General features: G+C 43.7%; 1 protein-coding gene and 1 long non-coding RNA gene across 2 annotated transcripts; one reads left to right on the top strand and one right to left on the bottom strand.

Annotated features, from left to right (window-relative positions):
* Positions 1-680: 680 nt before the first annotated feature.
* LOC144103486 (uncharacterized) lies at positions 681-4,324 on the bottom strand. Its single transcript, XR_013308301.1, has 3 exons — positions 4,240-4,324; positions 2,785-2,860; positions 681-714 (listed from the first exon to the last, which is right to left on the bottom strand). It is a non-coding gene; the product is annotated as an uncharacterized LOC144103486 (long non-coding RNA).
* Positions 4,325-14,482: 10,158 nt separating this feature from the next.
* Top3alpha (topoisomerase 3-alpha) lies at positions 14,483-71,106 on the top strand. The gene is given in 18 exon segments (XM_077650345.1): positions 14,483-15,036; positions 16,646-16,833; positions 16,934-17,077; positions 17,894-18,064; positions 23,209-23,315; positions 23,414-23,488; positions 25,517-25,697; positions 29,733-29,839; positions 33,438-33,548; positions 33,838-33,912; positions 34,804-34,854; positions 41,535-41,613; positions 45,299-45,412; positions 47,982-48,051; positions 49,871-49,899; positions 51,804-51,870; positions 69,550-69,675; positions 70,867-71,106. Coding segments are annotated over 16 exon segments (1,968 nt in total). The 5' UTR covers positions 14,483-14,587; the 3' UTR covers positions 51,821-51,870; positions 69,550-69,675; positions 70,867-71,106.
* The last annotated feature ends 983 nt before the right edge of the window (positions 71,107-72,089 follow it).

The raw sequence follows: 72,089 nt of genomic DNA, 5'->3' as shown, positions 1-72,089 counted from the left end.
GTGCACTTATAATGGCCGCAGCTATAACAAATGTCCATTTATTACAAAAAATAGTGCTTACTTCATTAATTTTTGCATGAAGTAAATTACACTGCATCAAAATAAAAAGGACTAACCCTCATGGCCAAACTGCACTTACAGCAAACAAGGGGACACCATAAACCTGCCCCACACGCAAATGCTTGCACTTCAGGCCAATGCAGAAATCAGATCGGATTACTTCCCAAACTGCATGACACTGCCACGCAAAGAACGTGACAAGCAATTAAAGAGCAACAAAAAAGTCAACTGTAGGTAGCAGCCAATCTCTAGCAGACAAGCTACAAAGTCAGGCCAACATAGACGTGGAAGGAGAAATTTGAAAAAAAAAGCCACAAGCACATATTAATTTTTAACGTTTTCTCAGCACACTGAGCCCTTCAAATGGCAAATACTTTCCTAAAAAAAAAAATAACAAGCGGCAAATTTTTTTCGGCAATCAATTTTTTTCATGTACTTCATTGTTCTTGAAGCATGGGCAGGTACAGAGTAGTCTGTTTAGTGCATGCATCCCTAAGCAATGCCGTGCCAAAAACTGCACTTACAGAAAAAGCTTGCCTTACTGAGTGAATACCACTGGCCATCCACTAATTTCCCAGCATGCTGCAGGCCCCTGGCACAAATCACACGCAACTTGTTGGCTTGCACAACTTCCATGAAACTCTTGGTCTTTAGCTGAAAAAAAATGAGGGATCAGCGAGATATCAAATTTTACATGCATTGCTTTGTTTCAATGACTGACTAAGAAAAAAAACAGCGTTTTCTGTGAGCGCAACTATTTTTTCACAATAGCTTTCTACAGTAAACCATGTTTATTGTGACCTCATTACTGACTTGCTGCACGGTCCAAGCACTACTGTGTATAGCTCTATGGTTTCAAATGCTTGTTAGCTCTGAGCCCTTGGGCTTGCACTGGTTAATGCAGAAAACCTCTGAAAGGGCAACCAGAGCTTCGAGCTTTAAGCCATAGGTATTCAGAAGCTCAGTGGTTCTGTAGGACAACTTTGGGCTGGGTGACACAGCAACAAATGCTGCTCCAGTTACTTTCACTCCATTGCAAAAAACTCGCACAGCAGAGACCTGTCGTCCATTTTGCATTGTAGAAACAATCACTGAAATTCAAAGCACACATAGTAAATGCACACCTACCTTCCAACACAGCTTCATGATTACGGGTATAAGTATTGCAACGAAATACCAGTCAGTACATGCAGTTTTCAATTTATCCAAAAAGTATAAGCAACCGACAAACAATAAACATTAAAAGAGAAATAAAATAGCTAGAATTGTTTAAAAAATCTGTCAGAACAAATATCCGACATCCACTACAGTCCAGCAGTTCTTCGGTTTTGTGCACCTTCAAACCACACTTTCTTACAGGCACATTTGCACAGAAATTGTGTTGAACCTGATTTAAGAATCTTTTTTGGGCGAAACAGTAGGAAGAAAGCAGGTTTCACCCAAAAACGAAAGGGCCCTACACACTGCATCACAAGCCCAGATGGTGCACTTGAGTCGCCTCTTATGCTTATGCAAGAAACAAGAACAGAGCTATCTTGATTAAATCGAAAAAAGAGGAAGTGCAATGCGTGCGTAATGCAGAGAAGATATAAGTAATACCACACAAAAACACTGGGAGGATTCCAAGAGTAGGTGAATGCATGAATGGGGGCAAACAGATGGCTAAATGAAATTAGGAAATTTGAGGAAAAAGGGTGGTAGCATGTGGCAGTTACCTACAGTTAACTAAGATGAACAGGAGAACCATTGTTCTGCACTAATTTTAACGGCACATTCACAATACAGACAAAATCAGTAACTCCAGGAATGGACTGCGTATCATGCAACTCAATGTCAATCACTATTGCAAATGGCACCAGCACCGCGTACTGCACATGAGGAAAAGTAGACATATTTTTGCTCTCAACTTTGAGCAGCGGTCAGCTGCGCTTTTAAGAGCAAAGCTCTTAAGTACGGCAACATTGGCACTTTGTTTTACTGACATGAGGGTGCTCGTGAGTGTGCAAGTCTCATGTTTGTTTTGCACCAAATGTGTTAATTGCGAGGTATGTTTAACTAAAGAGGGGCATCTAACAAGGGAGTCAGCCCTCCACTAGTTCAGCTCTTCTTTAATTCCCTTCTTTATCCCTCCCTTATATCACGGTTCAAGTTTCGACCAATATGTGATACGGTTACTCTTACATTTCCTTCAATTTTTCCTTCAACTAATTTTAAATTTTTCAAGGATGCAGCTTGAAGGTAGAGGTACAAACTGTACAGTATAACCATATGCTATGGCAATAAACCAGCAATAAATCTGTGCTGACAGCAGCTTGCCCAGTGCATTGCAAGGATGTTATGCCATACAAGGATTGGTGTCATCGTGCAATTTTACATTACTGACAATTTGGTCCCTGTATCAGAGATACTGGTAAAGCATCACTGTAGAGCACAATGTTTTTATAGAGATAAATGAACATATAGGTCCTTTTCGAGAACACATATGCATACCAGGCAACAGGCGTGCAATGTCAAAGCACGTTTATGTTAACAGCAGCTGCATCAAGAGCTACATCAGCGACTATATTTTGTACAAGTCTACAGTTCCGGTAATTATAAGCTGAGGTACTGCTGTGAAGTGCATGTAGAGTTTGCATGCATTTCTAAACCTAGCTGCAAGCCTATGTTGAAAATATTTGTCTAAATAGGCAGCTAAGATATGCATCACTGAAAAAGAATAACTACCATGAACAGATCGGGAGGGATGACACAGGCGAAGGCAGGAACCACGCATGGCCCAATAGATGCTGGCAGCTGACAACTGCAAATAAATACATCCAGAGCAACAGCTGTCAGTGCCTGTAGCCATGTCATGAATGACAAGAGAAAAAATCTACTGCTTTAAAAACTAAAATCGACATAATATAAGTAAATAAAAAACCAATGAGCTAGCCCATGACAAAATAAATGAACAGATTTTATGTAATGCACCCATAAACATTCTTTGAGAACAGTCACAATGACTGTTATAACCACACTTAAAGATGAGCTGGCTGAAATACCGCACATCAATTTGAATATAGGATCTGCAGGTTTTCATTAATTCTTATCATTGTTCCTTGCACCAATGTCTAGGAATTAAATTGAAGGTTGCAACCAGTCTGACTTGGTTAAATGAGAAGAGAGAATGGAAAAAAGCATGCCTTCACTAGCAAGAAGCTTGAAATCTCACAGAAAAGCTTAGCATCATAAAAAATTGGTAGCGCAATTAAAATATCTGCATACAATTAAAAACTGCACAAATTTGTCGACTGGCAATGCAAGTAAGGGCAAGAAAAACAAAAAATACCAAAGAACACTCGTGAGTGCGGTGATGGGAGGTCTCTGGGTAGGATCCCGTTCCTTGGAAGTTTCGAGCTCGGAGAATTGCCGGCAGCACAGCTGATGGCACGCAACCAAGAATAAAAACAAAGTAAAAATAAGTAACAAAAACCATCGACAGTTGCGAACGACTTGAAGGCGGGCCTCACAAGCGAAGGAGATAGCAAAAAGGTAGAAATCCGAAATGAGTCTGCGGTTGCATCCCCGACAGCTCGCAGTGCTCAGAAGGAGAGGAAGCATCGACGCTTAAAGCTCAGGAGACGCAACATTCATCTAACTGACATAACACTGCCTCTAATCCTGTTCCACTGGGGAATCACACACAATTTACAAATGACAAGGCGAGGAATATGCAGCAGCCTTTCGCATGCGATCACTGTCTCAGAATAATTTATTATGACGAATATTAAGGCACAAGCACTAATCCGATAAGTACCAACCCTGAGCAAAATAGTGCGGTGTCTGATCGCAGCTGGCCTAGCGCGAGCGCTCCGCCGCGCGGCACTTCCCGCTCATCGTCTTCTACGCAGTGCAAATCCATGCTTTTGCACTGAGCGTCGAAGCGCTAGCAAGCGAATGAGTAACTCTGTTGTGATATCTGGTGTCATTTTTATTTACCACGGCACGCGAGTACTAAACGCACATAAAGAAAATGAGAACAACACTTGTCATGCAGGATATAGGCCCTGCTTTTTTGGCGCCGCATTATAGCTGCGGCAACCGCATGCAGACTGCCTCCACTCACATCCCTATATAGCCCCATACAAATAGCGCGTGTGAATACAGATCATTAGCAAAGAAACGCAGAGCGGGACTCACCGGTCATGCGATTCATCCAGGCTTAGTAAAACCGCGCAGGAGTCTTCGTTCGCTTTTGCAGATGACAAGACGCCGTAGCACAGTCTTCTTGGCTTACCCGTTGAAACTCGCCAATGTTGACAGGCTGTAATTCTGGCCGTTGGCATCAAAAACACACTCCTGCTCACTTTCCTATTGAATGCGTTCTTCACACGTGTCCGCCGTACAAGCACTCAAGCAATGCCTCAAAGAGGCAAATAATACAAAACTCGACGCGTCGTTTGCGCTGCAATGGCGCCGACGGCTGCGCTTTCGCGTCGTCGGAAAATTGCAACCGACAAAGAAACTTGTTTTTTAAACCATGAATATTTAATTTATCTCAATAACAAAAACGCTCTATTTTTTAGAAATTATTTTTACATTATTTATGAATATTAAGGCGGTTTTAGTTACTTCTTTCTGGAATGTCGTTTGTAGAAGCTGCTATCCTGTGATCCCCTGAAGTGACCCGGATGCCCTAGCAGACGACGGAGCAGGTGAAGGAGCAGACGACGCTGTTGACGGAAAGCAATTTCGTTTGAGACCAGAAAAAATCACAAAGTTGCGACAAAAACAACGAAGAAATGCGCCTTATCTTAAGCTGGCGAATATCGTGGATAAGTTGAACGCAATTGGCTCGATGGAGAGCAGTTGCGATGCATTAATTTGCGCGACACTGGCACGCTCACCGGAGATCGTGAAACTTAACAGCTTAATCTGTGACCAGTACAAGCGGATTGCTTTGATATGAACAGCGTTACGAAACTACGCTGATACTTGCGTCACACTTTAGCTAGTATGCAACAGCAGCTAGCACTCGTCGCATCTGATCGCGTGTAGTTTCAAAATAAAGAGCCCACTTGCGCATGGAAGCAGCCGTGTTTTCGAGTTCGAATCGATACAATAAATACGAGCTGTTTTTGCACATACTGGATTTGAAGTTCTCAGCCTGTGCGTCACGAACGGTGACGATGGCGTCGCGGACGATCTTAACTAAGACTCGCCGCAACGCAGCAGATAACCCAAGCATATGGGCGTTAAAAGTTGTTCACCAGTACTGCAAACGTGGGCATAAAGTATCGCTCAGTCGCAGGTCAGTCGCTCGCTGCTCGATTTTCTAGCCTTCCGAGTGAAAGTCGCAAGCTGTTGAGCCAATCAGTGAGCCAGCCGGAGTGAGCGAGCCGAGCTTTCGGGAACGACGCCGCCCGTGGACGAGCCGAGCAATGAACTACGCGCTACCCCCTGGCCGCCCTAGTCGTCGCTAAGCCTAGCCGGCTTCACATCGATGCAGCAGCTGAGTGCACTTCGAAACTGGCTAGCGCTGAGGTGCTGCTTTCGTCATCGTTTTACTGTGAACCTCGTCTCATAGTAAAACAAAGACATGCTCGGTTTCCGCGACACCTTCAGGAGCGGAGCCAGCTGAGGCCAGGAGAGCCGCGATTGAGCAGCAGCAATTAAAGGCGCTGTGGGAAGACATTTGTTCGTGTTGCTGTTATCGCTTCTACCAACGACTCGATATTGGCCAACGATACTCCATCCGACGGCTTAGTATGGACTTGAACAAACATTACTGTCGCATTTTTCTGAAGCTGGCGGCCGGCATCCAGGCTGGCATGCCGGCCCCGAGAAGGGCGCGCGTACTTTATCATGGCGCTTAACTGTATGGCCGTGGTGCACATCAAAATCCCCAGACATCCTCCTGTTCGCTCAGATTGTCGTAACACACAGTCGCACTGGGACCAGAGCAGTTTAGAGGACCGAGCGCGGGTGCACAGGAGCTAGACTGTGTCAAAGCAGGCGAAACTCTTGAAAGCGCGCGATTGACGTCAGTCCCAAGACTTTATTCTCATTTCGACCGAGAATCAAATCGGTTCAAACTCGCCGGCCGCCGCATTTCACCTTCGGTTGCGTACGCTGTTCTCTATATTTAGCGACATTTTCGTGTCACCGTCAAGAAAGTTTCAGTGAAGCAATGAACGACGTCGTAAAGTATTTTTTTTTTGCTATTTTATGATAAGCAGCACGTCACTGCCGCTAAAAAATTCTCTGCCAACACTGTATCAGTGTTGGACTTAAGTGCGTTAGCTACGAGAGCTTCAAGTGTTTAGATCGGGGTGCTCAGCAAACGTGGAGAAGACAAAATACCAACATCTGAGGGCGTTACGTTTCGGAAACATTCCTTCTAAGATACAAGCAGCGCCATCTGCTTCAAAGATTTTGCACTACTATTGCGATTTACAACCACCTTCGCTATGTCCGGTATGTTTCCTCCTTATATATTAGCTAACGAATTGTACAAACATGTGCATTACAACAAGCCGAATCGTTTGACCGCATCCGGAACCCTCTGCGACAAACGATCAGGCCATATGGCTGTCTGGAAGTCCGCGGAATGCACGGTTTGGGGGCGAAAAGGTCGTCGGTGCGAATCCCACACATATTTTGGGCTTCATCTAAATATATATTTATCCTCAGGAAAATGATAAGTCAAATGACACCACTTCGATCATTCTTCGTCAAACGGGCGGCCCCCAAATTTGATACAAATGATGACCCCGGGGTTCCACTTCGATAGCCGCTATACTGGCATATGTAAAACGGATCGAAGGAATCTGACAACTGAGGCTCTACGCACCCGCTGTTGCTATATGATAGTGTGGTAACTGTCTTAGCCAATTTGACCATCCCTGCAGACAGATGTGTCCTTGAAAAACGTAAGCAGTAAGAGCTAGCTAACGCTCTTAAAACTGAAACGCGGAAAAATGACATCGAGGTTGCTTTGAACATTTATACAGAGAACTGCGTGCATGTACACACATGCTGCTTTTGTGTAGCCGGATGATTATGGCGAGTAATTTTCCCTGATTGACGATAAACGACATTCTTTTCCGCGACGCGCGTATAAGTGTCCGTGGCCTTTTCTGCGCATGTAGTAGTAGCGGTACATTATGTTACATGGCTTGAACATGTCACAGAAGCCAAGAGGACACTTACTTTCAGTAACGCCATTCGACTTGCTCACGCCGATTGGTGTGCAGGCGCTGTCGTGGCTGGCTATAAATGCCGCCACCGCAACCACGTGCGGATACGCACGCACTGCTGGCTTCGTCGCTTGTGTATTATAGCTTTCCAAGCTTAAATTTCAAAGCCGCATTATACTCTTGAGCATGCACTACTTTCGTTACACTGTGATGTGGGAACAGAAGAGATTTAAGTGGGTGCTCGAGCAGTGCCTCTCCTCTAAGCCAACTCTCGTTCGATGAGAGAGCCAGTTCGCGGGAAGCAAGTTGAAAAATCGATTCGACAATGTGAATGAGCACTTCATTTCGCTCGGTGCCCGCCACCAACAGACCAGAGCACCTCGCATCCTCTTCGCGACTCGCCACAGTGAACGCGCTTTGAAGCATCTTTGGTCAATTTGATAATACCGCTGTCACACGACAGCACGACAGCATTTCTAGAATTCTGCAGTAAAACAATTACCCTCACCAGGAATATGTCGTACGACACATCCCACAATAGGTATCTATCGCGCGGCACAATCCACGGCAGATATCTATCGCGCGGCACAATCCACGACAGGTATCTGTCGCGCGACACATCCCACGACAGGTATCTGTCGCGCGACAGGCCGCACGACAGGTACTTTTGTCGCGTGAGAAGATGCGCGCTAGAAGTCTGTCGCGCGAATGAACCCACGACAGGTAACTTTGCTGAGGCACGCAATCTCTGTCGCACGGCACGACTCCCTCTGTCGCACGACAGTACCCGCGACAGAAACCTGTCGCGCGACAAATGCTGCAACAGGGACCTTCTTCGCACGACAAAATGCAGGAAAGATGTCTGTCGTGCGGCAGAACCTACTACAAACAACTTTGTCGCGCGAAAGAACCCACGACACGAAGCTTGTCGCACGACACAAGGCACGACAAGACAGCTTGTCTTGCGACATAAAATTTTGTCGCGCGACAGATGCGCGACAAAAAATTCTGTCGTGCGTTTTTATCGGGCTTCTAGAGTATTGTGCCAGTAACACCGTCATTTAGGAAACAATTGTTCGCTAGACAGACGGCATACGTTGCCCGCTTTGGCCTCTCATTCGCATGGGCACGGACTTCATCTGTTCACAAAATTAACACTCTACGGCGTCAGTAATTTGTATCCCCTTTCCCTTCTCGCATCCTCTTCCGGACGTGTGTCTTCGGCGCCGGGTCCGCACACTCCTGCGCTAGATAGAAGCCAATGTCTTCCGGCTGATCCGCAAAACTCTCCGCACCTCTTGTTGAGCAAAATTTGGCAATCGTAGGACAGCACCGATGCAGAAGACTGCGGACTGATGCCACGTCACGACAGGTTTTGGGGCGCGGTGCGGCCTTGAATGCATGTTGGTAACACTATGGAAAGATGAAAACTGCGTGCAGTGAACTTTCACGTACTTCGGGCAACCAACCTGTTTATTGTTCAATACTGGTTAGGAGTTTTTCACTACTACTCCACAAACTACCTAATCTCTTCCAGCCTCCTTACCTTCTGACGCCGCCTGCTGTGCTTTTCTGCACTTCGTATCCAGTCAGTTACCATAAACGACCGTCGGTTATCTTGCAATCAGATTAAAATCCCCTGCCTATGCACATTCTTGATTTCGACTGAGATACCATAAATTCGAGCCAACTCCCTGGCCCACTCTTTTCCTTTTACCTTATGTTACACCGTCCATTTTCTATTCCACACCTCAATGCGCTGGCCTCACTTTAGGCTCAACCCTCTTCGTTAACCTCCAAGCTTCTACATTATAAATGAGCAGCGGCAGGATACCGCTGTTATACAGTTTTTCGTGAGGGACACTGGTAAGATGTCATTCATGATCTCAGTTTCCACCAAATGCACTCCACCCCATTCCTGTTTCTTTATTTCACTTCATGGTGAGGACCTGCCGAGTAGGTGTTTTCCTTTACCACACCTACGTTTTGTTGCCCTTCATTTACTGCCACGCCATTCCGATGCTATTGAACAGTGGTTTCTTCATATTACTTTAGACGCACAGTTTAATGCTTGCTCCTAGGTCCTATTATTCATCATCCGCGTTACCTATTAATGCAATGACATCTATTCACGGATTTGATTAACCTATATCCTGCGCATTTCTCAGTACATACCTCAGAATACAACCTGTTATCAGGCGGTAAAGTTTGCTGGAGATATTTTTGCTCCCTGCGTGATGCATTTATTGATTTGAATTTCATTACTTTGCAGAAGTACGCTTCTTATAGCTCTTAAAGAGGGGGAATATAAGATTCCAAACCCCCTTCCTCCTAAAACTTTGCCAACTCTAGCCTAATAAAGAACATATCCAAACGCAGCCCAAACAGGCTTTTGGTAGCAGACAGCATCGCTCGGCTCGGTACAAGCAAACACATTCAATAAAATGAATTACATCGTTCTGGCTGCGAATTTTCATAGCTGATGCATTAAATCAGCGAAAGGGACATGATCTCTTGGACAGCATTCGCTTCAGTTTTATTAGTGTTGTTCCTTATGAGGCGCAAATGCTTAAAAGCTCATTAAGTACTAATACCAAAAATTAAACGAAACATATATTATACACACCCATTCACACACACTAGTTCTACTAGCGGGCGTTGAATTACAAGTCGAAGGAAACGGACATTCGAATGGAGGTGTCATTGGCCAGGTCCAATGGCGCATTCGGATCATGGCATGGGTCCTTGTGATTCTGCGGGAGGACGGTGGGGCAAAAGTGGCGCACCTCGGGCATCCACTTCTCTGGGATGTTTTCCAGCGAATCGGGCGAGTCAATGCTGAAGCACATTAGGATGACGTCCTTGCCCAGGTACGAACATCGCCGCTGACGATCGCTCGGTGTCATCCTGCCCTTATATGTCTCACAATCCCGGCTCAACCTTTATAAGGTCGATCTCGATGTCGGCGACAATTTGTGCACGGACGGCATACTGCGAAAAATCACTAGACTGATCTTTGCTGAAAACTATAAGGAGGCACCCTTTCCGGAAGGCACCATCCTCACATTTCTGATCCTGATTACAGCCACCAGTGGTCATTAGTACGTTAACAAGGACGAGCCGCACGGAGGCACTCGAGTTTGAGGCTGGTCTTGCGAAGTGACTGGCGCGTTTCGAACAAACCGATGAACCCCTCGCAGGCGTCTGGAGTGAAGCATCATGGTTTGAATACGCTGCTTGCGAGGTGTACTTCGATGCTAGCTTGTGAACCAGTGCACTGATCCCTGGACATTCCAGGAAGCCTTCCAGAAGGGCATCCTGAATAAGAAATGGTCATTTTAGTAGAGGACAGGAATAGAAGCACAGCTTGGCATAATGATTGAAGCGTAACCATTCAAAGGACATTGTTTAGTTCAGCTTACATATTGTACTCCCATGAAATTTTTTTTTCCACTTGAGTAAAAATGGCCCTGTCTAAGGGGTTTCATCATATTTATATTCAAAGGCTGCAAATCTGCAGGTGCACTGGTCCCATCTTTACTCGATTGTTGGCTATTAAACAGGGGCGGAAGATAAGCTTTTATATACCTCATTTTTCTTGGGCTCTTTCAGAGCAGCGAACAACAAAATTTTGCTTGCGCGAAGCATGAAAAAACTACCTGCGTGAACATTTCATTGTCTTTTCAAATGAGGTACAACGCTTTGAGACTGCAAGCATTTCTATTTGTAAGCTATTGTAGGAGAATTTGCGGCAAAAGAGAAAGTCTGCTCCGCGCAGAGGCCACAACAAGATCTAAAAAAGAAATCAAGTGCACACTAACACAATACTGCACGTGTAGGGAAAAAAATCGAGAGATTTATTACGCTCTTCAAGGTCTCAGGAATAGTTTGCGACAAATGGAATCACTTGATTTTCATGCGAATTACGAAGTTGAGTGATCCAGTCGCAGAAAATGTGAGAGGTCAGAAGAGAGAGAGAATGAAAAGGAAACGCAGGGAGGTTAAAAGAAAACGAACCTTAAAGTTTATTCCCTCGTTTATGGCATCTTCGCTTTCGCTTTGGTCAAAGAAATGCGGCACTGAAATCAAAGAAATTACCTCACAATTTTTGACGACCACACTTCTAAAAAGCGTAATTTATAAATTTGTACTCAATATTTTGCTATAATTTTTCGTCACGAAACTAGACTTCAGGGCTAGGAAAAAAAATAATTCTAGAAATCAAAAATTTTCACCAAATCGACCAGCTTAACAAGAGGACAAGTCGGCCTGGCTGGTGCGTGGTCATGCGGCTGAAAACAGCGCTGAGCGAGACAGGAGATCAGGGACACGACGCTGTCCCCACTTTTCGCACAGCGCGACACGTACGTATGTCAGCAGACGATGAGCGCATGTCTGCTCCGACGAAACAAGGCCAGCACTTCCCCTCACTATTGTCCCGAAGTAAAATCATTCCGGCTAGTGCAGAGTGTCAAAACTTGTTTTATTCAATGCCTAGCGCATAAATAAACGGCAGGAACGCTTTCTACATGTTTACTACTAACCATATATACAATACACAGTGGCAAACTATTTCTCTTTATAGGCCGCACGTGGACAACGCGAGCTCGTGTACTTCGACAAATTACTAAGTTGGAAGCATCGACCATTGCTATGATTCGCAGAAACTGGAAACGCGCCTACAAGCCTTGAAAACCCGCGCACAACACCTATCCGCGACGCCCCTCCCCGACCTTTTGCCTACCACGAGCTCGCTAGCGACTGCAGCGCCACCTCGTTTGTTTACAAACATGCAGGAGGTCCATACGTCTTAGTCCGCAAAACTCCAGTCCTGGCCTCAAACAACAAAGAACTTCCCCTACAATTATCATAAATATTTTCTTTGGCAGTTTCCTGTTTAAAGGTCCGGTATGTTCCCAGTGCCGATTTCGTCAGCATCCCTCTTTTCCACAGAGCTCTGTTTCTTTGACCTTTTTCTTTACCGATAATTGCTGATTTGCCCCCTTACTGCTGTCCAGATATTTGTTCTCAATTTTCTAGTTCACTTTCTCCATTTCGTGTCAACATTCTTTATATATACAGGTATCTGAAAACTTTCCTAGCCCACTGCTTTTCCCCCATTTTTCTCAATCGTTCCCCAAATGCTATCTTACTGCTAGCCTCTCTGCTCTCTAAAGATGCCCATACCATATCACCCTGTACCCCCTGATTTGGTGTATTGCCATGTGCTCCCAAAGCTAACCTCCCTACTCCCCGTTGTTTAATTTCTAACCTTGCTTGAACATCTGGTCTCATGCAACGTTTATAGATTTATAGATATCTATAAACGTTGGTCTCATGCACAGGACCGCATTACCGAAAGTCAGGCTAGGGACCATCACCCTTTTCCAGATCCCTCTTACCACTTCATACCTATTGTAATTCCACAGTGCCCTATTTTTCATGACAGCTGCATTCCTACTAGCTTTATTCATTACATATTTTTCATGGTCTGTCAGATACTCAGCACTGTTATTTATCCACATCCCAAGATACTTGTACTCATCCACTACTTCTAGCATGAACTCCTATATTCATGGAGGAAGGAAAACTTCCTCCATGCCTGTATTCTATGTTCGCCGCCCTCTTAAATATCATGAGTGTCGAGGCTTTTGAGAGAAAGATTGGTGCTTCAGAGGCTTTTTAATTACTATTACAATTTTGCCACAGCGCCTGCCATCGCTTCAGAACTCGGCTACCGCTTATGTGAGCGGTTACATTGCACGAGTTGTCGGCGAGCATATAGAATGCGAGAACCTTACTTTGTGTACGAATTAAGACGGATATAGCAACCAGCCACTCCTTCCGTTCAACCGCAGCCAAGACCTTGATGGGCTGCTCTACCCATCAGATCAACTTCTCTTCGTACCGACACAATAAGAGCTTTTGCTGATCGCGCCCTGCAGGAAGATCATACCTTGCTAAAGCCTCTCGCTACATTAGTACAGCACGCTGTCCCAGCTCTTTGTGCCTCAGAGTTGCTAAGTGCAAGCGATGGCAGCAACGAGCACAGACTTAATTAAGCTCATGAACCGGTTCATTTCCTGAGGGCGCTCCTCTGCAACTACGCATTCAATGTTACTGACAAGCATGATGTAGTTAAACATTTTGCAAAAAAGCCCCTTTCGCGAAAGTACGCGAAACTGTGAAACGCGAAAGTATGCGAACCTGCCATATGGGAGTTGGACACCACAATAAACGTTTTTTTTTCGATTTGGAGTAAGTTTTGAGTCACAACGCACCGTTATTTAATACATGAACCCCTACATCTTTTTTTTATTCGAAAAGTTTTCCATGAGGCATAAGTTGAAAAAGGGGAAGGAATGCGGGAGATAGAAAGTTAAAAGGAGGATTGAAGACCCGTTGCGCTGAGGTAGTCCGCGCAGTGCTATCTTCAGGCAGGCGTGCAGCGCCACGTCACATAACTGATTGCACTGACAACAGGGCGCATTTTTCGCGCTTACCGCTGACAGTTGAGCGTCAACACTGCGACTCGAGAAACAGTGCTGCAGGAAAGTGCGTGGCCGATCAAATGATGATACCACATGGCACAGCTCCACATTTTCTGGCGCCAACTGTGGCTTCGGTGGCGACAATGGTAACTCTCAAAAACTTCACGAAGGAAACGCGGGATCAGGTATCGCTTTGGAAGCAGTCTAACGGCTTTACGTGCTACTTAGCGCATTCCCTTCCGGCTTGCGTAGTCTGTTACATGAGTAAACAGCACGCAACATAGCTTTTTCAGCGCCCAAGGTTTCAGTATTAGCTGCTGCCAAACACTGCTTTCAAATAACGACCCTCAGACAAGCAACCTAAAGGTGACAGAACAATTTTTCACGAATTGTATTCATATCAGCGCAGCAGACGACGCGCGAGCGCATTGCATAGCAATAGCCGCAAACGACACGACTGAAATGGGCCGGTTACCCTTAGCAACAAGAGCTTCTGAGCTCCCTTTTAAAAAAGTTTTGATTGTACTTGAAACAACATGAACGCTGTCGAAAAGTCAATGACAGAACAGCTGCGAACGGTCTGCGTTTCTATGAGCGACGGTGATGCGACGGACGTCCTACTCCGGTGGCGGCGCGTGGCGGCGAAAGGCCGTACTAGCCCCGACGGCTGTCTCCCATTGTTCGCCTCTCCTTTTCCCAGGCATTACATGTAAACTGCCCTTCCTGGAGATAGGGTGGCTAGACTGCTGGAGATCTCAATAATCGAGTTACAAAAATAACAAATCATTTCCACAGGAATTACTTCGCGGTGCGTCGTGGCCATGTCGGTCTATAGAGTTTCTTACTATTAGAAACTCTATGTGTTGGCCATGTCGTGGCGCATCGCGCGCGTGTTCGTTTGGTGATCGGTGCATTTTAGTGAATATCCTGTCGGCGCCGTCGGTTCGTGGTTCATGCAGTGCATTGATGTTGACATGTCTGCGCAGTTGCTTGCGGCGCCGAATTTCAATTTATGTCGATGCCGCGGCTCATTACAGCTATGGCCTAATTTTAACTCGTAGAACAAACTGTTCCAAGAATCCTGACCCAAAAATGCGCGTTTTAAACGTAGCCGAGAAAAATGATGCCGCCAAGAATATCGCTGAACTCTTGTCACAAGGACGGTACAATCGGCGCGAAGGACTGTCGAACTTCAACAAGATCTATGAGTTCGATTACAGAATATCGAACAGCACTTGTAGAATGATCATGACGTCTGTGTCGGGACATCTCTTAAACTTGGATTTTGTGAACGACTACAGAAAATGGTGGGTTAGTTTTGACTGTCTGGTTGCTATTTCAATTCTGATGTAAAACCTTCGCGGTTGTTGATGTGAAATAATAAAAAGGCCTATGCCGTATATTCTAGCATTTTTCCAGTGAAATAATTTGATGTTGGGCAGAACAGAAGTAGGTGATTAACCGCGAAAAGGTTGCCGTTTCACAGTACTTCAGCATCTTAGCATTCGCAAATTTAGGTGACAGCGCTTGCAAGACATGTTATGTGTTAGCTGTCATTAAGGATCTGGGAGAGAGACGACTGTCACTGAACGATAACTAACTACATTAACAAAACCGGTGTTTGTTACGCACCTCTTCTCCCAGTTCACACCTTTAGGTTTGCTTGCTGTTTTTACTTCCTAAACTTGCTTTTATTATGAAAATAGTTTGCAACATCACTTACAAGTATGCGTTTGTACACGTTTGATTGTGTTTTCCTCTGCCTCTGTAATGCATTCAGTGCTTTTTCTACGCAGGCAGTATCTACTCCCTGCATGCAAAAAAGATATGTGATTGCACTTTGACAGCAGCCACACTTTTTCTCAGTTACGTTTGACACATTTTGTTACCCTCACTTCAGGTCCTCATAAATTATTAAGTTATTAAACTTTCAGGCTTTGTCTACCTGGAGGCAAAGGTATCATGACGGACAAATGAAACACAATTTAGTGAACACAGTTGAGAACAAAATTACAGATATACTCCATTGGTCATATTTCATTGTAAGGTCTAAAAAGGAGGACCTTGCAATAAACTGTCCCATGGCCTCATCATATGAGTTAGTATTCATGGCCACACAGCATGAATAAATGACCTGATCAACCGGTAACATACGACGCAGTGAATTTGTTAATGTGCAACAGCTTGATCCAGTGCATAACATGTGATCCTTAACTGCAGTGGTGGTGAATATTTGGTGTGTAGTGCCAACAGTAGAAGCATCAGCTACTGCTGGGTCTCTTGTTTACTTGTTACTGGTTCACTGAATAAGCCAACTGTCAACATCATCAAAAGTGCAAATGAATGGTAGTTCAGTGCATTTAATTTGTAAAAGTGAGAGTAAAAGGAAAAATACTTTGCTGCCAGTGGAAAGTATAAGCCTGCAGCTCTGTGTCACATAAACTTGGAACAAAATAACTCAACAATCAGGATGCCAATATAGACTGATATAGTTGACAAGGTGACCAGCGAAGTGTCTCGCAGTGAGTGCTGTGACTGCAGGCTTTTGGGGCAGTTAGGCTTCTAATATTGCTTGAAGTATTTAATAGGTAGTTTAAATACCTTCATCTATTTTTGGCTTCTACCTCTGTAATGATTTTTATTTTTATTGCATGTCATTTTCATTTTTAATTCATTTTCATTGTATGTAACACATCATTATAGTGGCTTGGAATGATAGCTTCTCCTTTTCTTGTTTAGCTCATAAACCTTGCCAGAATCTGCAAGCATAAGTATTAAATATTAACAAACATTTTCTAGATGCTTTGAGAGTCTGTGTTGTTTCTGCACTCTGCTGCATGATAAAAATTCATTTTTCCTTACTTTTGAGAGAGTGCTACGAGTTATTCACTGCATATGTTACTTTTACCATTTCAGGCATTCATGTGATCCATCAGAGCTCTTTGATGCTCCTGTTGCAGAGATATGCACTGACCAGAAATATGAACTTATCAAACAGACACTGGAGAGGGAAATTAGGTACTGTGACACCCTTATCATCTGGACAGATTGTGATCGAGAAGGCGAGAACATTGGTTTCGAGATCATCCGCGTCTGCCGTAAAGGTTAGAACTTTGTTTCTGGGCTTGAAGAAGAGCTGTAATTGTACTGGAGTGATTGTGCTCTGGCTCTGTTCTTAACTTTTTCTCGTTGGTTGCATTGCAGTGAAACCAACTGTGCGAGTGTACAGAGCCCGATTTTCTGAAATCACCCCTGCAGCGGTGTCACGTGCTGTTGCAAACCTAACCAATCCAGATCCAAGGCTTAATGCAGCTGTTGAGGTTCGCAGGGAGCTTGATCTCAGGATAGGCAAGCACTTCTGTTGTTGCATTCTTTTGATTGCATGGTATGCTTATGTCTTGGAACTACTGCTATATTTCTGTGGAATCATTTAGAGGAACTCGAGTAAACTTGCAAGCAATGTTTCCTGCAATATGTATGGCTGCATGTTCTGGCACGGCCTTTCAGAGTGATGTGCATCAGCCAGTAGCCCCCATGCCAACTGTCTAAAACAAAACAGTTGAATCTCTTCCCTCTTACTTTTCTTTTTCCCTTGTGTTCAACTGACATCTCAACATTGCTCCGAGCAAAAGAGATGAAGTTGAGATGAGGAGAACATAAATGCAGAGTCTTTATTTTGTGCTGTTACAACTAAATTGCTTTCATTCATGGTGACTAACTATGATTGACGCATGGCTGAAGTGTGTGCATGCCCTTGGGCCCATAGGGTCACAAGTGGCACAGTATTAAATGTTTTTACATAAGTGTTGTCGCCTGTACACTGGCTTTATACCGCTTCTCAGGTAAAAGTCTCATGCCATGAGCTCGTTTCAAAATTCAGGGAGAATGTTGGTTGTAAAATTGAAAGGAAAAGCTGACTGTAACTATTAAGAAATTTTCAGTTATGTTATCAGAGGATGTTGTCTGCATCTTTGCTTGCTAGCTAGCCATTGTATTTTATCATAGCTTGGAACACACATGATTAGAAATGATCAAGTGGCATTCAGACATATCAAAGGGTTGTTAGGTTATTATAATTGTTGTATTCTCATTCTTTTCATTTAATGTTGTATGTGACTCTGAGGACATTATTGCAATTGACTGTGTGTTGGTCACATGTACCAGGTGCGGCATTTACTCGACTGCAAACCCTCCGACTCAAGCGAGAGTTCCGACAGGAGTTAGGTGATCGCTTGGTCAGCTATGGTAGCTGCCAGTTTCCTACTCTTGGATTTGTGGTGGAGAGGTATCGGGCCATCCTCAACTTTGTCCCTGAGCCGTTCTGGAAAATTGAAAGTGAGTTGTATGATGTGTGAATTAAAATTGTTTCTATTATATTGGTTAACTTTTAATATGACTTTCAGATAGTAGCCGCCGCGGTGGCTGAGTGGTTATGGCGCTCGGCTGCTGGCCCGAAAGACGTGGGTTCGATCCCGGCCGTGGCGGTCGAATTTCAAAGGAGGTGAAATTCTAGAGGCCCGTGTGCTGTGCGATGTCAGTGCACGTTAAAGAACCCCAGGTGGTCGAAATTTCCGGAGCCCTCCACTACAGCGTCCCTCATAGCCTGAGTCGTTTTGGGACGTTAAACCCCCATAAACCAAACCAGTTTAAGATAGTTGTCACCTACTTAAATTTGCGATGGTGTGTGTACCTAGCTGACCAGAAAGATGTTAATGTCATTGGCATTGAAAGAAATGTTTTGTGCCTGCATTCAGATGACAATACAAGTGAAAGTTTAGCTGTAGTTGTTTACTTTATAAAATAAGTGCTAGGAAAATTAGAGTAAATTCATTTGCAGCTCCCCAGTACTAAGAAACAGCACTAGTACGTTAGTGATTTAACTTTATGTCTCAAAAGTCTTTTTTCACTCTTTTGGTTGCAACATATGCTAAGGGTTGGGGAGCGGACCTGTCAATTCCTTTTCAATACTGTGTGAAACTCTTGAAATTTCACACCTTTTGATTCCTGAAGTTGGAAAATGTAAGCCTGTTCCCACTCTTGGAATGGCAAGAAGCAGCTCAGTTCTGTTGATTTCATTCCAGCAGATTTCCACTTTCTGGATAATGTCTTGTTATTGGAAAAACTCAGGACAGCTGATAATTATTATTCAAGAAACCTAATGAAGTCTGCTGTTAGCAACCCTTGAGAACTGCAGAAGTGATTTGGAAAAAAATCTAAGTGTCACTCTAACTTGTAAGTAGCATAGTATTTTGTGATGTTCTTGGTGTTATTGATTTATTGAGACATAGTGTTATTTTACCCTTGTAGACTCACTTATGCAGAAGTCTCCAATGGCATCAAATGTGATACCATAGTAGAACTTGCAGTGTGCTGCAGTTTAGCTGTTGCAGAGGCTACATCAAAAATGCACTTTCCAGAACACCAAAATTGGCATATGTTTGGAAGGCCTAACTTTTATTCTTGCCAATGCACTTTAGTACTAGTAAAGCGAAAAAGCAGTAGCCTTTGGCTCCAGGTTACTAAACACCCGTTGTGCTATGTTGCTATCTCATTCAGTCAGTTTTATTTTGTTGAGTCTAATCTAAGTGCATGTAATATCTAATATGCTGACCTAATATCTAAATGCAGAAGCATTTCTCTTCTATGATTCTTAATGTGGTACAGACACCAAAATTTTGGTTGTGTGTTCTTTCTTTGTTATGATGCACAAGTCAGTCTTAAAAATATGTCACCATGTTGAATAATTGAATTGCTGCTCTCATGCTGTTTTGGTTTCAACAGCTTAATGGTAACTATTTCGTCGATTTAGCCTTCAGGTCACGTGAGGCATAAAAAATGCACTGTAATCACTGCTTGTCCATTTGTTGTCATTCGGGCTCTGAGAACAAGCTTAAAGGGGCCCCGAAACACATTTTCAGTGCATTGTTTTTCCTGTTGGTTGCATAGAATGAGCTATAGTGATGCTATTACCATCGGTCGTATCACGTATACTGCGGTTTTTAATATTTTAATTAGCTCCCAAAACAAATTCGTGGCGCTGACGGTGTCACCATACAGTGGCGGTTTTAGCAGCGGATATGACATCACTTAGTGGGAGCTTGATGATTGGACAAAGAGTAAATATACTGCAAATTGTGATAATAACTAGAGATACATTTTGTCAAGTTTTTGTGTTTTATATTACATTAACAAAACCAACTTGTTTGCCCTAGATAAAAGCACTGTAAAGCAAGTAAAACAAAAATTCACCACCAGAGGCTCTGGCTACTTTTTTGCATCGAAGGACTTTGCGCCTCTCTGTAAACATCCTACGACCTAGCATTCAACACTTATGGCTACTCTCTACGTATCTGAGAGTGGCTTAGCGGAATCGATCTGATCGAGCCATTGAACTCTATAAGCGTTCGTTTCGATCCCAAGGAAGGATGCGTTCATTTCACATTTAGCAGGGAGTGCGCATCGTCAGCTTATGGAGGATCACCGGGCGGCGGCGCCAGGTGGCGCCACGTTCCCGTCAACAGCGCGCGCTCCTTGCTCGCCGTGACCAACCAGCGCGCTAGGAGTGACGGGCAATGGTTGACGGTAAGCAGTAGCGGTACGCGCTATGCTAGATGTGTCTGATATCTTGCGCAGGCTGTCACACCGTCGCAATATCTCGCGCTCAAGTTCGGATCCATAAGTAAGGGAACGTCACTGATCAGTGTTCCCTTCTGCGCCATCGACGTGACGATGAAGCATCACTGGGTCAGCTGGGTGTTCACATGGTTGTTGTAACCATGCAAACGGCGCTGCCAGCCTTGGCATGAACAAGCTAAAGAGAACAGGCAACCATGGAGTGCAAACTTCCGCCACGTGCTCACATAGGTTGTTTTGATTGGTCGCACTAAGTGTCGTCATTGAGAGAGTGAAATGGGAATGGGAAGCTGCGCGAAAATCGAGTTGAGGGTAGCATTTGGTTTGCTTGTATTTTGAAATTTCTTCATTGAATAACTCCCGTTTCTAAGCATCGATTCTCGTAATTCTTTTTGAGTCAGCATCTGTGTGACAAAGAATCCATCTGAAGCATAACCGGCATCCGTTCAAGTGGTGTTTCGCAGCCCCTTTAAAGTTGAAATGAATGAAAACGATGAAGCAGCGATTATATTGCAGTTTTTTTGTACCTCATGGCAACTGAAGCTCAAAGTTAACATCTTAGTCACTGTTAGGCTGTCAAAAACAAAAGTGAAACAGCGTGAGAGAATAAATATAAACTATTCAAATTCCTTATGGGGATCCCTGTCTAGTAATGTCTTACATGCCATTTCAAAGAAGGACACAAAACGAGCAACAAAAAATTTGGTACTCCTTTAACTAAAAGCTTTCTACCAAGTAGTCTCATTAAAGGAGTTTAATTACATGCATTTTGAGTGTCATCTTTAAATTTTATTGATCAAAAGCTGGGTGTACAGGAGTACAGAACCAGCAGGGCGAAGCAATGGACAACTTGCAAAATTGCAGGAATGCTGTTTTACAGGAAGGTTTTTTCCAACCAAAAACTCTCATTCACAGACCGCGTTTTCACTTTCTGCTGTGCTGACTTAAGGGGTTAGCGTGAGGGGAGATGAGTCAGTCACCCTCCACTGTATCCTTCTTTGAAAAGGTGAGGTGGGCTACCCCCTAATCTGCGTGAACCTGAAGCCCCCGCGGTCAAAAGGTTACGATGATGCATTCCCTTGACAAGTACCTGTCTCCACCTGTTCCTCCTGTTCTGTTTGCACCCCTGCTCTCTTGTTGTCAATTTGTTCGTTGTCTCTATATTTTTGTTTTCAAATTATTTGGGAGTAGTATTATTTGGGCATATATGGCATGTATCGTCCTGTGCAAAATGTATATTGCTTCTGTTTGAAACTTTTTGTAGTGATGATGCATTGAGTTGGGGCTGAGGCGAGCAGACTGCACCATCCTCTCTTCTTAGTTGTTGCTGTTAGTGGCTATTTATTAATGAAATAACAATAGAAGGAAAAGATGTTGCTAGCCGCAGCATCTGCCATCGGAACCTGAAGCACCTGAGCTGCGACTAGCGGGAATAAAAGGACAGGGAGAGGACAGGGAATCTTCTTAGTCCACGTTTTTGTTTTCTTTGGCCTAAACATTAAGAGAGCCAAATGCCTCTCCACAAACTATGTCTTGCTAGCTTTATAATAAATGGAACCTTCTGTGTTGCCGTGTTACCTGCATTTCGACTAACATCTAATAAAAAATACTGTGGTACCTAGCATAGTATTTTAAATGAATAAAATGGGCAAGAGGTACTGGATGTTACGAAGAGTGAAAAGAGGTTGGCTGATCATGTAGTGCCGTACAGAAGACTTGAATGATCACCTGCACATGCAGATAAATAGGCCAGCTCAAGCATTGAGCTTCTTTTTTTTGTATAATTTTTTGTTTTTCGCATACTAATGAATGGTTCTAGCTTTATAATTGCTTGAGCTTTGAGGCACATGCTTGATGCTAAGTAAAGTTTGTGCCAGTGTTAAAAGGGTTCCTGCTAAGATATGATAACATTATGTTTCCATTCCTTTGTGGTGCGAGTGCATCAAACTTCATTCCCATTGCAATTTTGGAGCGCTGGTTATCATTTCACTCCCATTCCATTCGAGCCCCTCATAAAGCTAGAACAATTCTGGAGCCATTCCAATCTTGCATTGACAATTCTTCTACCCTACATGTAACAGTAAAAAAAAAATTGATTGGGTCATTGAAAGCAGTGAAATGCTAGCTTGTTATTTTTGCAAAAACTGGCTCTAAAAAATCTGCTTGCTGCTTCTAATTCCACAGCGCAAAAAATGGAGAAGGATGACAGAGGGACACCACAAAGTGCTGACTACAACCAAGTTTATTACCATGCGCTGCACCTACATATATACAGTTCAGCGTGCACCCAAAACAAGAGAAACACAAATAAAAAGTGACTCCGGCTCCAGCTACGGCACCAACCCACACGTGGCACATGCATAAGACTCACAAAAAAACAAAATTACAGAGATAGTGAGATGATGCTGAGTACAACAAACCAAGACCTTCTAAGTCAGCTCTCACGTTGCAATCCTAAGAAAATGTAAGCTCTTTTTCACTTAAAAACAACGATGGTGTACTGACACATTTTCAGCCTTTTTCGCAATCTCCGCAGCCTCAGCTATCTCTCTGCCGTATCTGTCTGCGTACCTATGAAGAATATAGGTTCTTGCTAACAGTGGCCCGTGTTCCTTGCGTTGCTCACAATCATGGCAGTGCACACCTAGGTGCACTGTATATATGTAGGAGCAGCGCATGGCAGTAAGCTTGGTTGTAGTCAGCACTTTGTGGTGTTCCTCTGTCATCTTTGTCCATTTTTTTGCGCTGTGGAATTAAAAGCCTGAAACACCAACCAGCCCAATAATTCGTTTTGAGCAAGTTCTGCTTGCTGGCCATTCAGTTTCTTTTTTCTTTTTCTCATGCAGTGAGCCACACAAAGGACAGCATAAAAGCTGAGTTTTCTTGGAAGCGGCACAGATTGTTTGACAAGCATGTCTGTTCTGTACTGTATTAGCGGTGTGTCCATGGAAACGTAAGTAGAAGCGCATTGTATTTCTTGTGCATTTCTTTAGTACTGTACAAGATGAAAGGTGTGCCAGAAATAAAAAAAAATGTTTTGTGGCTCTGCAGCCTCCCCAAGCACGAGTGGTTGAAGTCAGGAGTAAGCCAAAGTCAAAATGGCGACCGCAGCCTATGGACACTGTTGTAAGTGCACTGATTTGAGGTTGCTTATTTCATATTTCCATTAATTTTCTTTTTGTCAGCCTGCACCAACTGGCTAACATACAACCCAATGCAAACATACTATTTATCCATGAAAAGAAGTCAAAGATTTGAAAAATTACAGACGGATTAGCTTACTGGCCTTTGCTTATCAGGTATATACTAACGTAATCATTTATAGAATCAAAGCAACAGGATTAGACATAAATCAGTTAAGGGTTTAAGCTGGTTTTTATATAGGGTACTCAAGAACAGACCAAATTCATACCATCAATCAAGTTACAGGGAAACGTGCAATATATAACTGCAACCAGCTCGTATACACAGCCTTTAAAGTTTACGACAAAGCTTTTGATTCATTTGAAACATAGGCAGTCATACAGGCATCTCATAACCAAGGTGGGGAAGATGGGCATATAAATGCGATGAAAAATATCTACAGGGACTGCATAGTAACTGTAGCCTTCTACTGTAAAAGTGACAGAATACCAGTCAGGAAGGGTATCAGGCAAGGCAACACAACTTCTCTGGTGTTATTCTCTGCATGTTTATGAGAGTTATTGAGAGGGTCAGATTGGAAAGAGCTAGGTATAAGAGCTGGTGGAGAACACCTTAGCAGCCTCCAATTAGCTGATGACATTGCCTTGCTAAGTAACTCAGGGGAGGAATTGTAGCTGATCATCGTGGACTTAAACATGAAAAGTAAAACTGTAGGCCTAAAAATAAATATGAATCTAACTAAAGTAATTGGTTTAATAATCCGGGTAGGTGACAAAAGCTTATGATGGGTGGTGTGGTATTGGAACTTAAAAAAGAGTGCATCTGTCAAGGCCAAGTAGTGACCACAGATCTTGACTGTGAGGAAGAAATGAAGAATGTGAATAGGTTCCTGTGCATTTGGTAGGCACTCTCCGGTTATGAACAGCAGTGTACTAGCATGGACAGATAAAAGAATGAAGGCAATGGGGGCAGAGATTATTCCCCTCCCACTTCTGAGTGGAAAATTCTACCTGGGAAACCCAATCAGACCTACACCTTCGTTTATTGGTCTTTTCTAGCTTATAAAAGGTCCATTTTTGGCGACATTGGTCTCTTTGTGGTTAGAACGGAGTGCCCTATCGACACAGGCCAACTTCAGATCGTCTTCATTGTTCCTTGATGTATGTTAGGGTAGAGTGGATTTCAAGAGAAGGAAAACGTAACAGGGGACGGCAGATAGTGAAGTGGGTAGATGAGACTAGGATATCTGCGAGGAAAGGAAGGCCACTGCTGGTGCAAGATAGGGCTTATTTGCGGCTAACAAAAGAGGCCTTTTTCCCGCAGTGTGCCTTAACCGGGCTGGTGATGATGATGACGAACAACTGGCACAGCTGGCTATAGGGCTGCAGTTCCGCTTTGCTTCTGTGAGGATGGGCAGCTGTGTTTGTGCCTGTTATTTGATGATTCATGTCAAAGTGATGCCAAGGGACACTGCAAATCATCTTCTGCAGAATTGCTCCCATATCTATGTAATGCTTTGCCTGTGTATCTGAAAACTGTTTAAAAACGTTAAATTTGCATGCACTATTTGGATAGCTAAGCATTCTTTGTAAACTAGGGCAAACTGGTTGCATTGTCACTGTAGTTCTGGTTGTATTACGAGGCCATAATATTTCTTTGCCGTAATTTCAGCACCTTACCTTGCTCATTATACTCATTATGTGCTAATGTGGTTTATGACCCAAAAATATTCTGTTGTGCTCGCGTAACATCTGCTTTTCAGCTGCTTAGCATAATTTTTATTGGTTAGCTACGTAATGCACGCTTTCATAGAAGAAAACTTTTTTTTTTACTTTTTATTTGGAACTCTTAACATGCAATCATTCAAGAATTCTCTGGCCAGGAAAGTAATGCCATTCTGATTTTATGTCCTAGTGCTTCACATGGATGAATGATTGCTTTATTTTCTACATTTCTTATCCTTTGTATTGGCCACAACATTTAATTTTGCAACCTTGACAACTGTTACAGGAGCTGGAGAAGCTGGCATCCAGAAAGCTCCGTATAACGGCCAAGGACACTATGCAAATAGCTGAAAAGCTGTACACAGATGGCTTCATAAGTTACCCACGTACAGAGACCACGAAGTTTCCACCTGACCTCAACCTAAGGCCACTTGTTGAAGCCCAAACTCAGGACCCACGTTGGGGAGGTACGCTCCTGTTTGGCTGTCACACCGCTTTTTACCCTCTTGCTCTCTTCATGCAGTGCCAGTCCCCTGGCATCATTGTTCCACTGTCCAGGCAACTTAAACGAATTTTTAAACTCTGACCTAGTCAGCAACCCTTGAAGTGTGCTTTTAAAGGGCCAGAGTCCAACCCTTGAGCAGGCAAGGTAACACATTGTCAGGTAGAACAGATGGCATGCAATGTAAGATTTCTTCATTTCTTTTCTTGGATTTTCTGATTTATGCTATCATAAAGCGGCCTGCAATGTGAAGTCATTGCCCATGCTCCTGCGCTCAGCTGTTGGGCCCCAAGATAGTGACTTGAGTACTAGCTTGGTGCCTAGCTGCAGCATTACTATGGTCATCAGCCGTGCCAGTGAGGCCCTGCCTACCAGTAAAGGGCTTCATTCTTGCATTTGGAAGGCAACAGGACATAGATGAAGGAAGTTGAGCTGGAGGAAACTGTAAAAGCTAAATATGGCACATTTAATTTCTCAACTCTTGTTGCATGTTTAGAAAAAATGTTTTTCTCATGGCCAACAGAGGCATTTCTCGGCATTTCTGATGATCAATGGAGAGGTGTTTCAGGGCCCTATTGAAGGAGTACAGACACCACATATTTAGTTGCATGTTTTCTTCTTTTGAATTGTTCCTAAGACATTATATAATCGCCATATGGAATTCACCTACGCCCAGTAAGTAATTTATAATTAAATATCCTCTAGTGCTGTTTCAGTTTCAACAGCTGAACGGTGGCTCTGACTTAAGGGGACTTGAGGTCACATGAGTCATGAAAAGTCTGTGATGTATACACCACTTTGTCATTTATTCACTCCAACATTTAGGTTTGGTGAGCCGCAAGGGCCAAAATAAGAGCAAATAAGCAAGCGACTTCAATACCGTGTTTTTGTTTACGACTTGTGACTTGTGTCCAATTACATGTCAGGCACCTCACGGCTGTTAGAACCAAAATTGAAACAGCATAAGAGAATAAATTCAATGATAAATTATTTACTAGGTGGAGGCGAATTCCTTGTGGCAATTTATGTTTACTAACCACATACATAACATTGAAAATACAAAAACACAACCAAAATTTGATGTCCGTGCCTCTTAAAGAAGAGAGGATGTTGACACATTTCAGTGTATTACTTATAGCACACAAAATTAGGATGCTGCACTATATGTGATCCTTCAGGCTTTAAAAGGTTTTCTGCATGTTTTGAAAGAGACAACTAGAACTTGTATTTGTACGTAGAGTGCATCTGAAAATAATGCAAAAGTAGTGTAAACTAACCTGAATGTGCTCTTGATAATAGAGAGGGTGGCTATGAATGTGGAAAGAATGCGGCATGCATTAATTCCGTGAAAGCTTTGCTGCGTTTGATGATTTCGTGCACATTTCTGAAATGTTGGCTCTCGTATAATATCGACGTATCTGTTTCTTCGGTATTTTTGTGTGCCATCTCTGTTTTTTTGTGAGCTCTTAGCTGTAGTTGGCTTGGAAAGGCTGGGATCGGGTTATATGACATGAGGTTCCGTAGCGCAAAGGGCAGGGACAAGACAGAACACAAGCACTAACTTCCACTGAAGGTTTATTGGCGCTTAGAGGGCTTATAAAGGCACAATCAAGAGCAGGGGGCACCACATGAAGGGTTATCAGGCTGAGGATGTAAAATCAGACATCTCGAAAGCAAGAAACAAAACTACAAAACTAAACTAGTTGCAACCAAAAGAAAGCCTAGAAACTTGTAAGCACATTTCACAAGTTTGCACAGTGCCCTGTATCCAAGAAGGCAATGGCCTTTGTTGATAGTGATAAGGATGGACTGGGTACACAATTTTCAATCCCAACTTTTTCCATCGCAAAGGCTTCAATTATCTCTCTTGTTCTTTTATCTCCATTTTTCCCTATCACTAGGCATTCCTTGAAGCTAGGTTTTCACTTATGAAAACGGCAATGACGTTCCAAATGTCTGGACCCCCATCCCTAATGTTCCTGTTGTGCTCGCCTAAGCGTTCGTTTAGGCAACAACCGTTTGGGCAAAGTAAGAATTGCTGCACGAAAGCGCTATCTTATACACGATGTTGTCAGTGCTCGGCACAAACGGGTTCTGGTGCCTAATTGAACAATGATTCTGATGAGTGCTGTCAGGGCTGGTGGCCTTACACATGCGGGAGAATTCCTCAGGTGCAGACATGCAAACCTTCACTCCCACTTTTGGCCAATCTTTCTGAGAGCGTGCGAGACCTTATGGATATACGGCATTACCACTCTTTTGTTACCACCCTTGTGTTCAGCTGTACTTTTTGTGTCCTTGCCTTGCCTGTGCAGGCCCTCTGCAACTGCGATTACTAAGTGCCTAGGATACCCAGCTGCCAGAAGGTGGTCAACTTGTTTACTGATCGACCTGATCAACAGGTAGATCGCCTTCTGGCAGCTGGTTATCCTAGGCACTTAGTAATCACGGTTGCAGAGGGCCTGCACAGGCAAGGCAAGGACACAAAAAGTACAGCTGAACACGAGGGTGGTAACAAAAGAGTTGTAATGCCGTATATCCATAAGGTCTCGCACGCTCTCAGAAAGATTGGCCAAAAAGTGGGAGTGAAGGATTGCATGTCTGCACCTGAGAAATTCTCCCGCATGTGTAAGGCCACCAGCCCTGACAGCACTCATCATAATCATTGTTCAATTAGGCACCAGAACCCGTTTGTACTGAGCACTGACAACATTGTGTATAAGATAGCGCTTTCGTGTAGCAAGTCTTACTTTGGCCAAACAGGTCGTTGCCTAAACGAATGCTTAGGCGAGCACAACAGGAATGTTAGGGATGGGGGGTCCAGACATTTGGAAAGTCATTGCCGTTTCATAAGTGCAAGCCTACTTTCAAGGAATGCCTAGTGATAGGGAAAAATTGAGATAAAAGAACAAGAGAGATAATTGAAACCTTTGTGATGGGAAAAGTTGGGATTGAAAATTGTGTACGCCATCCATCTCTATCACTATCAACAAAGGACATTGCCTTCTTGGATACAGGGCAGTGTGGCAACTTGTGAAATGCGCTTACATGTTTTTAGGTTTTCTTTTGGTTGCAACTGGTTTAGTTTTGTTTGTTGCTTTCAAGATGTATGATTTCACATTCTCATCCTGATAACCATTCATGTGGACCCCCTGCTCTTGATTGTGCCTTCATAAACCCTCTAAGCGCTAATAAAGCATTCAGTGGAAGTTAGCGCACGTGTTCTGTCTTTTTCCTGCTCTTTGCACTATGGAACCTCATGTGATTACCCACTAGCCCGCACAATCACCCTTCTATCACGTTATAATCATACTATTATTTTATTTTTTTCAGTTTCGTGAGGTCTTAATACTCCCACTTCATGTTATATTTGTGGTCGCGTTTATACATGTCAATAGGTGCCTTCTTTTATCAGTGTGTTCTTACTGGTCGTTAACGTGGCGATAACATAACCATGCTATTTTCTTTGCTCATATAAAAAAGTTTTGTGTGTGTTTGTGTGCGTGCATATGCTTGTGCTTGTGTGCATGTGCACCTTGAACAGTGAGACGTTAAAATGTTTTGGAAGGAAGGTCAGTGTAGCCCAGCTTGATATGAGATCTCTTCATTAAAGTTCATTGTTAACTGAAGTGCTTGATATAAGTTCTTAGTTGCCTTCATGATGAAAATGTAACTGAAAAAATAGTGGTCATTTTCAAGAAGTATGTGCTCTTGTTTTATGCTCAAAATATAATGGATAAATGTAGCTAACGACAAGCTAAACACTGTTGTATTCTTAAGGTAAGAAGAAAGTGCTTAATGTGAACTAATCTAGTCAGGATAATGTTGTCACCAATGCTGCACAGGAAGCAAGAACTTACATTTCCAAGCTTTTGTTTCAGTGCGTCTTTTTTAAATTTGGGTTTCCTTGGGGCCAAGAGGAAGGGAGACAGGTGTATATGAAAGCAGTCAATCAAGATTGACGGTACCCGGCCATGTTAAATGTAGCATCCTCTTACAGGTTTTGCGTCCCGCCTTTTGCAAGATGGTCTGACTCCACGTCAGGGTAATAAAACAGACCAGGCCCATCCTCCGATCCATCCCGTTAAGGGTGCTTCCCACCTGGAGGTGAGAAGCCTACATGCTGTTATTTTTCCTGGCTCTTCTTAAGCCATAATTCATTTTTCATGCTCACACCGAACATCGGGCAAGGGCACTTCACTGTAGTAGTGGTTTTGACTAGTTGGTGAAACATAGTAAAGGGTGTGCAGCATGTCTTGTGGTTGCACAGAAGGGAGGATCCTTCTGTGCAACCCTTGTCATAAATGTGCACAAGAGCACATTGTATTTAGAAAATAATTATTGGATCAAGCTTACTGGCTTAGCGCAATAATCAGTGAAAGCTGATTGGTATCAGCGGTCAAGAGGTCTGGAGTGGCAGGCCCAAAATGATTGGTTATGAGGAAATGAAAGCCACGGTAACTGTCTCGCTTCTCGGTGGACACCTAAGTGTGCCGCGAGGGAAGGAAGGAAGGTGGGAGTGAAAGAAGAGAGAGAGAGGCACCATATCTGAGGGCTGCGGAATAATTTCGACCCTCTCGGAATCTTTAACGTGCACTGACATTGCATAGCACATGGACGCCTTTGCGTTTCGCCTCCACCAAAAGGCGGCCGCCACGGCCGGGTTTGAACCCGGGTACTCTGGCTCAGTAGCCAAGCACCCTAATCACTGAGCCACCATGGTGGGTTCGTTTTGATTTTTCACAGGTATAATTTGGAGCACTCGCTCATGCGTGCATTCATGTCGCCTCACTCACACTCACAGTTGTGAGTGTGAGTGAGTGGTTGTGAGTGGGAGCGGACATGAGTATGAGTGCGAGTGAGTGGACGTAAATGTGGGTGGTCGTGAGTGTGAGTGAGTGGGTGCGAGTGCTGTTACGACCCTGCTGGTGACACGACGTTTGACCATCTGATGACCCCACAAAAAAAAGGATGCCTGTTTTCTCATGCTTGGCTTGGTGGGAATGGCCTTCCCTTTGACTGGTTCACATCAAGAAGGACGCCTGGGGCAGTGTCCGACGATGGACAGACGACAGGGAAATAGGGGAACGATGCCTTCAAGTAATTAGGCATTTCCGACAGGAGCCGGCATCATCATAGAGAGCTCGCTGCAATTGAGGCCTGCCAGTGCCGATTTCGTGCAGCAGCAGACAATGGACTCACTGAATGCAAGTATGCACGGACAACACCAACACATCAAAGTGGTCAGTCAGTGAATACATGCTACACTGAGTCCCAAGGTAGCAGATAGCAACAAAGCATGTCTTCTCTGCACTCATCTGTGGACGGCCTCTCATGGCGTGTAGGAAAAGCTGCGATACTTGAAAGGAGCCGACAAGAGTGTCAAATGTGCCACGTGAGAGGCGGAAAAGACGCTTGAAATCAAAATTCCTCTTCACCTCTATGTTTGCTGGCAGTAATCTACAGTTCATCTTTTTTCCTTTTTCTACATAGCAGTGACAAAAAAAAGCATGTACAGCGAACAACTGATGCTCTGAAAACCACAGCAACGCACCAGATGCAGAAGGTTTGCACGACTTCTGCACTTTGGCGTTCATTTCTGTTCGGCACTAGTGTCGCGCTGCGCCTGCACTGCTGGACTGGTGCTGCATGAGTGTGGCACTTTTTTTGTGCTGCCATGAACTAGTTTACATCGAGCAGGCAAATCAAATGGACCTAGGAATTATGTGCAGTGCAGACAACATACTGCACTGCAGGTGTGTCTACAGATCAGTCACGCATACCTGCTGTGGCTAAACAAAGCCAGTCCTGCTCTTAACTATATCCTCAAGTAACCGAAAGAATCTGTTGTAAAGGTATTGGTTATGGCCACTCCCGTTTGGATCCTTTTTTCACGGGGCAAATCTGTACTTGCGGCCTACTCCAGCCATTCTCCTTTTCATGAGGAATTCACTTGATCATTTCAAAAACACTCTGGATTTCTCACACCGCAAAATGTATCCATAGTCGCCATGTGGGCCCAATGTCTTCATGCAGACTCATCGATGCATCATTGTCAAGGCAAACTCATTATTGGTACTCAGACACTGTTCAAAAACGTGTCTAAGCATCTTATCTGGCGTTAAACAGGCACTCACCGTCTCAGCAGCAAGCGTGGGAGCACACATGCGTAACATTGGTTCAGGTCATGGAAGATGCATGATAAGCGACCACTTTTTTCAAGCATTGAAACTGTGAAAATTGGTCAAAGAGCTCAACAGAGCCCTGGGCGGCTCACCACCACGTTCGTGCAACCCCGGCTATGCTAGGGGAGCCACGAGCACTCTCAGCCGCAGTAGTGAATCTCCCATTCTCTCTGTTGTCGGCTAACAAGGAACCAGTGAGTGAACGTTAGTGTGAGTGTGAATGGGCATGAGTGCAAATGGGTGGTTGTGAGTGTGAGTGGACATGAGTGTGAATGAGGGGTTGTGAGTTCATGTGAGTGAGTTATTGTGAGTCTCAAGGGTTGGACCCTGGCCCTTTTAAAACACACTTAAAGATTGCTGACTAGGTCAGAGTTTAAAAATTCACTGAAGTTTTTGATTGTCGTCTCACAGGTCTGTTATGGCATCTATACGAACACATGCATACTCCGCCTTCTTTTGCTTGCAGTCTTCGGTTGGATCGCATTCCTGGCACACTTCACAGACTTCAGGGCCCGCTTGCACAAAGCAAATAGTCTAGTAACCAAGGTTGTCTTATTCGCAGTCTAAACTCTCCGTTGGTTTTGAGGAAAGGAAAGGCGGGTAACTGGCTCTGGGTCTGTGGACACCTCAGTCACGCTTTGAGATATACATTGATGATATCCACCTAACGTGTAACGCATCGGACCTGAGACAGATGCTGTTGTACCCTCTAAATTGCTGCTACTGAATGGTTTGTACAAAGCTCTTACAGCTTTCACTGTAAAAGAGCTACTAGAGGTGTCAAAATTTGTTTTTACCATTAAACAGTTTATTTTGCATTGAGAGGTGTATTTTGTTAGGTACCATCTTCTTCATTCTTGTTATGCTAGCACATAGTCAACAAATTTAGTATTCTTTGCAGCAGCCATGCTGGAGAATTCTTGTAGTCGTGTGTCTGAAATTCACATCTTTTTAGCAAAAAAAGGCTGTTATGATCAGCTAGGAATTTGGATCACTGGGAGTGCATGTCGTAAATATTTTCAGTGATGTTCGAAGTAAAAGGAGGAGCTGATCTAGTAGCATGCTGCTTGTGTATCCACCAGGGCAGCAACTGACATGTGCTTCATGTGCGATCTCTAGGGTGTAAGACAGTGGAGGTGTTTAGCATATCTGGTGGCAAAGATAGGATAAGTTGCCCCCTACAAAACTCCTCTTGGTTACATTTGGATGCGAGTTTGACTGCTCTTGTTTTTTCTCCTTGCAAAATCAGAACGTTGCACAAATCAAAATTTCACCCCACCTCATTACTATTAGTTACAGAGCTGTGCCTTACTCTCATGACATCGGCAGTTTTGGGTGGGTCAGTATAGACTGGGCGGACAAACAGTAGTACTGCAGTCAATTTTTTTCTTGTGAGAGCTCAGAATTCTTGGTAGGTTGTAGTCTACTTTTGGCCTCAACTGTTGTTTGTAACTCTAAGTGGGCTGCATGGCAAAAATTATGTCAGTATCTTTTATGTGTGCATTTTCTTTGTCCTCCAGGGTGATGCCAAGAGAGTGTATGAGCTAATTGTGCGCCACTTCCTTGCCTGCCTTTCCAAAGATGCGGAGGGAAAGGAGACCACTGTGGAAGTGGACCTCAATGATGAGCGGGTCAGTGCATTCTGAGAGCTTTCAATGCATCAAGGGTGTCATCTTACTCTAAACTTCATGATGCACTAGGCTTTATCATATGTTTATATTTTTTTGCCAAGGGGTCTAATTTTTGGGGAATATTAAATGGGTATATCTACTGACCATAGGTTTATCAAGTCTGTCAGAAAATTGACTAGTCATTAGCTATAGCTTCTAGACAGTAGTAGTGTTCCTTTTTTGTTGAACTTTGGCTTTAAAGCATTCAACTCTGGCTTATTGTGTGCCCTACTTCTTTTTTGTTCACCAGTTTGTGGTCACTGGACTGGTTATATTTGCTCGAAACTACTTGGAAGTCTATATATACGACAAATGGAATGCAAAGGTAATAACTTTATTTTTGTAGCATGTGAAACGAGGTTTATGCCTCATTTTTTGGAAAAGAAGCTTTCATAGGAAGCGGTAGCTATGAAGAGTGGTCTTAGTGATTGTGTCTGTTTAAAGTAGCAATTAGTCATTTATGGCGAGTAAGTTTTTGCCATTGTAAGTTGCTTAGGTGGCAAAATTTGCCTTATTTCAATTCATGAACTTTCTGCTGGCATATATCTACAAGATTGAAAGCTGTGCGGCCTACTCACGGCAGTGCAACAGGCTGATGCTGCTTTCAGTGCCTACCTGCAGCTGACAGTTGGTATGCGTTTCTTTTCAAGCAAGAAATGCAGGCATCACTTCTATGCTGAAAAGCTAGAACAAAGGTCTGAAACATGTTGCCTGTGAGACTTGCTGGAAGCCAACTCATCTCTGAAAATTTATGCCCAGTCTAGCAACCATCTTTAAACCGCCTTTCCATTTATTGGTATCAAAAGCTTACAGCATTCTTAAAGAACTCTTCATTAGTGCTGAGAATGAAAATGACTTTTTGTCCAGAAGCTTTACATCATAAAACATTGATAGAGTTCACAAAAACCTGAAATAAATAAAGTTATTACATCCAAAATTCACCATTTTTTGACTGATTTTTTTTTTTCTGCACTTCAACATAATTTTAAATGATCCATATCAACATTGCTCCAGACGTCAGGGAAGAAAATTTTCATTGTGCAGCCTACATGCAGAATTAAGGCTGCTGAACTAGATTATACCTTTTCATTCGAGAGCTTCTGACTGGTTTCTCGATGTGGTTGCATCTATGCTCAAGCTGCTGTGCCAGTTGTTGTGGAATGTGCAGGTATGCCAGATTATTTGCTACAGATAACTTTTTGTGTGCTCTTTTAAGGAAATTCCCAGCTATCGAGAAGGGGAATGCTTTGTTCCAGACTCTGTCAAGGTCAGTGGCTTATCTATATTGTATTGCAGTAAAGTTTGTTTGGCTGCACAAGGGACCAAGTGCTACTGTGCAAAATAGTACAATAATAAAGTTTATATTTTGTTTTGCTATTGAGAGGTGCGCTGGTCTCAGCGCCAGCTTAAGTTGCTGGAAGCACTGTGGCTGTGCAGAGAAGCCAGGAAATGTGAAGCATGAGAAGTGTGTCAAGCATCTGGCATAGCCTTCAGTAAGGCTTTCAGAAGCACTTATTCAAGGAGGTAGCAATGAAAAATTTTGCTGTCTCAGAAAACCAAACAAAATATTTGTCACTAGTAGTCAGTGCAAGCCTTAATCTCACCAGATTTTATGGACAAATTCAGTATGTCAGAAAGTTAATAGTTGGTTCCATTTTCTGTTCTTTTGAGTTAGATGGCTTAGCAAGTTCTTAATTTGTTGCCTGGCCCAACAAAAATTTCACTGCTGTATAAGTGGCTGGCAACACCATGCATAGCTGAGTCAAGGCACCTTTGGACTGTACAGAGTGTTGCATAATTTGGAGACGGGTATATACTCGTGCCTCGTTTAATATGAACCCGTCAGTTCCCAAACAAAAATTTCGATGAAGCAAGTCGTCCAAATAACATATCAGGAAGATAAACAAAAGCAAAAAAATATTGAGAAGAAACTCTTAGTGATTAAGTTCTGCTTATGTAACATAGCAGCTGTGATCTTCCCTTTCCTCTTGTTGATATGGAGAGAGAAATAATGTTGATGATGATAAATAATGCAAGCTTCTTCCAGGTTCAAACTTGCTTGATCACATTATTCAAAGTCAACTTCGATAGAGTTAACTGTTTACTTACACTAAAAAAAAGGAAGAACAGCAAGGAGAAAACTATACAGATGACTTCCTCGCAGATAGATCTGATGAAACCAGCCCCCGGTTCCACCAAAACAGCCTCTTTTAATCCCTATGTCCCCGCCCTCAGTGGGGACAACAACCTGTTAGGTAAAATCCCAAACGATCAATCAGTCATAGCTTGGGAAAAGGACGAAACAGCATACCAAGATATAGGAGAGAAGATAAGTTTTCCCCATCCAATACTACACAAGTCTTTCAATCTCCACTAGCTTTCCGAACATCCTCATGTTCCCATGCTTCGGCATAATTACACACTCACAAAAGTTAAGCATAGTACGTACGCAGCGATGGCGCAGAGGTAGAGTGTCCACCTCGCGTGTAAGAGGGCTGGAATTGCATAACCAGGCCTGGGGTGCAGCCTGATCTCGGTGACCAGAACCGACAATGCACTCCCTCATCGGAACAGGATTTGGTCACACTACTGGTGTAGTACTTGGTCACAACCTTCTATGAACAAACCAATTAACCCTCGGCCCTCAGTCCCCAGCTCCTGTGGAGCAACTGACCAAGGCGGCGGTTATACCTGTGACGTAGCGGAGGGTGCTGAGAATCTCTGGCTCTGGACAGGTCGCCATTGGAATATGAACTTGGCAATATTTAACGCGAAAACCTTATCTAGTGAGGCTAGCCTAGCAGTGCTGTTTGAGGAACTAGCGAGCATTAAATGAGATGTGATAGGGCTTAGTGAAGTTAGGAGGACAGGTGAGGCGTATAAAGTACTAAAGAACGGGCACATACTGGGCTATCGCGGATTAGCGGATAGAGGAGAAACAGGTGTGGGATTCCTCATTAATCCGGATATAGCTGGCAATGTAGAAGAGTCCTATAGCATTAACGACAGGGTGGCAGGTATTGTAATTAGGCATACTGAAGAAGTTGGCGCGGAAAAACGAGGACAAGCGCCAACTTCTTCAGTATGCATTTCAACCAACTAGCCCAACTTTCCGCTCTCCTAATTGTAATTAGGCTCAATAATAGGAGGTACAAGCAGAAGTGGGTGCAAGCCTACGCACCTGTATCCAGCCATGGTGACCAGACCGTTGAAATCTTCTATGAAGGCGTGGAATCAGCAACGAACAAAGTAAAATCACTGTACACTGTACTGATGGGCGACTTCAATGCGAAGGTGGGCAAGAAGCAGGCTGGTGACCAGGCCGTAGGCGACTATGGGATAGGTTCTAGGAATAGCAAGGGAGGTTATTAGTCGAATTCGCAGATAGAAATAATTTACGGATCATGAATACCTTCTTCCGCAAACGAGAAAACAGGAAGTGGACCTGGAAGAGTCGCAATGGTGAGACTAAAAATGAAATCGACTTCATACTATGCTCCCAACCTGGCATCGTTCAGGATGTGGACGTACTCGCAAAGGTGCACTGTAGCGACCATAGAGTGATAAGGTCTCGAATTAGCTTAGATTTGAAGAGGGAACGGAAGAAGCTAGTGAAGAGAAAGGTTATTAACGACTTAGCGGTAAGAGGGAAAATAGAGGAATTCAGGCTATCGCTGCAGAACAGATATTCAGCTTTAACTGAGGAAGACGATCTTGATGTTCATACAATGCACGATAATCTGACATCTATAATTACGGAGTGCGCAGTAGAAGTAGGCGGTAGGACAGTTCGACAGGATACCGGGAAACTATCTCAGGTGACGAAAGATCTGATTAAGAAGCGCCAAAGCATGAGGGCGTCTAACCCTACCGACAGAATAGAAATAACAGAGCTATAAAAGTTCATAAATAAGCGCAAGGTAGCCGACATAAGGAAGTTTAATATGGAGAGAATCGTGCATGCTGTAAAGAACGGAGGAAGCCTAAAAGCAGTGAAGAGGAAACAAGGCATAGGTAAAAACCAGATGTATGCCTTAAGAGACAAGGAGGGCAGTGTCATTAGCAATATGGATAATATAGTTAAAGTAGCCGAAGAGTTCTGCACAAATCTATACAGTAGCCAGTGTAATCGGAACTTTAATGAGAGAGACAGTAGTGCACAGCAATGCGTCATCCCACCAGTAATGATAGAGGAAGAAAAGAAAGCCTTGGGAGCAATGCAAAGGGGAAAACAGCTGGTGAGGGTCAGATAACAGCAGATCTGTTGAAGGACAGAGGGGAGATTGTGCTAAAAAAACTAGCCACCCTGTATATGCAATGGCTTATGACCTCGACTGTACCAGAAGCTTGGAAGAATGCAAACATTATCTTAATTCATAAGAAAGGAGACACCAAGGACTTGAAAAATTGCAGACTGGTCAGCTTGCTGTCCGTTGCGTACAAGGTTTTTACTAAGGTAATCGCCAATAGAGCCAGGGCAACTTTAGACTTTAATCAACCAAATGATCAGGCAGGCTTTCGTAAAGGATATTCTACAATAGATCATATTCACACTATCAATCAGGTGATAGAGAAATGCACAGACTGTAAGCAACCCCTATATATAGCCTTCATTGATTATGAGAAAGTGTATTACACAGTGGGAACCTTTGCAGTCACAGACATTGTGAAATGAGGGTGTAGAAGAGCCTTATGCCAAAAATGCTGGTGATATAGCAACTGCATAGCTACCATACTCCTCAATAAATTAGGCAATAAAATTTCAATAAGGAAGGGCGTCAGGCAAGGAGACACGATCTCGCCAATGCTATTCACTACCTGTTTGCAGGAGGTATTCCGAGGCATGAAATGGGAACAGTCAGGGATAAGAGTTAATGGGGAATACCAAAGTAATCTGCGATTTGCTGATGACATTGCCTTGCTGAGTCACTCAGGAGGTGAACTGCAAATCATGATCAATGACTTAGACAGGCAGAGCAGAACGGTGGGTCTAAAAATTAACGTGCAGAAAACCAAAGTAATGTTCAACAGTCTAGGAAGGGAACAGCAGTTCACAATTGGTAGCGATGTGCTGAAAGTGGTGAGGGAATATGTCTACTTAGGGCAGGTAGTGACCGCTGCGTCATCACTTTGTGATCACTGAAAACCTCGGGGACCCTCGTATGCACAGTCGGTGAGCGAACAGAGTCTGTCCGAAAAAGCGCGTCTCCACTGCCCGTGCGCCTCACTTCAGAATAAACGAGCGCTCATTGTCACTTGCAAAGCTTTTGTGCGAACCGACCTGTTGACGAAACGGCATCCCGGAATGCTGCAAAAGACAACATCTGCATAAGGACAAAAGGGCGCAAGGCAGAGGACTCGTTGCTTCTGCATTCGGCAGCGCTTATGGTGGTGACATGGATGAAGGATGCATTCTCCCGGTTTCTTGGAATACTGTGCAGCTCTGTCCTCTGTAGTAGCTGTGACTCATTTCTTCGTTCTGCTGTCAAATTTGACGGTTCATCCATGGAGTCTAAAAGACAAACACGCACACACACATGCACACATACACATGGTACACAAACATGTGGCGTTCCGTCCGTCCATTCTTCGGGGCTCTGCGAAAACCGGCCACACACACAACAATAGCCGTTTACAATGAAGTGTAAATTAGTAGCTCCAAGTGCGCTATCCTGCTGCCATTATCACGGAAACTTCAGCATAAATTAAAGTGCCTAGCAATGCAGAAGATATGGCGTAATGAGATCTCTCCTACTATAGCTATTCGCATTCCATAAACCTCTAGCACATATCTGCACCCTGACAGCCAACAGCGGCCGAATGCAACTTTCAGCTTAGCAGAAACTTCAGAGAGAGCTTCCCTTGCAGCCATTATTGCAATATGGCGAATTGAATTACTCGTCAACTTGGCACTTTTGCATTGTTAAGCATGAAACCACAACACTAAAAACCACAACACATTAAAAACCACAACACATTACTGAGGCACTTGCACTCTTGCACTGCCTTTGGGTGGTGTCCTGCACCCTAACACGGGAAAGGAAATATATATGTACAGCTTGTTGGGCATATTGATTTTGTATTATATATAAACAGCACTGAAAGACACTGATTATCAGGAAGGTGTCCTGTATGTGTCTCCTTCCAATCAGTCCATATCTTTCAGTACTGATTTCAAATAAAGGGAAATATCTAGTAAGGGCAGTTGAAGTTTTGTTGTCATTATCGCTGTCTATATTAACACGAGAAAAATGCATGGACCCCAGTGGGCTCCGATTTTAGCCTTGCCCGTTCTTCAGACAGTGCATTTCCGTATTAACAAGGTGTAAATATATCGACAATGTTTGGTCCACAGAAAATTTGTCTATGATTCGAGCCGTCCATATTAATGTGGGTTATATTAGCAAGGCATACTTCTAAAGTACTTCTAAAGCCTAGAAGTAAGAAGCTTAGAAGAAGAAGAGAAGAAGCTTAGAAGTAAGTACTTCTAAAGCCTAAACTTCTGGCTCATTTAGCTTGTTTACTGGCATTTTGCATAAAAATGGCACCTAGTTCTGGGCTTCGTTTAATGCAGCGTTTGATGGCAGCAGTAGCCTGATTCGTCCAAGGAAGCAAAAAGAATAGGCTGTGGTCAGTGGTAAGGTCTACCCAAAACCCTGCAACTTAGCCGCATGGACTAGGATGGTGTCACTTCTTGGGAGAAGAATTAAACATAGGTCTTAGGTAGAGTGAAGAGAAATGGTCAAAGGACGATAAAAACCAAATTTTATTGAGTGTTTTTTCTTTCAAATGATGCTTTAGACATTAGAATACGTGGATGTCAAGGCGGTATTCACCTACGAATGCTAAATAATTTATAGTTGAATTTTCTCTCATGCTGTTTTGGTTTCGGTTTCATCAACCGAATGATTGCCGTGATGTTTTGTTGAACTTTAGGTCACATGAGTCACAGAAAAACTGCAATATAAATGTTGATGCGTAGTTTTAACTTGCTAAGCTCTTAAACCAGCTGGTTTCTGGACTACAATTACAACAAACGACGTATCAGCTGTTATATTGCCGTTTTTTCGTGCCTCACATGACCTAAAGCTCAACTACAAGTCATACCCATCATTTGGTTGATGAAACCGAAACCAAGACATCGTCAAGAAGAAATTCAATTAAAATTATTTAGTGGTCATAGGCGAATACCTTGAAGTGCTCCATGTATACCGATATCTAACAAATCGTTTGAAAGGAGAAAACACGCACGCAAAAATTTGGCGTATATAGTCCTTTAAAGCAGTATCTCTTTACAAACTGACAGTATCTCTGCTATCTGCACGTGCACCTTTGCGTTTTGTGAAGTGTGATTTCAGTGGAGATATATTTTAATTTTGTCAGATTATGTGCATATCACGAAATTTAATGTTGGACTAAATCCGCTGCCAGATTTCACCTGTGTGTGAATTTCCAGAGCTGACAAGCCAGCAGTGAAGCATTTCTCAATGATTGACAAAAAACGTGCTCTATTTACCCAGTTGTAATGTACACCATATTCTGTGGCCAGTAGAAGAGCTTAGAACCGTTGAAGAATGGATTGACACAGAGAATGGGTACACGCTGAAATTAGGCAACTTGAACTGAAATAAGGACTGGGACGAGCCTTTTCTGTCTTTTCTCATCCCTCTCCATATTTCAGTTTGTGCTACCTAATTTCAAGCATGGAAGATGCTGCTCATTATTGCACAGCCTTATCTTAATATTTCCTTCCTGTAGCAATTATCTCTGCAGTACTTTCTTATCCTTTTGTGAATTTCTATAGCTTTTATATGTTGTCAGCTACTTTTATGTGGCTGCTAACCCTTCATGAAATCTGTTCTTGCATTTGAGAGTCACAGTAAAATAATGTCCTTTTGTCTTGCTGCCTTCATTTCACAATATTGAGTATGTGGCTACTCTTTTCAGTTGGCGGAGGGGGAAACAACACCTCCTCCCTTGTTGCGGGAGGCTGATCTGATTGCTCTCATGGAGAAGCATGGCATAGGTAAAATCTTTGTGGGCTATACCTTACTACAGCATAATTGTCCCAGAATAAACACCATAGTTCTGCAGAAGGAATTGGGAAGTGGGTGACTGTCTAGTGTGATGAAGCACGTACCAGATTTTCTAGCTGATACAAAATATTTATTCTTGCAAGGGAAATGTGATGATGGTACTTCAAAGAGCATATTGCCTAAGTCATGATGGTGCCATACCCTGGAAAAGCAGGCTTGCAAGGTCTGTTTCACTTCCCACATTAATGGCATCATACTGATGTTTTCCTCTGTAATCTTGCTCAGTGAACTTAGTTTGCTTGCAAACCTAAAATGTTTTTGTATGTGCCTGTAAATTACAAGAAATATAGTGCAAATTTGTGATAACGTAATATGTCACAGCAGAGTCTAATTGTTTTGAAATTAAATTGAATCAGACACAATCCAACAGTATTTGTTGACCACAAGAAATGAGGCAGCCACAATATATGTGCATAAAGTTTCCTGCTTTCAGTTAATAAACACTACAGTAAACTTGCAGTATCGCACTAATTGTATGTTACTTAAACCAAACCTTACAAGTGAGGTTCTGTACAGTGGAACAGTGGACAGTGCTATTGTTGTAATGACCAGGTATAGATATTTTTGAAGATGCTTGTATCCTAGATATGGCATAAGGTACTCTTTGAACTTTTTCTATTTGTACCGTAGCCTGTGTGTTAAAGTGTGGTATACTTCAGCAAGGCATTCCAGTCATTTGCATGCCATTTTTTATTTCACTATCTCAGTAGCAGTCTGCCAAGGAGTTATTTACTGCCATCAGGAGGTAGAATGTGGACAAGCCAGTGTATTCGTGGTTAGACCCGGCAACAATAGATTCAGCATTTAAATCACTTCAGTAGCTGTTGTCTTGCATGTCTTACAGAAATGTCTGGGGTAATGGAGATTGTGGCTAGATAAGTTTAGTCTGTCTTCAGGTATGCTATAGCCAAAAAGCACCAGCTATGTCCATGCTGGGCATGTAGCATCCAGTGTGTGCCACTGTAAGAATGACAAAGGCAAGCATGAACGGGATGAAGGCAGGTAAGAAGCAGCATCACTGGCGGCTTCAATATTACCAGGCATTCAATTTCAACTATACGTAATAATAGCTGATTGATTTAAGGTATTTATTCTTTGAAAATAATGTTCCTTCAATTTGCTCACATGTTTGGTAACTACTAAGGAAAATCAAATGTAGGAACAATGTGAACACCATGCGTCATCAGTGTGGCCCCTACCTTGAACAGAAGAAATAAGGTGCATAAATGGGCCTCACTCTGTTGTATTTTTTGTGGTGTTCCTGATGCCATGCCAAGCTATCAGTACTCTTGTGTATTATAAAATGCCTCCCGGTTAGCATAACAGAGCCTCATATCAAGGGGAAAGGCAAACTCAAAGAATGTATAGCACACCTGTATGAAGCAAGTTTGAACAGTATAGTAATTTCATGACAGGCTGTTATGTTTGACAGTGTAGCAGCAGCACGGGCAGAAATTTCTTGGAGATTTTTTTGCATAACTGCTGTGTTTGGAGGAGAAAGAGGTAACTTGTGGGAATGGAATTATGGTTATCAGTTCTTAGTTGCACATATCCCCTAACCTACCTTTCATAGCAGCTTTTATTCATCACAGCAGTGTAAGAGTTTTTGCAGCGCAACATCAGAGGTGAGGCCACCCACCTGTGATGAATTGAAAGTGTTGCAAGATCAAGGCATAGTGTTTGGGCGTACAAGAGGTATTCTCATTGATTTTTTTGTGTACAGGCTCAACAGTCAACAGTGCCATGTTTTGCAAGTCACTGAATGATTTGTGCCATGTAAGTCAGGACATAAGCTGTAGCTTGTCCAATGGCTGTCTTGTTTTGTGACTATCCTGAGCCCTACATTTGCCCCAAAATTCAAGACCTCTTCAAGCTGTTGCCTGTAACCACGTTGGTCACCCCTCCTCCTGCTATGTTCCAGAGTTGGCACCAAGTCATTCTAATTACTTCTTGCGTACAAAGAAGTTTCTTGTCGGCCGTGGCATTTACTCCAAGATAAGAAACCATAGACACAGCACACATTGTATTCTTATCCCCAATTCTCTACATCAAGAAAACAGTTCAAGAACAAATTCCACCTTGATGCCTTCTTTACCAGTGTGTGTGCAGAACTCCAAAGCTCAACAAGGACAACCACAGCCAAATAAGGCCACTGCCTCAGACACTCAAATTAAGGCCACGCTCAGGTGAATAGCCCTGCAGCTGCCTTGTGAGTCTGAGCACACCTGTGGTGAAAACTATGTCCAAACTTTGAGCTCTATAAAGACTGTGCTATTTACTCGGTAGTTTAGTTGTGCAGTTCCTGTATCATCGCCATCATGCACATGCCTCTCCCTTTTGTGCAGAAAAGAATGTTAGTATAAATTTGAACCAGAAAAAATAAAACATGCAATACTTTCGTGCTATTTTTAATGCTAAATCAGAACTGCCTGTGGTGATGTTGATTGTGCTGCTCCTACAAGGACTAAGTGTGCTGTGTGCAGGGTGAGCCCGAGTGCGTGAGCATCCAGACTAGGTGCCGGTGGGCGTTGATGGCGTGGCAGAAGCTGAGGTGGTCATGTCTGGTTTCTCCTTTGGAGCTCATCGTTCATAAGCCAGTCGCTGTAGAGACTGGTGGTCTGCGCGAAGGTTCAGTCCCTGGCTCTTGATGTCTGGCCTGACCTGGCGAGCTGGCTCCTAAACGCCGAGCTCCAAAGGAGAAACCCAGCATGACCACCCCAGCTTCTGCCACGACACCAATGTCCGGCAGCACCTAGTTTGGTTGCTCACACACACGGACTTGCCCCACACGCAGCACACTTAGTCTTTGTAGGCACAGCACAATCACTACATCACTCTGAGTTTCTGATACCGCTTGTAGAAAAAGAATTCTGGCACATGAAGTGAATGCAACCATATGAATGATTAACTTTCACTGAGCATATGTGAATAGCCCTCAGTGTATAGCCCTCATTGCTACCGAGCCCTTCCAGTGGGATGGTTCTTCATGCACAGCAAGTCTAAATTTCAGTATTTTGTTTCTTTTATCATCTTCAGTACATTGCTTAGAGTTTTTGTTTCAAAATAAAATGCAAGGATGGAAGTTGGTTTTCTCTACAGAAATGGATTATATAACTTAGCAACATTCTGAAACTGAAATTTAATGAGGAATACACTTTACTACAGTGCAGCTGTACAGAAGTGCTTCTCAAACCTGTTCAAACCAATGCATGCTTTGTATGAATTGCACCGAGCAAGCTTCGATCATGACAGTATGTAAATGATGAATTTCTGAATACAAATTAATCGAATAATTTTTATGTGATTCATCTTAAAAGACAAGCTTCATAAAATTGTGCAGAGGCCACCACTAATAGCATCAACTGGTAGCAGTGGGTTTGTGTATGCCATTTTAGAAGTTGGAACGAGGTATTACATATCTGTATTCAAGAAACAATTTCAGTTTTTTTCTGAATCAGGGTATTTGGAGCACAGACTGCAGGGAAGCTTGCCTGTTGAATTTCACTTGCTCCCTATCGACAAAACCAAAGCTGACTATGTTTGCACTGAGTTGGCTATTTGTTCCACATGTGTCCAGCTAATAGTCTCTACTGCCGCACTCTGTGTTGGCCACAGGCACTGATGCCACCCATGCAGAACACATTGAGACTGTGAAGAACCGGCTGTATGTGGCCCTGACTGGGGATGGATACCTGGTCCCTGGTGAACTTGGCATGGGTCTGGTTGAAGGTAAAGTAGCCTCCCGCTGTACAGCCTGGAATCTGCGATGTGAACAGGCTGGCAGTGCACATTCTTATTGGTGGTCATCTCTCTTTCCTTGAGGTAAAAACAGCACTAGAGCTACCTCTTTTACTATATGGACCCTGTCTACATCACGCCTGTGGTGGAAATATGTTGCGTTCCTATGAAATATAATTTATTGTAATGATTTTCTGTTTGTGCTGCATTATTTATTTTTATGTAATGTCTACTCTGGACGTATTGCAGCAGCACATAGCATCTGTTACTTACTTTTCATCTTGGAACTGTTGAATGATGTTTAGTCAAATTGTTTTACTGTGGTACAAAATGAGTTAGTGCTGTCAACTTGTGGAAGTGTAATGCATTTTGCACTGTAGAGGGAGTGAGCTTGGGCAAGGCATGTAATGCGAAGGCAAGATAACTGCTAATCCTTAAAGGGGCTCTGAAAAGGACTCTGAATAATGTCTCGGTATGCCTACGATGTTAAAAGATGCTGCTCCACAAATATCCTCCCGCAAGAATTTTTTTATGTGTTTTGAGGAAACTGAGTTGTCTGTAGTTAAAATTTAAATTTCCACGTTTTCGCGCCTTTTTCTCTCCTCTCGTCACTTTTGCGCATTGAAATGTCGGCGCTCCTTCGCCGGCCCCACCCACTCGGCCCCTCCGCCAGCTGCCTAGCACGCGGGAGTTCCCCGGGAGGCGCAGCTTCCGGCCATGACCATGGTAGCTGCATGACGTCAGAAAACCAGTGACTGCCCTCCGCTGCTGACGTAACGAGCGCTGCATGACGCGTTGCGCTAGGGAGCCTACATGTATCGTAGGCTCACTATGTTGTGCACGAATTCGGGCAAAAAGCCGGTACCACTGGTCGTCCCAAGGCATAGAAGCATGAATTTTTAAAACTATATTGTAAATGATCCGCTCGCTTTTGAGGTGGTCTTGTACGCGGCATGAATACACGGTGGCTTACGCTCTACATAATGCAAGCGTATTATAGCCTGCCTCAAACACCCTCTTCAGGGGCCCTTTAAGGGTAATGGAGTGGATTCCAAGAGAAGGCAAACTTAGCAGGGGGCGGCAGAAAGTTAGGTGGTCGGGGATGCGGTGGCCGCAGCTGACAAAGGACAGGGTTAATTGGAGAGACATGGGAGAGGCCTTTTCCCTGCAGTGGGCGTAGTCAGGTTGATGATGTGGGCGTAGTCAGCTTGATGATGATGATGATACTATCACGAAGCCAGCTGCCAGAAGCAAATGAAGATAACAGGCAGTAAAACGGCGTCCTCGCTGCGGCCCACCTGACTAGCGGCAAACCGCGAACAGCAAACAGTTCAGTACTTTCGGATGCCGGCGCGCGTGCATCAGCTCGTCCAGGAAAGTGACTGCCAGCACGAGTGAGCTGAGTAAACGGCGTGTAGTTCGTCCCCTTGCTCCTTTCGCTGCCGCACACAGCGACGGTGCTGCGCTGATCTTCGCAAGCCTGCCTTGCGCAAACTCGCGTGCATGCTGGTGTTCTGGCGTAGTAGGGAGCATAAAAATATGTGAGTAAAAGATTTTTTTCGTAAATCCGGGCAAAAAGTTGGAGGTCCGCAAATTATGCGCGGGCGCAAATTATGCGAGTAAATACAGTACTAATAAAGCATTGTTTTTTTTTATATGTAGACTTACACCCTATACAGATAATTCGTCAGTCATCTTTTGACAGCTATGCCTCGGTTGTGTATAATATTCAGCCGTAGTGGCTACATCACACGGCATGGTGTAACATGCTTACAGCACTCTTTGTCAAGTTCAGTGCAAATGTTGTTATACAATTTCTTCACTCTGAGTTGTTCGTATGCACTGGTCCAGTCAAAAGCGGAAGTAAGACATGTGAAGTTTGTGAGTGAATAAAAATGCTGGTGGTACAGCATTTAGAATCTATTCATGTAGGTTACTTGGCTGAATAGTAACCAGAATCGCATTATTTTTATGTTCAATGTGAATACCAACTCTGAAACATGATCGAATGTACCACAGAAAAACTTTCAAGGTCATTGTCGTTGCCAAATGTTTTTATCAACAGGTTCTGTCGTTAACAGTCACCTGTGCACTATATGGCCTCTGTTCTTGTCTTTGTTGTGCCCAGTCACATAAGTGCATGCAGAGGCATGTTACTGTCTTGAATGTGCTTTGCTACATACAGAGGACGGTGTGCACAAAGGTGTGTGACTTGCAGTCACGGCAGAATGATAAAAGCCAGTGCCAAGGACCACAGCTCACTTCAATCATGGCTGGGGTGGGCTCCAGCAGTAGCATGAACTAGCAGGGATCAACAATTGTAGTTCGCAAATGCCGCATTGCATGGTGTTTACTTTTTTTTTCAAAAGAGTCTCTTGCGTACAATAATTCTGAGCCTTACCCGCAATGCTTGTGATTACTAGTACCACCATTTGGAAGGTTAGAGTATACAAGCTGACATATCGATTGTCGGAAGGATAAAAAGCTTTAGTTATGTGTTCTGGTTCTTGGCAATGTGGCGATGTCTCAAAAAATGTGCACATATTATTGCACTTTGCAGGCTATGATTCTATGGGACTTGAAATGTCCAAACCCCACCTGAGGGCAGAGCTGGAAGCTGACCTTAAGAAGTGAGCAACTTTTATCTGCATGTCTGGCATAGAGATAAAACTACTTATTCATTATTCCCATAAATGCTCTCCCAAAATGACAGGATTTATTTTTGTTATTGATATTGCCACGAATCTTTGCAGTGTTTGTTCCTTCTTCAAATCTGCCGCCATGCCACTTTATCGCTTTGTTTGAGGCGCAAGACGCGACTAGATTTATCTCGATAAATGCTCTCCCAAAATGACAGGATTTATTTTTGTCATTGATATTGCCACGAATATTTGCAGTGTATGTTCCTTCTTCAAATCTGCCGCCATGCCACTTTATCGCTTTGTTTGCGGCACAAGACGCGACTAGATTTATCTCAATTGATCGCAGCCAGGCAGAGCTGATTCTACGTTGTTCCGGAATGTTCTAGTAACCTTGCATGCTTTATCTCGAAAGCTCGCTGTCAGCTTTAAATTGAGCACGGCCAACAGTGGCGGTCACTCTGTTCGACGACCGCCGAGCACGCTTGTTGCTACGCCGCCGCCGAGTGATTCAATCCATTGTGGGCGCAAGTCAGCCCAAATAAAAAGTTTTGTTTAGACACCATTTTTCGCAGTCTCTCTGCTCTCCGGAGTGCAGTCACCACTTCATGACAATATATTATAACATGGCTACTCTCTCTTACAGGGTGTACAGTCAGGCTCCATATGACTTAAACTGAGCCAGCTGTGTCTGCATTGCAATTTGTGCTTTAAAGCAAATGAATTTGCCATGATGCCCAACATCAAGTACATAGATAGGGACACTACAAGAGACCCTACTTTTTCCAGTGGCATCTAAATGCATAGCCTATCAGTAGTGCTAGGCTCTCACTGCTTCTTGAAGCGAACTGCATCTATCTAGATAGTGTCTGTTGCAGGTCATATTGAGCAGGGTAGCACAGGGCTTTTCAAAAGTTCCTGGGCCACATTGCATGCAACTGGAAGAGTTGCATGGTTCTGTGGTATGACTCCTGTTGAAGTCATACCATTCCAAAGCCTTTAGCTAGACTAGTTGTCCTAATTGCATAATGTATGTAAAGAGTAGCAGTACAGCCAGGAGCTCTAACACACTGTTCAACAGATGTTTTAGCCATTCACAATATGGCTAAGGAAATTTTGTAAAGCACTGTGTATTGCGAGTGTTCTTTTTTTTTAATTTCTGGATTTGCATTCATCTTTTGTTTCTGAATTTATTGTTTTACACCTCTTATCAATGATAATTAATCAAAATATTAATTTTGGTTTCCGGTGGTGAAATAGCCCTCAGTGCTCAGGGAATTGCTGTACACCTTTTATTTGTGCATTTGGTTTGACTTGAGCTGTAGCACCACTTCCAAGTGACAGTTAACAACTTCATTCTGTTTCTGAAAATTGAAAATTGGTTTTTGGGGAAAGGAAATGGTGCAGTATCTGTCTCATACCTGGGTGGTTCTGCAGTAATGGAAGGGATAAAGGAGGGACTGAAAGAAGAAAAGAAGAAAGAGGTGCTGTTGTGGAGGGCTCCAGAATACATGCACTGACATCGCACAGCACACGGGGTCGGTCGACTTTTTTCGCCTCCATTGAAATGCAAAGGCGCCTGTGTGTTGTGTGATGTCAGTGCACATTAAAGATCCTCAGGTGGTCGAAATTATTCCCAGCCTGTGAGTAAGTTAAACATGCTTTTGAATTGCCAGTTTTGCTTAATACATATTCAAGTACTTTTTCTAAGTGAAAATATATTGCGTGCAGTCCACGGATGTTATTGTGGTGGGCTTACATTTAATTTTGTCTATGGGAAAACTTAGAGCTTTTATTTTTTTTGCTGCAGGATATGTGAAGGCACAAAGAACGCAAAAGGTGAGAATTTTTTAGGTTTTGTTCCTTGAGTATAAAATGAAACGGTTGTGGCAAATACTTTTGCTAGACGATTGTACATTCATGCATGTGCGCTGTTTGGTTCGCAATGTGCTGTCACATATTATTAAGCATGGTGATTAAAGCAATCTCCAGGCACTGTAGGAGGCTCACTTTTACTTTTATAGATGTTCTGAGGTACCAAGTGAATCTGTACCGTGATGTACATTGGCCAGACAATGAAGAAAAAACAAGTACGTTTTCTCTGCTTTGTTGGTAGGAGCATTCCTCTATTTGAGATAAGGCACAAGGACCTGCTGTCCCTCCCCACCTTATTATTTTAGTTGGAGTAGTAAATATACTGAATGAACTATTAGTCATATTCATCCTGTTAGTTTGAGGTTACGTATTAGAGGTATCATTTACTATTGCACTATGTTGCAGTAGTTCACAGTTTTCATAAGCATTGCAAGGCTCTAGCAACCACCAGAGTGTGTGCCACACGAGCTTATTGCGAGAAGCAGATATGTGGCACAGATTGTTGATCATTTGTAGCTAGCCATTCAGTCTGTGCACTGTGCTTGTTTATTTAATGTGGGGCAAGACTTTTTCTTTGTCAAAAAAAATTCGTTTTTAGATTTTGCAATTTTCTGATAGTAGAGCTTTTCTTTAGCATTCAGAAAATATATTGCACTTCGGTATTTGCGACATAAAAAATGTTTTTTCGATCTTGTTTCTTTCTCTGGTCGAGTGGAAAAGGAGGTGTTTTCATAGGCTTTCGTTATATTTTTCTCACAACTGCATTGTTAATGTTTATGTACTTTTTTCTCTGGAGCTTTAAGGCACAAGCAAACAAAATTTTCCACAGATTTCAGTCAATGCCTTTTACATGACGAACCACAATAAATAGCCTAAGTCATTTTGTATTTTCATGACTAAAAAAACCATTTATTGGTGGCAATTTTATTACACCGAGAAAGATAAAAAACATAATAAACATATTTTTTTACTAAAGAACGTAATTTTAGTCCCAGTTGCGTAGACTAACCATTTCTAGTCTCATACAAAATTTCAGGACTCTGTATCCAGCAGCTGTTAATAAAAAGGTACATTAATGGAAAAATGAAGAGAAAAAAACTAGTTGTGGTTTAAACTCTGGTTAACCCTGATGAGAAACAAAAGCTTCCTTTGCATGGCTACGTTCACAAACGCCGCACACACTGCCGAACGAATTGTCTGTAAAGCGTCGATGAAATGCACTTATAGCCGAGTCAAACTCGCTGAGTCTGATCACAAAGTCAGTCTTCTGGCGCTCCGTCTCACTTGAAACTATCTCTGCGTCCAGTGCGGAAGTTGAAGAAGCCTCCAACTCTGCGTCGCTGGTTAGATGGGACGCTTCGAGATCACGTGGCTGAATCAGCAGATGAAGTTAAAAGGTCACATGGCCTCTCGGCCAACCATCAATTTAATCTTCACCTGACATGGTAGGGAGGTTGTTCACAGTCCGATGGGGCAGTTGCCAGCTGCCACAGTGGGCAGATTGTGATGATGTCAGTAGGTTGCATGACCTCTCTCAACCAGTAAGGGAAGTTCAAGGATAAACTGCACTGACGCTGCCCTCTTGAAAACCTAGCATAGTGAAGCTTTCACTTCAAGAAGGAAACAATACTAGGCAAAATTTAATATTTTTTTGGGCTCTAATGCAAGCTGCATCCATTGAGAAGATTTCTGGAAAATTTCATAGCCATAGCTTTCATTACAACTACTGTACAGCCAATTTTTGAAAACCATTTTTGAAGTCTCACACCACCCTAAATTCCCATACCTGGTCAGGAGCCCTCTTGTTCAGGCTCTTGGTTCCTCACCTCCTCGTTGTTGAAATCTCTGGCTATTTTACCCACTTACAGATAAGAAAGCTGGGTGAAGCCCTCAAAAGGTACCTAGGCACTGGTCAGCGGGCTGCATCCCCTCCAGGTTAGTGGTCTATTTTTACTGTGTACTTTGTAATGTTGTGTAAACTTACAGGAGTATAGACACCTAATTTTGATGGCTTGTTTTCTTCTTTGCAGTGATACGTAAGACTTCACTACACATGGATCACCACGTAGTTTTTGCCTATGACTGCTGAATAATTATAATCGAATTTTTCTCTCACGTTATTTTGATTTTAGTTTCAACAGCTCTGTGACGTCAAAGTTGTGTTTAGGTCATGTGGGGTATGCAAAAACTGCAATGTAATTGCTGCTTTTTCATTCGTTGTCATTCCAGCTGTTGATGTAGGCCGGCTTTAGTGTTATAGGCAATTGAAACGATGAAGCAGCAATTACATCGCAATTTTTTCATGCCTCGCATGACCTATGAGCGACTTAGACGTCACAGCCACGGTTCGGCTGTTGAAACCGAAACCGAAACAGCATGAGAGAGAAATTAGATTATAAATTATCTAGTGGTCGTAGGCAAATACCACGTGGTAATCCATGTATACTCATGTCTTATGCATCACTGCAAAAAAAAAAACAAGCATCCAAAAATTCGGTGTCTATACTCCTTTGAGTGAAATATTTTTCCTGTTAGTTTGTTTGCACAGCATGAATCGTCAAAGCACAATTTAAAAACTTGTATGGTATCATTAGCAAAAATGCTGACTCCTCACAGAAACATGTCACAGCAGTGGATCCCACTATGCTAAAACTGCATTTTTGGTACTGCTACACTTTATTTTCTTGGCTGCCGGCTCCTGTATTTTCAGTTATTTCTGAAGCCCACACTCTTTTCACTGTGTTTTGTTTACTGGCTCATGCTTTTAACACATCGGTTCTTTGGTGCATCCTATGTCTAGTGCATGAGAGTGACAATTTTCTGCACACATTACCTAACATGCCATTAAAGCATCATGTCCCTCTCATGGCCCTTGTTGCAAAGAGGCTTGGGGATGTCAGGCCCAAGGTCCTAAACCAGGTACTTCTTCACTTTTCTTCTCGATGTTTTTTTATTTCTCACCGTAGTTCATGATATCTTTCTTTTATTCATGGTTGTCGGAACATGCACTCATGCAACATGGCTATGCAACATGCAACATGGCTATGTGTATATATTTTCCAAATTCTTCAACAAGGAGGTTTCAGAGGCAGAACATGAGTGTCCAAAAATGTTGCAAATGTTGCTTCACTGGTATGTATGATACTGAAAAATCTCGGTGCACTACTGACATGTGCTGCTGAAATTTTCTTTTTCATTGCATTTCTTTTTTCCAGTTAGATTTTACATATGTTTCTGAGTTTCCTGTTTTTCTGATATTATGCTGGGGTGTACTCAGGTATTCGTGCTGCTAGTTGAGATGCATTTTGGAGCGAAAGCTCTACTCTCCGCATGCAAAGCTTGAAGGGACTATGCAATAAATTATTTGAGATTACTTAAAGCAGACGAGAGATAGGCATTTCATCACTCGTCACCCCAACGCAAGGATTTTTAAGCTAGCATCAATAACAACGAAGATATAGACAATTAAATATTATGCTCCTCCTCTCCCCCTCAACTCATACACGCGGGGCACCAGACAGAAATAATGAAAACAGGTCTGCGTCTGGGCCCCGGGTTTAAATACGTCATCAGATGACGTTCGCTTTTCAACTTCCGGTTGTCGCTTCTAGCCCCCCAGCAGCAGCGTCGGCAGCGTGGCGGCATCTCTCCGGTCTCTCTTCGCCTTCCTGGATTGCGGCGCGCGTCTGGTTTCTTTGCTTGTCATCTGTTGTAGTTAGCAGTAATAAATCCGGACCTCGAGGTGCGACTGCTCGCTCTTACGGCCGTGATGGGCATCGAGCCCTATGCGTGCCCACGAAGAGCCGTGCGAGTGGCTCCGGAACTCCCGACAGAAGGAGGCCGCAGAGGAAAATTGAAACCATATGCGCGAAGGCAATGCCCTGGCCCGCGCTTGCCCGAGAGGGTCGCGCTGCGGCACGAGCAGACGACTTTCACGGCTACCGGAAGTGTGCCCGTGACGTCGTGGCTGCCGTGGCTCCAGCGAATGACAGCGTTTGGTGGCCTGGCGACGTCATGGTACAGTGACATCTTTCTTCCACGATTTTAGTTCCAAAATCGGTTACTACGAGCACACCAATTGGCCCGCGAATTTCAAAAAACACGTTTTTTTTAATTTATAATAAATTGCCGGCTCAGTTCCGAAGACATGCTTGGTGTGAATGCTCATTAGCATCATTTCTAAACATAGAAAACATTTACAAGCGACTTTGAATTTTTCGCATAGTCCCTTTAAGGTCAAAACTGCTTGACAATGACCTTCAACCAGGAGGAGGGGCGGAGGTGTGACTGTGACGTCAGATCACGTGCCTCGCTTGCCGCCGCGCCACAGCTGCGTTCGCTCCTCGCCGCTGCCTCCCTTGCCTTGAGTAACACTTGTGTCACCTCTCGCCGAATCACGTGCTCAGAGTAGAGAGGGACAAAATAAAAAGTGGCTGTCTGGCAACGACGAGGCGTAGCCGAGCTTTTTGCTCATCTTACTAGGTTCAGCCGGGTTGAACCACAGCCAATTTTTTACATTCAGGACTATTTATTGGCATTTCTAGCTTGCTTGGCTGCATTATTCAGCTGCTAAAAAACATAAGGAAGCTGCTACAGATTGGATTTCGTCCTGCTACAAAGCCTGATCTAAACTGTTCTTCACCATTCCCACTGCTGATTGCATCATTCATGTTCTATTTTCACTGTTCATTTATGATTGACTATTGTCACTTGAACCTCTGCCCAGCTACACTTGTGTTAACTGCTTAAAAAAAGACAGTTCTTATTGCTTTTCCCCGCAGGGGGGTGTCTGCAGCTTGCAGGCGTTGGTGAGTGGCAACACCACGGGTTTCCGAGCATCCGCAGGGACATCCCCGCAGGGGGATGATGGTGAACGGTGCATCACCACGGACCCGAGCACCCGCGCTTCGCCGTGCATGGCATCGCCGTGTCCGGGGAAAAGGGGATCCTGGTGGTTGAGCCGATGCCGAGCGTTTGGACCCTTAAGGCCCCTCGGCGGAGGCAACACACCACTTTGGCCCCAGCTTCCTGTAGACGGCACCTCCGGCCTGACCCGACCGGGGGAAATTGGCAGTCGCCTTTTCCTATCCTTCCTTCCATCTTTCACTTTCCTATCTCTTTCTCACAACTCTCCTGTCTCCTACTCACTTCTTGGTTTTCCTTTTTTCCTGGCGGCGAGGGTTAACCTTGTGTGACCAACTACCCTGAGTTGCGTCATATTTGGTTATAGTTGAAGTGTACAGCTGGCGTTGGCAGGTCTTGCGTTCAAGTTCCTGTCCCGTCCCCTTGTTGGACTCCGTGGTGGGTGGCTGGCACCATGACCGAATAACTACATTTTTTATGGCTCCCCCCCTTTCAAAACCAGATCGCTCTCTCAAGAGAGGGCGGAACGAAGCAGCAGATTTTTTTTGCCAAAAAGAAACCGACTTTCACGAAGTTTCATGTCATACACAGTCAATGTGGAGAAGAGCAAGCCCGTATAATATCCCCATTGCACCTTGGGCCCCGGCCACAAGGCCTCAAAAATGGCCTGCGGTGACTTTCTGCTTGAATTACGTGACAACATACAGTGTTCCAAACTCTCAAACATTGTGTCTATAGGGGACATCTCTGTCTCCATGACTCCCCACCGATCTCTCAACACAGTCCGAGGCGTAATTTCTGAAAATGACTTTATCCATCTGACAGAAGCCGAAATGTTTCGAGGACTATCTGACCAAAATGTAATTGACGTTCACAGAATCAAAATCCGCAAGTACCACAAAGAAATAGATACTAAACACATGGTCCTTACATTTAACACCAGCACCTTGCCTGAAACTATCGAAGTTGTATATCTGAAGGTCAACATCAGACACTACATACCAAATCCCCGCCGAGGCTTCAATTGCCAGAAGTTTGGCCACGGCTCACAATGTTGCCGCGGCCGAAAAACTTGCGCGAAATGCGCTTCAAAGGACCCCCATTCTGAGGAATGTGACGCAGCACTACGCTGCGCAAACTGTGAAGGAGACCATGCTGCATACTCCAGGGCGTGTCCTTCCTGGAAAAAGGAAAAGGAGATAATCACCTTAAAGACCAAAGAAAACATTTCATTTAGAGAAGCGAGAAGGCGATTTGCCCTCACCAACCTAGTTCTCCTTCACAGCGATCCAGCTTCGCTGATGTGGTGCGCAGGGGCGTAGCACCACACAGCACTCTGGCACCAACCGAGTCGGCTTCTACCGAGCCGATGGCAGGGCCATCCACGCCCTAGACAGGCACAGCGAAGGCTGCTGTCACCCCGGAAGCAGGGAGCGCCGGTCCATGGGTCGGCATCCCATGCGACTTCCCCCCATCAGGGGAGGTCTGAAATGCAGACACCCGCGGCGACGCCGCGGTCCTTCAGCACCTCTCGTGAGGTAATGGACACAACTCCTCCCTCGCCCCCGCTGCAGCGGCGGCAAGGCTCTCTTGAACGCAAAAAAAGGGATAAAGTCCCTATAACAGGTCCAAAAGACCGACAAACCTAGTTTCTGAAACTTATCCTTAACTAGTCTACAATCATGGCTTTTCTAGTTCACTGGAACTGTCGTGGACTTTTAAGCAACTATACTGACGTAACAAATATTTTAAATTCATTCTCCCCGGTAGCACTGTGTCTCCAGGAGACTAACCTAGGACCACAGAAAAAAAACAATCTTAAAAAGTATCAAGTCTTTCGATGTGACCGAGAGACCTCAAGCAGGCTTTCTGGAGGCACTGCTATAGTTGTCCAGGGTGGTGTTGCTACTCAAAAAATTGACCTAAAAACCTCATTTGAGGCAGTTGCTGTCACTGTCCTCGATTTTAAGACAATAACATTATGTTCCATATACATTGAACCTCACCTAACAGTCACATTTCACGAGTTAGAAAGTCTTTTAATACAACTTCCGGAACCATATCTTTTAGTTGGGGATTTTAATGCTCACTCCGCTTTTTGGGGAAGCGAAGAAACGGATGTCAGAGGCCGGATTTTAGAAGATTTTATCCTCTGCAACAATGTCTGCCTCCTGAACACAGGAAAACAGACTTACTGTTCTCCAAGCAGTGGGAAAATGAGCTGCCTAGATTTATCTTTTTGTTCACCAAGTGTTTTTACCGATTTTAAATGGGATGTTCTTGACTACCTGTATGGGAGCGATCACCTTCCTGTCATTATAAGCCTGTCATCCTCACCAACAGTCATCCCGACAAAACCACGCTGTTGGAAGTTACATTTAGCTAACTGGGAGTTGTTTAGAGAACAGGCCAGTTTAGAGAATATTGCTTTAGAAAATCTCGGAATAGACGAAATAAATGACGCATTCACATCATGCATCCTTACTGCCGCGCACTTATCAATCCCAAAATCATCAGGAGTGGTCCGTCAGAACCACAAAGTGTGGTACACACGTGAATGCAAGGAAGCAAGAAAACGGCAAAATAAAGCGTGGGGAGTCTTTCGCAGATACCCAACACATGAGAACCTTATCCTTTTCAAAAAGGCCAGAGCACAAGCGCGGTATATTCGGCGCAATGCCGAAAAAACATCCTGGAGAGCTCATGTGTCTTTTATAATAGTTCAACGCCATCGTAGAAAATGTGGGAGCAAGTTCGAAAATAAATGGTAGCTACTCACCCTTCACAGTTCCTTTTTTGACAACACCCGATACACAAACAAATATAGGAGAACAGGCAGACATATTGGGGGAGCACTTTGCTGCAGTTTCAAGTTCATCACACTATAGCCAGTCATTTTTGAAATACGAAAGCACGGCCAAAAAACACAGGCTCCCAACAAATAAAGGGGTAAATGAAAAATACAGTTGTCTAAATACCCTCCAAGAAATAACTAAAGTACTATATGCCGGCAAAAAAACTTCTCCAGGACACGACCAGATACATTACGAAATGCTTGCCCATCTTTCCCAGCCTGCCATAGAGGCACTCTTGAATTTCTTTAACAAAATATTCACAGAAGGAAAAATACCTAAAAAGTGGAAGAAAGCCATCATAGTGCCATTCCTGAAACCTGGAAAACCACCAACTTCCCCAAGTAGCTATAGGCTGATAGTCCTCACAAGCTGTCTTGCGAAATCTTTTGAAAGTGTCCTTAATATAAGATTAACATTTGTCCTTGAATCCCGCAAACTTCTTGATGTCCATCAATGTGGTTATAAAAAGGGATGCTCAACGACAGACCATTTAGTTCGCCTCAAAAACAATAGGAGAAGCTTTTATACACAAACAGCGTTGTCTTACCGTTTTCTTCGACATGGAGAAGGCGTATGATACAACCTGGAGGTTTGGGTTCCTCCGCGACCTAGTGGACCTAGGTATCCGCGGCAGGATGTCGAACTGCCTAAATGACTTCCTTTCCGATCGCTCATTTCAAGTACGCTTGGGATCAACCTTTTCCAGGAACTTTGTTCAAGATAACGGGGTTCCTCAGGGGTGTATTTTAAGCACAACACTGTTTATTGTAAAGATGAATTCCATGAGGAAAATAATCCCAAAGTCCATGATGTACTCAGTCTATGTCGACGACCTTCAAATAGCTTGTACATCTTCCAATGTAGCAACATGCAAAAGACTAGCACAGCTAACAATAAACAAACTAGAGACGTGGGCAGACAAAAATGGATTCCAGTTCTCCACACAGAAAACAGTGGGCGTGCTGTTCTCACTAAAACGAGGTCTACAATCCAACCCCAGCTTACATATAAACAAAATCGAACTGCCTATAAAAAATGAAGTAAAATTTCTGGGCACTATCTTTGACAAAAAGCTGACGTTCCTACCACATATTAATGCTCTAAAAAAGAAAGCCTCCCAGTCTTTGAACATACTTAAAGTATTTTTCCGGAAACACTGTGGTTCTGATAAGATGTGCCTTTTGCAAATTTGTCGGTCTGTTGTTCGTTCTACCTTACACTTCGGAAGTATAGTTCATGGGTCAGCGAGACCTTCGTACCTGAAACGACTAGATCCAATACATAATTTAGGCTTGCGTCTTTCCTCTGGTGCTTACAGGACGTCGGCGATAAATAGTCTTAATTTAGAAACCAACGAGCTGTTACTTACAGATAGAAGAACCATGCTCACCTGCTCATACATCTTAAAAATCCGTTCACTGCCCAAACACCTATGTTGCCCAATAGTCACAAAGTGCCCATCTAGAACATTGTTTAACAATAAACCGCTCGCTATCAGGCCACTCCTCCTGCGTTTTGAAGAGATGTGTCAAAACCTCAGCGTACTAGATACATTACCTGACATTGCTCGGAGACGAGATCCACTACCTCCTTGGTACAATTTTCCTGCAATCTGTGATCTCACTCTTACTCAGTTCCATAAAAAACAAACTCCGCAACAACGTATACTACCAGAATTCTTTGCTTTCGAAGAAAAATACAGTAGTTTTACGCAGTTTTATACAGATGGTTCAAAAACAGACGTTTACGTAGGAAGCGCAGGGGTCCGAGGGAAGTCGGAGAAAACAGTACGACTTCCGCAGTGCTCATCCATCTTCACTGCAGAATGTTACGCAGTCTGTGTGGCCGTACAAAAAATAGAAAACGAAAACCTCACCAACAGTATTATTTACACAGATTCCCTCAGTATACTTACAGCTCTGCACTCTAGAAATGCAGTCACTCCGATTCTTGGTGACATCATACACAAGATAGTAGCAGCGATAGCTCGAGGACAAAACATAAAACTCTGCCGGGTTCCCAGTCATGACTGGATAAGAGGCAACGAGAGGACGGATTTCTGCGCTGCTAGAGCTCTTGGCAAGAAAATTAAAAAAGTAAATATACCTTTTGGGGATTGCATGAACTTAGTACCGTGTAAAAAGGAAGTGATTTTATGCCATCTCCGGATAGGCCACATGCACCTTACGCACAACTTCCTGCTAACAAAACAAGACAAACCTGTTTGCAAATGCGGAGATGATCTTACTGTTAATCACATTTTATTTTCATGTGTGAAACTTGAAACACTAAGAAAAAAGTATTTTACTCAATTTTATAATGAATGCATTCTTTTTCATCCAGCACTGCTGTTAGATAAAATGCCATTGTTAACACACCTTCCGTTTTTAGCTTTTTAAATAAAGGAGGGGTACTTGAAAAACTGTAAATTTTGAACCACTGGTTCGCTTTATTGCATGGTACACCTCAGCCACTTTCTCATTCCTGAGAAGAAGGCTGAGGCTTTTTATTTGATCACTTGGGAGACTCGGGATCCTTGCCCAGCCAAGGATAGCCGTTGAGGCTACCTTACCACCTTTGTGGCTTTTACCATTAGCTATTTCCAGATTTCTTCTTCTCTGTTTTTTACCAGGCAGTTCAATTTTTTTAGGCCATCTACACCATCGACAATTTTTCATATTCCTAAACATTCTACAGAAAACCATTTCTATACCTTGAGCTTGGCACATGATGGCCTTAGCTGCCTATGTGCCATAAAACCCAACACAACACACACTTCTTATTGCTTTGCTGCAGATGCTTTCTCTGCCAAGATTTCAGACAATATTCTTACTCGCTCCGCTACATTTCTGAGACCGCGGCAGCACAGCTTTGGACACTCCATTTGCTTCATGGCTCTCTTAAAAGGAGCATAGACAAGTATAGACACTAGATTTTGGTTGCAGGTTTTCTCCTTTGTAATGATGCGTAAGACATCAATATACATGGATCACCACATGATATTCACCTATGACCACTAAATAGTTTATAATCGAATTCTTTCTGTCACCTGGTTCAGTTTCGGTTTCAACACCTGGACAATGGCTATGACAAAGATCAGTAGGGTAACGCGAGGCATGAAAAAAGTGCAATATACTAATTGCGGCTGTTTCATTCATTGTCATTCCAGCTGTTGAGGCAAGCTGACTTTGGCATTGCAGTGAATTAAAATGACAAAGCAGCGATTATATCGGAGTTTTTTTCATGCCTCACGTGGCCTATATTGACCTTTAACGTCACAGCCATCATTCAGCTGTTGAAACCGAAACTGAAACAACACGAGAAGAAATTCAATCAAATTATTTAGCACTCTAAGGTGAAGGCTACCTGTTTTATGGTTTATGGGGGTTTAACGTCTCAAAGCGACTGAGGCTATGAAAGACGCCGTAGTGAAGGGTTCCGGAAATTTCGACCACCTGGGGTTCTTTAACGTGCACTGACATCGTACAGCACACGGGCCTCTTGAAGGCTACCTATTGATCCATATATGTCTTATGCATCAGTACATTATGCTCTATTAAGCTGTCATGACTGTCTAATCCCCTTTTCCATCACTTGTTTGTGAGCGGTGCTTGCATCTCTGACTACTGTATTTACTAAAATCTATACCAACCTTGACTGCAGGTGGGTGCCACAAAATTGGAGGGTCGGAAATAAAAATTCTTATGTCATGTTATGCAAGCCGATGACGAAAAGGCATGTCTTCCAGCAAAATGAACATGAATTGATTATCACGTGCAGTGCTACTTGCAATGCTGCGGGGTAGTTGTGGTTCATATCGACATAAAAAGCAGGAAGAAAAGAAAATGACAGAGGCTACAAAAACAATCAGACAAGGGTGTGGAGCTTTCATCTGAATAACTACTGGTTCAAGAACTGAATAGAACAGAAGTGCCACAGTTTCTTTTCATCAGCACCGAAGCCTCACTGCATTTTCAGATTTCGCATTTGCTCCCCCACTAGAACAACCTTGAGCTTAGAACACTACGGTGCTATAACGCCGCCTGGTCAGTGCTATACCATCGTGGAGAGCGCTTGTGTCATTTTTGACTTGACTGGCTACCCAGGCAAAAAACACCATTGGTTCCAATTGGGAGCTCCCAATTCGCCCACCAGTTCATGTTGTACAGCCGATTGGAATGTCTGCCCAGGGAAATGAAAACCGTTCCATTTGGACGCTCCAATTTTTAAAGGGGCACTGAGGAGAAATTGAAGTTGGCTTGTATCGATAGAATAGCAGCTCCTGATCACAAAAACGCCACTCTTACTGAAAACAAAGCTCTTGTAATGTAGAAAATAGCAAGAACCAAAATACAGGTGTCGCCGCCACAGGCCAATCTCGCAAGTACAAGCATGATGACTTCCTAGGACAAGAGGCGCCACCTTGGAGGAATTTTCCTTACTTCATGGAAGCCACGAATCTCTGAGGCTGGCAAAGGAAGGTTGCGCACCGCACCGCTAGCCGTTAGAAATCACGGAGTCTGCGTTTACGTCCCGTATCACGTCACTCCGTTCTGTGACGTCATAAGAGTTCTCCGTGTCACCATAAGAGTTCTCGAGTTTGAATCAGAGCGGCGGGAAAAACTTTCTCAACTTCGAATCCAAATTTCTTTGAAATAAATGCATCTTTCGCACCCGGACAAGCGGCAGCAAAGCCATGAAATGCCGAAGTATCAGATTTTGCTAACAAAAAAAAATGATAGAGTTCTCCTCAGTGTCCCTTTAACGTCCAAATTGAACTGCCCAACCTGAAGTAAGGAAACCAATCAGCGTATCCATTTGGATTCATAAGTCCAATTGGCTGACCTATTGAGTTCATGTGATCCCATTTGTATCCGCTTGGAATTCCCAATTGGACCCTGCATTTTTTTTGCCTGGGTAGACAGGCATGGGTCTTCTGTTAATGGTGGACGGCTGTGAAGGCTTTGTACACAGAGACACGAGGTACTCAAGGTTATGCCAAACTGCATCCTCAAATCCAGGCTGATCCTAGGTTTTTTGTATTCGGTCTATTTAACAAAAATTATCAGGCTTTACTGGAGTAAATGTAGTAGCAGTCAGCTGAGGTGAGCGACTCACAAGCGAGAAGTCAACTTGAAAGAGGGAGAGGAGGGTATCAAAAAAGGAAATGCGCAGTAACTGTCTCATTATGAGCCGTGGACGAGGTTATAAAGGAAAGAAAGGCACAATAGTGTAGTATCACTCTGACATGATATGCAACCAAACATTATGTCCATTCACCAAGTTATACAAACTTTCATTTCTTTATACAGTCGAGCCCACTTACAACAAACCTGACAGTCGCACAGATTGCATTTGTTGTACCCGAAGTTCGTACTAGTAAGTGGACTTTTCATTTTACAGCCAAAAATACAAAGTTCGACGAAACTGGCGTTTGTTTCTTAGAAGGGTTCATTATGTGCACTGGCTTCTTTGTAGCAGATCATATGACAGTGCTTTCCAAGCTCTCCAGAGCGGCCATACATATGTTTCTTGCAGAGGCCAAGCAACAAGCTGCTTAGAATACGATTTAACTAATCGCGGTTAAAGCGTTCACGGCAACCAGTGGCATGTCAGCCTCCTTGTCTTGAGACTCCTGGCAGTCGAAGAGTGCTAGTGCTTTGGGTACAATTGCTTCATCTGCGGATCACTTTGCAATGCCAATGTCATGATTCACACCTCACAAAGTTATCTCAGGCAAAATCATGTCCTGCCTAATGTGATAACAATGCGCTGTTACAAATCCCCATGTGTCCACACGGATGTTCAGCAGCGTCTTCAGTCATTTCTTGGCCCAAAAACCATGCTTTACGGAACTAATTTCCGATGCACTCTGCCGTCAGTTCCATCTACGGGGCCCTAATCATTTCCACTACAGTGTACAAAGATAACCGAACCGGAGCGTCGCCACCTGGTGTGTCAGTTGCTATCAGCATGCACTGTGTAGCACCGATGTTAAGACACCTTGAGCATGTGAATGACACTAATGTCCAGTGGCTGAATCTTGCACTTTTCACTCGGTGGCGAGCACAACGCTGTCGCCACAGTCAGAGGAGGCAACACGTTCGTCGCAAAGTTGTCGAGAACGAGCAGGAGCTCCTATTTTTTTCGCTATGTCATGGTTGAACTCAATAAGCCACTCAATGAGGAAATCCTGCATCGCTTTGTGGAACTTATGCCTGGTTGCACGCTCCTCATGTAAGAACAAAAAGTGATGCACTATGCAGGCCTTTGTGTTTGGCCTGCAGCTTACGAAAGCATACCTCCGAAAATATCACAGTGTGCTAGACTTGCTGTTGACAAAGGACGGCCGCCAGTTGCAGCCGTTCCTCCTACACAGAAGCATGTTCATGTGAAAGTTTGCAATGACTTCCACCAGCACAGGTGTTGCCTTTCAAGGCATCTGTTTTTGACGGCACCCTTTGGTAAAACTGTGCCACTTTGTCGGCAATGTCTCGCTTTCCTATTGCAATTTTAGGTTCCCATATTCCTTCCGAGAGTGAGTGTCACAGGAGCTCCTCGCTTACCGGATGCATGGGTGTTCCGACTGCGGAGCCTAATTTACTACACCTCTTCATTTGTTCCAACCGAGTTGCACCGTCATGGTTGTTTGTTGTATCTGCGACGCAGTCCTGTTGCTCTAATGCATATTTTCACTGTAGCACTGCCCTCGTTCGTAATAAGTGAGCATTCGTTATAACTACGGCCATTATAGATGGACTCAACTATAAGTTGTTTTCATTTTGTAACTTCTAACACACCCTCTGCATACATGCTCCTTTTTGCATAAATGTGGGAGAATGTCGTTCCTAGTCAGGGAATGTCGCTCCTTCTGTGGCGAGCGCGAAAACTAAACGCATTGGCCGGCGCTCTTTGTTCTTGGCAGCAATGACCAAGCATGGGGAGTGTCCGCAAGCTTGTGGTTTGTATGCTCGCAAAGCTCGTTTTGACACTGTGCATCGCTGCAGTCGCCACTTGCTTGACTGGCTAATATCATGTTTGAAGGGACACTAAAGTGAATTTCACTTGTTATATGTGGTGCATAAGCTTCACAGGCCAAAAATTGATCTCATCTGAGGTGCTAAGTTTTTATAATTGTTTTTACAATGCAAAAAAAAGACATCTGGAAATGTTTACGACCCAGTTGGGAACGCAAGCTAGTGCCGCGATGTGTAATGTCTCATATGCCCTTAGTTGATGCCCTGATGCTATGACTCATTACGCCTGGCATCAGCAGCGCCAGTTTTTGCTGCATTTTTTTCTCGGAAGTGGTTATACTGCTTTCATGCTTATCTCTCTTAAAAACGAATTGGGACATCACTGTTGTCCAGCAGTTTCTGTCATCTATGTTAATTGAGTAACGTAGCTAGTTGTGTGCACCAAGTAGTCCTTGATATCAGACATTTCATTCTTTAGCACAAGGTGAATGTCGGAGGACAGTTCATCGCTCGTGAGCAAGAATTTTGAGCGTTGCCTCACAGGGCTACCATTCCTTCATATCACTTCATCGCTAATGCATCCAAGCCTTACGTGTGATCACTAAGGTGTGAAGTGTCTAGCTGACTCAAATTGGACATCCAGGATATTAATGCAGTTCACATCCGAAGAAGCTCACAGAGCTTGCTCCATTGATATGGCAGACAAGGCGGCCAGCGTGGTTGCCAGCACTACCCGAGCTATTGCCACCACTACCACCTGTGTGACATTGTTTGAATACTACCTATTCACAGCCTGTTAGAAAATGCTTTGCTGGAGGAAATGAAAATATGGGTCAAAGTATATGCGAAATACACTGAAAAGGGCCCCAAGGTAATGAACTGCAAGTTTTACAAAGGGTATGCACGATTCCTTAGCTTAATGCAACCTCTTACTCTACCTATTATGTCAAGTTTATGCAAACGGACCTTTGTACAGTTGACTTCTATAAGCTGTGGTTCAAAAGAGTCTCCAATTCTCTTCGGGCCCATGCCAGACTCCCCTGCCGTGATGAATAGAGTGCAGCATCGCACTGCATGTATATGTGGCACACCCAGGTAGTATCAGCTGCAAAAATTTATATGAGACTCAGCTAATTGGGAAGTATATATTTCGGTGTCACCAAGTGAACAAATCGCGTGAAATGCGTGCAAATATCAGATGACATGCGTGCTGCATCCGCTGGTATCGGCACCAGGTGACTGGGTCACATGGAAGCACTGCAATAATTGAGTTCATGAGCACAGGCATATCGTAAACTTTTGCTGCTAATTTTACACTCATCATGTATGATTAGACGACAGCGCATGCACACAGCTCAACAACACTTGCGTTCAGAGAGACCAAATAAACCAAACTGGACATGATGTCGAGTTAAGTGAGCCACAATTTCTATGGTGCCTGGAGTCGAGAAGTTTGCAAACTGGGTCACTTAGGTAGCAGCATATGGCCAGAGCCTTGGAGGCATGCAAGTACAAAACTGATGCTTGTTTCCACCGCGGTGGCTCAGTGTTTAGGGTGCTCAGGTACTGAGCCAGAGCTCCCGGGTTCGAACCTGGCCGCGGCGGCCACGTTTCAGTGGAGGCGAAATGCAAAGGCGCCCGTGTGCTGTTGATGTCAGTGCGTGGTAAAGATCTCCAGATAGTGAAAATTATTCCGGAGCCCTCCACTACAGCACTGCTTTCTTCTTTCACTCCCACCTTCCTCCCTTCCCTTATGGTGCAGTTTGGGTGTCCACTGAGATGTGAGACAAAAACTGTGCTGTACCCTTTCCTCAAAAACAATTTTTTTTCTGATCTTGACTACACTCTACACTTGTATACTTATAACAGAGGCGCACATCGTGATCGAGAGGCGTTGTGAGGCGCGTCCCGCCCCGTGGTGCTCGGCTATGGTAGGCCTGAAGAGTTTGCGCTTGTATTGTAATCGTAATAATATTTCTTTTAAAATGATCTTCAGGCGTTTGCATGCTGAGCATGTTGGAACGAATCTGATCCGACACCCGCTTATCCCGGATTTGCTTGCTATTGACAAGGGAAAGCAGTTTGGCTGCGTCATTGATGCAGCCCCCCACCACAGTGAAGAAGCAGAAGTTTACTCACTAGAGTAAATGACTTGTCTATTGTGCATACCCAATAAGGATTTTATATACTCCATCAATGTGAAGTGCTATTTCGTTTTCTACATTAATGAAGGTAGGCTTTAGGAGTTCAAGAGGGTAAATGTTTTTCTGCCCACCAAAATGGAGCACAAGCATGACGCCACGTTTGTGCGTCCTCATTCTAGGCTCATTCTCACAGCCATGCCAGAGGCGGAAACGGACAGGAAGTGGCACGGGTAGCCGGCAAATCAGCTTGGGCGACTGCGCTGCTCTCGTGTGACCCTACGCCACGGGTTCTTTTTGCTGTCTGCAAGCTCCTTTATTTGCTGATTTTCTTAGATGAAGAGATGTAACCTTATAAGCTTTAACTGCATATTTCTTTGTCATACACCACACTACAGTTGGCTGAAAACCAGCGCAGAGTAATTTGAAAATGGTGGCACCACAGGAGGTGATCTGGCATGACAGTGCTTGCTTTTCTTAATGATTGAGGTACAATGCAGCCTCAAACTGTGGCATAGCCATAAAATTCTTTAGGGCGGTCATCAGGACAAATGAGCGATGTGGGGGAGGGGCATAACTGAATGAAAGAAAAAAGAAAGGTTAGGAGGCTCTACAGTGCACTTCAGAGTAAGCATGGGCACTTAGAGGACTTTCCCTTTTGTATAGGGGTTGACGAATACAGCCATTGTTGTAAAAAAACAGTTTATAACAAATTAATAGATATAACGAAGGAGTGCCAATTCCCCTTGGAAGCTGGGTCAACATGGGCTATAACGAAGTTACGGTAATAGCGAAGTCGCCGGGCCCCTTCAATTTAGTTATAACACGGTTCAACTGTTTGACATTTTCATTACCGAATCGAATATATTTCTGTCGATTTGCTGAACAAATCAGATAGTGCATGTCCAAAATTATTCGAAGCGAATCAAATCTGCCTTTAATTTTTCCAATAATTAGCACGAAATTCGACAAGGGCACGCCTTAGTTGGCTTCACCGTTGCAGGCACTGTTTCTGTGGTCTCCCTGCTCTCTGTTTTTGGAGTGAAAAGCTTCACTACGCTAGGTAAAGCATCTTCGGGTAAGCAGCACAACGACCTTGAATGACCTTCAGCCCAACCAAGGATAGCCGTCTATGACCATATATAGTACAGTTATGGTGTCGAAACCATGACCTTTAGTTGACCTTTGACACTGGGTAACCTTTGAGTTTAACTTTGACCTTAAGAACATTCGATGGGGTGATATGAAGCCACGTGATGACATCCGATGGGGGTGTCTTAAGACCATGTTATATAACGTCATAGCCATATGGTCGTGTGGGTATGTATAGAACAACTGCCACGAGTGGGTAGCAGAGCTGCAATGGATACCATGGACGAGCCTTAGACGCTTTTCGCTGAATTCCAGGGTTAGCCAAGTTAAGCCACTGCCAATTTTTTTTGGCTCTTGTTTACTTTCGAAATTTGTCTGAGTTTTTTTTCTCCTTTATTTTCTTGCCAGCATTGCTGTGTCTTTGCCACTGCATGTCTCCCATTTTCACCCCAACACCTAAACAGCTATATTAGCCAGCCGACCAGCATAGCGTTACTTCGAGTAACCATTAGCGGCTACCATGGTGTCGATTTTGTTTGGGGGGAGGGGCTCCAGAACCAAGAGACCCCCTCGCCCTAGCTACACTCTTGGCCTCAAAAGCTTTATTAATAGCTCGGTGTTGAAAATGTGCTTCATTGCAGTTCAATGTTGATGCACTGCTACAGTCGACAGGAATACTCCGCACGAACCACGCCGAAAAAAAGCTGCGAGAATCCTAGGCCTAAGCGGGTCTTGCGCGATGGGGGCACATACAAACGATCAGGTATCATGGGAGGCTTCAGAGGAACATTTCAATGTAGTACGGTGTTGCATAAAAGGGGTACAGTTTGACCTCTTGTATCACGGCGGGTGCCCGTGGATTAAGCAGCAGAATTGAGCGCGACAATGTTAACGATGGCAGCCGTTGTTATCGCATTACTTAGCAGTAGACGAGAAGCTAGGTGGTGATGCAAATGGTGCAAAATGAGGTTTTCATTACTCCATTTGGGATTTCGGGAGTGTTGATACCACGAAACTTCATTTCAGTAGAGGAGTTATGAAAAGAATTATCTTCTATTTTGCTCCATATTTATGGAGTAAATTACTCATTACATGATGTAGCTGCCGCGGTGACCCCGTGGTTATGGCACTCGACTGCTGACCCGAAAGATGCGGGTTCGATCCTGGCAGAGGCGGTTGAATTTCGATGGAGGCGAAATTCTAGAGGCCCGTGTACTGTGCGATGTCAGTGCATGTTAAGGAACCTCTGTTGTTCGAAAATTCCAGAACCCTTTACTACGGTGTCTCTCAAAGCCTGAGTCGCTTTGGGACGTTAAACATCCATAAACAAAGCTTATTCATTACATAGAGGTTAAAGGGTGGCATCACTCATTAAAACTCTCTTTAGGGTTGATTATTGCTTACAGTGGATTACAGCAGTATCTGCTGTGGTCGCGGCGGAGCAGTTTCACGTAGTGTAGCGTACTCTCACCGACGGCACTGTCAGCGCCGCCTTCAGTAAGCTCGTGGCCAGTAGACTTTCTGGCTGGGAACTTGAACGGCGTGCAGGTGTATTTCTTTATCGATTTTTTTCTTTTGCTGCCCAGGCCCAACGATGGATACGTGCACCACTCGTTGAGGCGCATTAGACTATTTTTGTACATACTGGACCATGTGCCTCAGGCTGCTCCGTGTGATTGCTTGCAGGGCCACAACATAATGCGCGGCCGGCTCCGAGGAGGGACGGCAACACTTATGCCGCACATCCCCAAAACCGACGTGGAGGTTCCGCGGGGGGCAGTGTTCGGAGATGCGGCATTTGCAACGAAGAAGGTTCGTTCCTTGTGGCGCATGCAAACAAAGGCGTTGTTGACGTATTGGTCATTAATGCGGGGGCATTAGAAGCCTTATCACGGAAAAACATCCCGCGTCGATTGTCACAAAATTCGATGATTGGTCGAGGATGTTTGGCGTCAAAAAGGCGTTGTTGACGTATTGGTCATTAATGCGGGGGCATTAGAAGCCTTATCACGGAAAAACATCCCACGTCGATTGTCACAAAATTCGATGATTGATCGAGGATGTTTGGCGTCAAAAGAATAGGAAAACTTTAGAACCGCTTCGGCTCAAACAGATCAGTTTCTCTAGCCACTGGTGATATCTCCGCTGTTTTGAATCGCAGGCTCATTTTGCCGCATCAAAGTATTTTTTGCGAAAATCAGTATTTTTATATTTTTTTACACATGATAGCTTCCAAAACTGCTTCCAGACATCGAAGTCTTAATTCAAATTAAATTTCAGAACTTTTCTTTCGATTGTAGGGGTCAGCACGATGCATGGGATTCAAAATGGTGTCTCCCGATTGGAGAATAGGTGTCGCTACGCTACCAGAGGAACGCTGTATCGAGGCACCCTATTTAGGCCACTATGCCAATGCTTCACCCTAACATCCCGCATGTTTTTGTTGTTGCCTTAGTGACCCGCGTGGTCAGTTGCCAGCCTTTTGCGCTGTACTTTGATGTCGTCGTCTCCACCAACTTCCATCCGTGCGCAGGTCCGTCCAGTCTAGAGAACGCGGGCAGTTCACGTGCGAGCCCAAGTTCAAACGTATGGCCGGTTTAATGGCAACAAAAAAAAAGATAATCATGTGGAACTGAGGGAGATTTGAACCAAGAACTTCAGTTACCATTGGTGTTAATGAACTCAGTAAAGAAGTTTAATTCTATCGCATTCTAAGCGGGTAATGATAATTGAGTGCCTTTGATTTTCATTCTGAACTGCGAATTGTTTCTGATAGTTCTACTCGCTTGATAAAAAAAATAGCAGGAGAGGCGAGGGCGGCTTTGCGATGTAATTTGAAATTCGATTTGCCATTCAATTTCTTATATGGTTGTCAAAAGTGGTATGATGCGGCATGTAGGAAGTCGCGCAGTGGTATATTATTCTTGAAGAAAGTACGTATGGTACACATTCTAACCTGTTTTTTATGAAGCTCGTAATGACCAAAATTTTTTTCTTTTTCAGGACACGATCGCCGACGCTGCCCGCACAGGCCTCCATAAAGTGCCGCAAGGTTGCAAACGTGCCCAGCGCGCTCTTCAACAAATCTTGTCTCGGACAAGAGGCTATTCTTAACCAAGATAGATAACGACGTTACTTTTGTTTTAACATATTACAAGTTTTATGCATAAGTACAGCTGCACCCCAGAATTTTACTGTTTCATAAAACGAGTGTCAAGAATAGATTATACATGCATTGCTCTATCCTTGTATGTTCATTCTGTTGCTTGTAGCAGAGATTGCCATAAATATAGTTTTAGCACCGCCGTATGGTAAATATGCCATCTACAGCAGCTACGACCGCATGACAAATGTGGCTAGGCAATGGTAACAACGGCAACGCGTTGGCCGTACGGCTGCCCGGCTGTGCCGAAACTCTATTGTCTCTGCTGCCCCACACGCACTGCAGGCCCTTCACGCCACTATAAATGTGGCGTCCGTAGTTACCGAGACGCTTGCACCAAAAAGCTGGTGCCTTCCTATGGAGCAAACATTTGGCGCTCTCGGCACTGTATACTATACCCTATCTCAATAGTTCCGTGCAGCACTGCCAAAACTGCAATCAGTGCAGAGTCGACATTCTGACGTTGAGGAATGTAGTGCCAGTATAAATTTGGCACATGGGATAGCATGATTTTAAGTGCTAATGCGCCAGTGCTTTATGTGTACTAAAAAAAGCGTTTCCAACATGGTGGCGAGCTTCGAAGTAGGACCCCTCGCTTCGGAGTGAATTTGTTGTTTCTGGGTTTTTTCAGTACGTTCATTGCTCATAAATGGGGCATGGGGCTTTCATTTTGTCTCATCTCACCTGCAGTGAAATCCACGAATGATAAATTTGCTTTATTTTTTGTTTAGAGTGATGATTCTGCCGCTCTTGGGCCTAAAGAAAGATGTCTGGTTTTGTGACAAAAGTAGTTTTCGTTCTCAAAACTAGATGGTGCCATTAGGCTCCAGTGATAGCAGTGATCGGCGCGTCTTCGTTTGCATATGTAGTTAACAGCGTAACCTCCTGCAAAGTGCTTGCGTTTAGTGTACGTAAGCGTGCAAACGCTGTTTTAAAAGCCAGCTAATGTTCTTTCAGTTTTCTGTACACAAACAGCGCCTATTTTGCTCTTTTCCAAACACATTTGCATACGTTGCGAGCACACGACAAGCAGATGACGAGGTGCGGAGGAACATGCTTAATA

The sequence above is a fragment of the Amblyomma americanum genome, chromosome 1 (assembly GCF_052857255.1).
Source record: "Amblyomma americanum isolate KBUSLIRL-KWMA chromosome 1, ASM5285725v1, whole genome shotgun sequence".
In the NCBI taxonomy this organism is placed as follows: Eukaryota; Metazoa; Arthropoda; class Arachnida; order Ixodida; family Ixodidae; genus Amblyomma; species Amblyomma americanum.
The sequence above is the reverse complement of the archived record's forward strand: the minus strand, read 5'-3'. Positions and strand labels throughout refer to the sequence as shown.